A 72,089-nucleotide genomic window follows, 5' to 3' on the forward strand; every position below is an offset into this window, starting at 1 on the left:
GAGTTCGACGGGGCTCATTTGTTTTTCACATGAAAATTTGATATACTAGGTTTAAGTTCATCGCGAACCTACCCCGACCGCTTTATCCATCGAAAGCGTTGCAAAGACTTTACTGTTTAAAGTGTGTTTTTGGCACGGATTGTTCACGCAAGTTAGGATTTACACGCCTTTGTAATTTCATTTGGTAAGTGACCTACGGGTTAGTTCAAGTATCATGGAGCGCTCAATTTGCTTTCTATGAGCGATGATCGCGAAGCAGTCAGTAGTGGAGGGTAAAAGAGTGTGATTCTAAAATATCTACTCAGTGTGTTGAGAAAATAGCGATAGGGATGCAGTTACGACGCTCATGACTGGAACATCGCCAGTGGATTGATACCCAACGGGCGGAGCAACGGGCTGAGAGGGCAGCTGAAATAGAAGCACTCCGAGAAGCTGCAGAATGAGAAAAAGAGGAATGGGGGAAATCTACCGAGAGGGCTACAGAACCGTCCGAAAGAGCTAGAGAAGAAGCTGAGAGAGCTACGTAAACTGCGGAGAATGAAATGCGAATCCTGGAGTTGAAGATTCGTCTTCAAGAATGGTCGGAAAACACGGCAACCGTTACTGCCGAGAGCGAAAACAACTCCAATGTACCGTTCATGAATCCCCAGAAGCTCCTACCCCTGCTTGACGAAAAGCGCGACGATCTACACGCGTACTCGCACCGCTTTGAGCGCGTAGCAACTGGGCAGGGGTGGCCCCAGGACAAATGGGCCGTCGGCTTCAGTATGAGCTTGTCCGGGGAAGTCCTGACCGTGATTAGCCGCATGACTGCAGAGGAGTCGCTTGACTACAGGAAAGTCAAGAAAGCGTTACTCCTGCTATTTAAATCCACGGCCCAAAGGTACAGTGATGAATGGTTGCGCAATTGAATGGGTCGAAGACCACTCAGGCAGACAGAACAATGCTGGTCGACACACTGATGATTATGTTTAACGGGATAAACTACGTGCACAGGACGCTAACATAATCAACAAAAGGACATTACGGACACTGCGTTTTTGGTTCCCGCAACGAATTCCGGCAGTTCGGAAAGTCCGAGAACGGCGCGCGCAATGGCCAATGAGCGAAGTGTCTCACGTTCTGTTGCGGGCTCTTGTCTGATTGACGAGGCCGTCAACGCGTTGTGCACAACGGTGAACCCCCAGGACGAGACCCGAACACTGATGCAGCTCGGAGTCCGGATCCACCTTAAGCCCGGTAACGCAAGGCCAGGAACGCCAGCACCGACTGCAGGACCAGAGCCTTAGGAGTCGGCGCACCAGCGCCACGACGATGGTGTTGCACAGCGCTATCGAGCCTGGGCGGCGGGTAGCAATGGTCTTGCCTCAAGGTGGCCCGTGGGCCTGTAGTCTAGCGGGATAGTTCCACAGCCCCGTGCCCTATTCGGCCGCCGGCTTCTGCCCGTCTTCGTTAGGACTCCGTTGATCGCTCCACGCGCCGCACCTGTTTCGAGTCGTCGTTGTTCCTGCTTGCTGTATTGCCCGTCCATTCCTTTGCGCGGCCATTCATGACAGAGTGGAACCAGGCGAGAAGTGTATATTGCTGGAAACAACAAAAAATCTACAAAAATTTTGGGGCTTTTACGCGCCTAAGCTACACCTCGGCTATGAGTCAGCCGTAGTGGAGGGAGTCGGTTTAATTTAAATAACCTGGGTATCTTTATCATGCGGGGAATTCTCGACTCACGGGTGTTTTCGTTTTTCCCCGCGCATCGAAATACTGGCGCCGCTGCCGGGATCTGACCCGCGTACTTGGGTTCAGCAGCACAGTGCCCTCGGCACTCACTGGGACACCCCAGTATGTGACAAAAAGTACTGTCTCAATTCTATGCTGCACATTAGCACTCAGAGGTATTATATAGCCGATATACGTTAAAGAAAGCGGTTGCGTGCGAGAAAATGTTGCGTTGTTAAGCTGTGGACATTGCTGAAACAAACCGTATGCGCGAAGCGGCTATAAACTAATGAACGAAGCCTACTTGCCAATTTCATTTTTTCTAAAAGTTTCTATGCAAACACCACCCCTACCCCCCCCCCCCCCCCATCCATCTATCTAAATTGTCATTTTTTCTCCACTGCCCCCCGCCCCCCGATTTGTTTTGCTTCCCTTCTTTTGTTGATCTTGGGGGAAACAAAAGCGCTCAAAAAACCGGGACGAAGGAAGACGTAGACAGCACGGCGAAGACAGCACGTCTTCCTTCGTCCCTGTTATTTTACCGCTTTTGTTTCCACCAAGATGAACACCTACCAACTAGCCCAACTTTCCGTTCTTCTTCTTTTGTTGCTAAAGCATAGATCACACTACCTATGCAACATTAGCGACCCTATATAGAGTGACCATTTCGAGTCAATGGCACAATGTTTGCTTAACCCGCCGCGGTGGCTCAGTGGCTAAGGCGTTGCGCTGCTGAGCACGAGGTCGCAGGTTGGATTCCCGGCCGCGGCGGTCGCTTTTCTGATGGAGGCGAAAAGGAAAAATGCCCGTGTGTACGAGATTTCGGCGCACGTTAAAGATCCCCAGTTGGTCAAAATTAATCCGGAGCCCTCCACTACGGCGCGCCTCATCACCTGCGTTGCGTCGGCACGTTAAACCCTACAGTCAATCAACCAATGTTTGCTTATAATAGCCTCAACGCACACGGCAAACCGGGTACTGCGAGCAATTCCCGTATACAAATTTGGGCTGCCTTGTAAACGGACCCTGAAAACCTTTCGATAAGCGCTTTCACTCTTTCGTTCGCGTCTGGAACCACTGCGAAAGATATAGTTATCGCTAGTACGGAGCGGCACAACGTGATTTGCTCGTCGCACCAGATACGCCTTCTATTTCTGCTTTGTTTTTGTGGCTCTTTTTTAAAGTTGCTATCCAAAAGCGTTCATTGCTGCAACTGAAGAAAAACGGGCCAACAAGCACTACATGTCCTTAGTGACGTAATTCGAGCCGTCGAAGAACGTCAAGAGCGAGAACGAGAGAAAAATTTTTTGAGCGAGTTTACAAGTTATCTGATGGGCATATAGCAGTAATTTCTGGCTGAGGTACTTTGCGACCCCCTAATATAAGTACTGGGTGTGTTGGGTGACTACGTTCTGCAAGCATTAATGATTTCAAAAAAAGTTGATAAAAGTGTTGCAGGGCCGCTTTAAGTATCCACAAAGGCTCAATAAAGGAACATTATAACGCACAGTGCTGAGAACAGTAGTTGTGTTGGTTTGACCAAACTTTAAAAACGGTGTATGATAAATGATTGTACAGTTTAGCGCAAAAAATGGACACGGACTGTGAAAGGACACAAGTGCGCTACTACAACTGATGTTTATTACACAGCCGCTCCCTTTATAAAGCGGATGCCTGTATTTATTAAGGGAGAATTGCTCCTAAAGGGAGTGTTTGCGTAATAAATTTCAGTTGTAGTAGCGCACTTGTGTCACGCCCTTTAACAGCCCCTGTCAATTTTTTTTTTTTTGCGCTCAACTGTACAAACCATGGAATACCAACTAGGCCATTCGATGATGTATGAAAATGCTTTTGTTGTATTACTGGTAACGCTTCTTCAAGTGTATTTCTGTCCTGTTGGTTGCTTCTATCTTTGTTTTTGCTTTGTGCCATTTTGTATTGTCCGTCTGGGCCAATGAGGTTCGTCACTTTTTTCGTTTTGTTAACCGGCGATAGGAAAGCGTCTGCACACTTACGACCTTTTCCCCTATATATTCATTGATGCCTTACGCTGTGAATTCTTACGGACATTTGCATGAATTACATTTAAACAGTGTTCTTTACTTTCACTTTTACTGATACCCTCCCGAATAAATAGTTTCTCGCATTTATTTATCGAGGGTCTTGTCGCACTCTTTTGACTTTGGGACCGTTGTCTGTTAAACATAACCGGTTGTACTTTTAGTTACTGGAAACAAAAACGTCCATGGCTAGCTCATTTTATTCAATCCAGATTTCCACATATCCCACGAGGGGGAATAATGCTGCATACGTAGTTTCTGCCCTGTTGTTTCAGTCTCACTATGATGTGTGCGCGATTGTGCGCTTTGGCGGTTCGTATCCAAACCTTAAAATCCAGAGAGTGAATCGAAATTCAGGGCAATGTCGTTGAAGACGAACACATAGTAGCAAAACCATTCAACGCCTATTTTCAGTAGGTATCCATACATAAATCCGAGGCATCTTAGTAAGTAGCGCTATGATTTTTTTATACCGGATATCATGATATCAGAAAGGGGCTTTCTTAACATGCTGTTGCGCATCTCTGTGAAGAAATTGGAAGGCCCGGTGAATATCTTAGATTTGTTCTTAGACGGTACGCCCAGCGGTTGGCTCCCTTGCGTGGTATTTTTTCAGCCTCGCTGAGAACATGTCATCTACCTACCGACTCTCTTTTGGCCTGGATCCGGACTACACCAATCCACAAAATTGAAAATCGGCTTCAGATTAATCATTATATACGCCAATTTCTCTCAAAATATTATTATGTAAGCTAATAGAGCACAGTATTACTAATTTTATCAATACAAGCTTAAAAAACAACAACCTGCTCCTTCCTAAACAACAGGGCTTTTGAAGAGGACTCTCTACCACAACACAATTCTTAAAATCACTCCTGTCTTTGCATCGGCTATTAATTCTAGCCTTCAGGCATTTGAAATATTAATTTATTTTGCGAAGCATTTCGATCGGGTTCGACGCAGCAAATTTTTAACAAAACTTCGACTTATAAGCATAACGCATAACTCCAAACTTAGTATCACGGCTAGAAGCCTATCTGTCACATCGCACCCAGTATGGTAGAATTAAGAGTACTCAATCCCAGCAGTTAAATATTTTTTTCCAGAAGTGCAACAAGGATCTGTCCTTGGAACGAAACTCTTTTTCTTCCTTTTATATATATATATATATATATATATATATATATATATATATATATATATATATATATAGTATATAGTATATTCTTGTGTGCAACCTATAGGGACGGCTCGGCTCTTTCCCGGCTATTGTGTATTTTATACTACTGCGCATAACAATTTGGATTAAATTGATCGCAATGCCCCGGAAATGAAAGTTATAGCAAGTATACCGACATGCATTGCAGTTACTCAAAGACTTTCCCCTCGTTATTTTGTGTAGCGTTAGGGGAAGCAATTCAGGTTGGTCTAATGCCCCCAAAATACCCCTGCTTGGCGCTGACATGTGACTTAAGATTGGGTGCTCTTATTGATAACGTTGTCATGAAGGCTTATAGGCGACTGGGATTTTTCCCTCGAAAGCTTTCCGGAGCCCCCCGCAATGGGAAACTCACTGTATGCAAGGGCCTTATACATCCGATTCTTGAGTACGGCCGGATAGTTTAAAACCTTCATCAAAGGAACCACTCCTATAAACTTGAACGAATACAGAAAATAGCTCTCCGTTTCATATACTCCAAATATTCTAAACACGAAAGTGTAAATGCTTTGCGCATCTGAGCCCGCATGCCAACTTTGGAATGCGGATGTCGAGCCGTCGTTTGGGGGTTCATGTTCCTTTCTAACAAAGGCGCTTTGAAGTTTGACAGAAATTAGCATCTCAAACCTGCTTATCATCATTCGAGTCGTAGTAAGCCTAGTAAATGTATGCGGCCGTTCAGTTCTCATTTTTGTGACGATTTTAAGCAATCCTTTCTCGCTTTTTGTGACGATTTTAAGCAATCCTTTCTCGCTCGGGCTGCCGAAATACGGAATAGGTGACCGCGCGAGGTTGCCAACGTGGATTCTGCCGAAATTTTTCATGACAATGTTCAGAATCATTGCGTGCACAGCGATGAAAACGTGTACATCATGCTTCTTCTTTTGCTTGCCTGCAATGTCTGTCTGAGTTGATAATAGCATTTATATTAACTCCGCCTCAGGCGTAGTTTCCTCCTTTTTTTGTTTCAGTGGCGGAACTTCGTAATTTTCATGTGTACGCTTTGGGCTTTTCGCTGCCTAGTATTTTTCTGAGGTGTTTTTTTTTTATGCCTACTCCAACATGGGCCTGATAAGGCTCGCAGAATAAATAAATAAATAAATAAATTAATTAATAGATAGATAGATAGATAGATAGATAGATAGATAGATAGATAGATAGATAGATAGATAGATAGATAGATAGATAGATAGATAGATAGATAGATAGATAGATAGATAGATAGATAGATAGATAGATAGATAGATAGATAGATAGATAGATAGATAGACAGATAGACAGATAGACAGATAGATAGATAGATAGATAGATAGATAGATAGATAGATAGATAGATAGATAGATAGATAGATAGATAGATAGATAGATAGATAGATAGATAGATAGATAGATAGATAGATAGATAGATAGATAGATAGATAGATAGATAGATAGATAGATAGATAAATAAATAAATTTAAGTAAACCCCAAACATTACAAACTAGCTGTAAGTGGGACGTGTGTTGATGGCAGGCTGCAGGCTATGCAAGCTCGAAAAATTACGTTAGGATAACCCAGCCTATCTCTAGGTATATGGTTTTCTGATGGCTGGGCCTATTATTGCTCACTTTCAGACATAGCTGTCGTCTGCTTAATGCGTATATATGCGTGATAGCCCAAGTCATGTTCTCAGCTGTTTTGTTTTATTAAAATACTTAAATCGTAGAAAAATTCAATTAGTTGTGAAAGTTTGTTTTAGTAGAACCGGAGATTTATTAAAAACTTTGTAATTAAAACATGTTTCTCCTCAGCACTGGAACAATATAATTGAATAACATTGCCTTTTTGCAAGAAACGATATCTCTTCTCGCGAGGAAGTGACGCTCTTTTATTTGTTTACTCGAACATAGAAGATACGGCCCAGGACCTACGTACAACCTTATTCGCCGGCTTTTTGTCTCCCGTGTCAGGTAGAAGCATTGAGAGCTGGTGCATGGAAGGAGATGCTTAGAAGAACACGCCTGTAATGATGTTCATGTGAGGTGACACTTGTTGTCCTTTGGTGAGGCCGCCTTGAGCTATGTCGCACAACACACTTAAATCATGAGAACCGCATTGTGAGCCTCGGCACGCTAACAAAGGTCCTATTGACGAAGATCACGAAAACAAAAACATCGACATAAACAAAGGAGCCGAATTGTGGGCCTTCGTGGCGAGTCTCTCAAGACACGGCCACTCGATGAAAGTACCTCTCTTTCGTCGAGTGGCCGTCCTCAACGACACACAGCAGGAAGAGCCCCACCCACACAGACAGGTGCCGGAAGTTCCTTTTGGACGTGTTCAAGGTCTGTTTTACTCTGCACTCTTCGCATTCTGGCTGCTCCATGCGCGTACAGTGACCGAGCATCTGAATGCTTTGTTTGAGTAATGTGTCGGTTTTGTTCGAGGTGCTGGGAAGATGCTTCGCTCACAGAAATTGTTTCATGTGCATTCGCTGAGAATGAATTTTTTTTCGTTTTCAAACCTCTTTCGTTTCCCTTAAGTACCAGCAAGCTGCAGTGACACACTGTGGCAATAAAACTGTAGCAATTGCTTGCTTCATCCCAGGTGGAGGCGCCCTTCCATCGTTTGAAAGATAGAAAAGGGATAAAAACACGCGCCCCGTGTGAGACCCAAACTCACGACCTTGGGATACCGGTGCGATGCCATCCCAAGTAAGCTACCGGGGAAACTGTGGTCCCCTTCACTTGCTTGGGTATCTATTTCAATGTTGGAAGCTTGACTGTGAGAGCGCAGAATTTGTACTGGGCTCCGAAGTGTGACTTTTTTTTCCTGTGGCCGGCCCCTCTTTCGTGGTTGACTGAGTAATTTTAAGAAGCCAATAATGTTCGAAAAAGACTGAAATCCGCATCTTTCTTTCGCTGATAAGTATTGATTGCCACTCAAGCAAGCAGAGGTATAACAACGAGGAGAGCGCTGTAGAACACATTATACGCGTCATTTTCACACTGATAACAGCGTAGTTTTTCACCGGTTCAATGATGAGAGCACGAAGCCAGAATGTATGAAGGTAAAACGCAATGCCATAAAATATAAGCCCATGGAACCATTTGTAACATACTCCTAAAGCAAATTAAGGCAAAGCGAAGTTACATAACCGTAAAGAGCATATGTATTCAACACGAACTGAGCCCGTATTGTAAACAGAAAACTGTCTGCGACCCAGCTATTTTGAGATACACTTCCAGCAAAAATTTCCATTTACATGGGTACTGTGCGGACATAATGGTCTATATTTGTAAAGTAGAATACATTTATATTGTAGACCGGAAAGTGCCCACGGGAAAAAGTGAAAATAAAGTTATAGGGGCCATGAAGAAATATTTCAGGTTTGGTTAATTAGAAAGACTGCTTTGTCCCGATAACAATGATACCAATTTTATCGCACACTTCCAGAAAGAACGGAGATATTGGCGCTCTTCGATTTACAATCTCGGACTCACTGCGGACTCCACGAGAAGCAGTCGGGCATTCGATTTTCCCATCTATCCCTACGGCTTCGGGAATCCTCGGACTACTCGCGGAGTATCCGCGGTGAGTTCCGAGACTGTAAATCGAAGAGCCGCATTAAATGAAACATATGAAGCAGCGAAGACTCCCTAGGCACTTTCCGGAAAATTTACTATTACGTCACAGAATCTTCCTTGGGCGATTGATGGCCGCCGAACTAACCAATCGCTAAGGCACATGACTGGACGATAGAAGTGGGGCCTCTATTTCCGTTTGATTGCATCACTTGAATGGTAACGTGCTCTTAATACACTGGAAAATATGTCTTTAATTATGGCCCATATGACGTCAGTCCTGCCCACACACGTAACTGTAGCGCGAAATGTTAAATTTTTTCAATATTTATTGTATTTTTCGGTTAAAAAACGTCTTTCGCGGCTGGAACGAAGCCGAGTGGGGGACTGAAGCGTAGTTCTTCAAAGTTAAACAAAGTGGTGTTTTGTCTTCATGGACTCTTTCCGAAAAGACAAACCGCAAGTTCTCTAAACTATGCAGACAAACACACAAGACGTCGTTCATTAAGGCTTTAATATGAGTCACACCCTCTTTTTTACGATATCTGCGAGCTGCCGTAGCGTGAACCCCGTTCAAAGACTAAAGTACTGAAAAGAAGGAATGAGAAAGATAGGCGCACACAAGAACCGCTTTAGTCTGAATCTAAGTGGAACAACTTATCGAAGTGCTCGTCCGTGGCTCCGAGAACGGTGGTTATTACGAAAACACGGTATAGGCGGCACCCAATGCCCGACAGGTCTGCTACCCTTTCCTGCTCAGCAGCTTTGCAAAACGCTGTTATCCGGTATCAAAATAGACAATGGTAAAAACAGTTCGTGCTGTGAGGCACCCGTTCCATAATAATAATATGGCCGCCGCATCACAGCCCGCTTATCCGTGAACCGTCTTCGTGTTTCCAGACGTAGAACCCGCACGCTCTGGCGCTTCTCACTCCAATCAAGTTTACCGAGAAAGTGTTACAAGTCACGGCGTTTCAAGCCAGCGCCTACCCTCGCTTTTTTGGAGTGACAGTAATCAGCGGTAACAACGCCGACATAAAAGAAAGCCCACAACTTCGGAGAGGAGGATCTGGGCTTTGATGCGACAAATAACACCCTGTCAGCTTTTTTTTTGTCTTTTGTGAACGTCGAGCCCCCCCCCCCCCCCCTTCAGCGTCCACGGCGAGGCCCCTCACCGCCTAACCTAGTTGGAAAACAAGCCGGAGCACGAGTGAACCGTAGGAATGACAGCGAGCCTGGGGAAGCCAACAAAAGGGCGCGAAGTGACGCCTCCGAGAGGCAAACGCGAACGAATCGAGGAAGGCGACAGGCGAAAGGCGGGAAACGTGTAAAAGAAAAACAAACAAAGGACCCAAAGCGCAGTTACGCACGACAAAAACGGGGAAGGGCAGGGAAACGAAGAGCTGGTCCAGTGACCTCCGTATCCTCTGGAGCGTTTCTAGAGAGCTGCCGGCGACGGGGAGGATTCGTGGCAGAGGCACCAGAAGAAGCTGCAGCAAATGGACCGTTATTCGGGGGACAGAATGGAAGAGCATTGTAGCCGGAGTCAGTCGCCAGCAAGGCCGGATCGCGAAATGCCGCCACCGCCACCCACTTTGATACGGTTTTTGGTGAGTCAGTGCGGGAGCGCACCATCTCCTTTAAGTCTCCCGATGCGCCCAGTGGTGGTGTGTTACGCTGGCCAACCATTGTCTTTTCTTCCGGTCGTTGGTATCTCGCCTGCCTCTTCGGGGCTCTCCGTCGCATACGCGGGTCTGTAGGACAGGCGTTGACGCATATAAAATGCCGAAATTTATGGCGAAGAGCAAGCGCGCGCCCAAATTCTAAACGGGTCCCGCGCGGCCATCGTCTAATGGGGCGTGATTAAACACTATTTACGAGATGTTGTAGAGATCATTTTATGTTCGCGGCGCGCTGTTTATGACCGCGAGCGATATCTGCTTGCCGCTTCTCACCCGGCCAAAGAAGGAGGCTGTGCGACCGCCCGGAGAAACGTAGAGTAGAAAATAAGATCAGCCGGCAGTTATAGCCGCACTTCGTTAAATATGCGCCAAGATACCCTACCGTGTATAAAGGGGGGCACAAAGGCTGAGAGCATTTGGCCAGTAAAACTCGCTTCTGTGAGTGGCGTCGTCCACAACGTGTTCGTAATTTTAAAGACGCAGTAACAGCCAGCCATTCCCTTTTGAAGAAAACAGCCTAGAAGAAAGATAAAAACAGGCATATATATTCATCTCAGAATGCAGTACATTTATGCATTGGACAACGCTCTGCGTAAGTGTACTCAGCAGATAGTGCTGGTGACTTAGCTCGAAATTGTTTGCCCAGTTTTTTTCTTTTTGTAATCATGGTTGCTCGTGAGTGCTCATGTTTCTCGCCAACTACTGCACACTCTTCCCACTGATATTTTTATTCGTTGAAGAAAACGAAATCCGTATTTGTTGAAGGATATATAGGTAGAACAGTTGCTGTTACCATATTTTGGGTCCCGTCTGGCCCATGGCAACAGCGAGAGAGAGAGAGAGGGAGAATGGTCGTTAATGGTTCTGGTGGGGTTAGCCTGGCAAAGGCACCTAGCTGGCTACGCCAGGTGTATGAGGAGAAATGAAATTGATGAAGTGATGATGATGCCTATGATGGCGATGATGCGCTCCCTTATGAAGCCTTGTTTAAAGAGTATGATCAAATCATATACTTCTCATGAAAGTCAATAGAGCTTTTTTCGCTCGGTATGCCCGTTAACAGTTAGACCAGGGGCCTAATACGTTACTTAGCGTCAGTCTTCTAGAGGGTGGCCGGTCAAGGTACAATTGAATGGACGTCCTAGATTATGTATACTCCGCTCATACACGTATTACATGGTTTAAGTCCTCGTGCAAGTCACAAAGAGTGCAGAGGGGGGAGTGGCCTTTTTCAGCTCGGAGCGAAAATGTATTGTGTAAGCGACATTCAGCCGCCCGCGGTGAAGAACCATTTCGTCATGCTTGGTTAGTCTGTGCGGCATCCTAAAGTCCCCGTGTGGGTCTATGAAGTGAAGCGGCGCGTAATTTTGCGGCGCAGCAGCCGACGTAGATCGCTGAAAACTCCAGGCAGCCTTTGACGCAAGAGCAGAAGCATCTTCTCTGGAGAACGATATAGGTAATATTGGCACGCGTAGATCGAGCGCGATCGATGCCGAAGTATCCGCCTTGGCGTTCCCAGTTATACCTCAGTGGGCAGGAATCCAGTGAAGCTCTACAAGATGTTGTGCCTTTAGAGCTTGTAGGTAGGTACAAGGTATTAATGTCAAAAACAAGGTGATATTTCGGGTACGATGTTAAACACTGATGTGCCGCCCGAGAATCCGTGAAGATTATCCACTGACATGCTGGTTGCTCGATGATGTAGGCGAAAGCAGCGCTCAGGGCGACAAGTTCGGTAACAGTGGATGTTGTCCTGTAGCGAAGCGTTGCGCTGAGGGTGGTACGGGATGACGGAAGCTAGATACCTATTGCAGATGAGGTGGCTGGCACAGATCCGTCCATGTATAGACGGTTGTATGCCCTGTAGTTTTGGGAGATCAGTTCTAAGGCGAACAACGTCAAGGCAGGGGTAGGGATATCCTGTTTGCAGGTAATGTCGGGCAGTCCAGTCGTTATTTTTAGAGGCGGGAACACCCAAGGCGGCTCTATAGACGGAGCAGGGTGCTGGTAGTATAGTGGTAGAAGGTCTCGCACTTTAGTGGCTGAGCTGAGAGCTGAGGGGTGACCCTGCTGCCGTGCTGCAAAGCGCAGTCGCGCATGAAGGAGCTTCTGCGAGGCAAGGGCGAGTGGTGCCAGCCGTCGACATTCCACTAGCATTCCCACCGTGGATGTTGTCTTCGGCACTCCAATGCACACCCTCAGGAATTGGGCATGCATACTTTGCAGAACTCTCACGATTATTTTGAGAGGGGGACAAGCACAGGGAGCCTGTAGTGTAGCAATCCAACGCACAGCACATCATGCAGCCGAAGAAGGGACGCGACTGTACATTCGCCGGCTTACCTGATAGCATGCGGAAGAGGTTGGCGAAGGCAGCAAGCATATCTTTTAGATTGCGGATGTGTTTTGACCAAGTGAGGGACCTGTCAAGTATCAAACCCAAGAACTTGTGATGCGGAACATAGGGCATAGTATGCAACGGTTAGCCCATAATTTGATACATCACATTTCGTGAAAGCGATGGCAGCGCACTTGCGAGCTGATATTTCTACACCTCGTGTTGCTGGAAACGCCTTAATACCATTGATTGCCCGTTGCAGTTTTGTCCGCAGTACACGCCTGTTGCGTCCAGAGCGCCATATGCAGATGTCATCCGCGTACAAGGAGATTTCAACAGACTGCGGCAAAAACTTCTCTATACCCATCATAGTAATGTTGAAGAGCGTGGGACTGAGGACACCACTCCGTGGAACACCACGGGGCACTGTGTATACCGGCGCGTCACCGCTGTCCGCTGACATGTAGACGCATCTATCTACTATTCAGTCAGAAATCTGTGTATACATGCGACCCCCAAAGCCCGAAGACTTCATTGCCGAGTATATGGCTTCGTGGTACACACAGTCGTAGGCCAATTTTATATCAAGAAACAAAGCAATTGTGACGTTACGCTGTGTTTTGGCTTGCTCGATGCTATTAGCAATGACTATGACGTTATGGACGCTACTGCGTCCTTTGCGGAAGCCAGACATTTGGGGCGGGTAGACAGTGCGAATGGCAAGGTATGCAATATGACATCCCTTTAGGGCATCTTCACCACAATGCTCCAGAATGACCAATAGAAGTGCCCTAGCGTGCTCCTTCGGCGAGTGACATGGCCGAGCACTCAATGTGAGTTAAAAAAGGGCATCTGCGCTGGGACACTGCGCAACGCAAATTGCCGTGTAGGCCTTGCGTGTTGTCCCTGCGCTCATGCATTTTTTTAGTCAAATCTTACGTTAGATTTCGTCATTCGCCGACTTTGCACGCCTGGTCAGTTTGATTACTCATTGTGAAGCATTGTGGTGAAAACGTCCTGCCGGGACTTCTTAGAGAATGAGTTGCGCGCGTGTGCAAAGGTGGGGGAGTGATGCTTTCAATAAGCAAATCTATTGGGCAAGTTGGTGCATTACGAATTAAAAAAAATAGAGCGTGACTTGGACAACGACACTAAAAAAAGGACGACGGGACAAGCGCTTGTCCAGTCGTCCTTCTTTATTGTCGTTTTCCAAGTCGCACTCTATTTTTTGATTCATGATGCTTTCAAGTACGCGAAATTCTGTACCAAAAACGATCAGATGCCATTTCACAGAATAACACCGCAATCTATCTCCGTTACAACTTTTTCGCATTTCGCCCCGCAGAGTACACATATCTGCGTTAATATGAATTCTGCCGGCGAACTCGAAAGCGTCGTTTGCAGGCTGCGAACGGTTGCGGAGATGCGTAGATGTGCAGGTTTGGAAGATGCTCCGCTCGCTTCTTCAGTTTTCGACCAGCTTTAATTTCGATCGAATTTTACACACGCCCGTGACTGCCTTTGTACTCGGCTGGGCAGAGTGAGCGTTTTCCTTAGAAAAATTTTCCATCCGAGGCTTTACTGTTGCTTTGCTATTTATTATTTTTCGCGCTTTAATGGTGGCAAAATGCTTTCAGCCACTTACAGAAAGTTCAGTGCAACTGTTACTCAAACGTCAAACTATCACATCTATCTACATGGAATTGAGACGGTGCCGCAAACACTAGAGTGCTTGTACATTACCAACACAACCGACAGAGATCATGCTGTTCGCATAAAAGAAAGTACAACCGCCGAATATTTTCCGAAGGATAGGGATACAAAATTACCATTCGAGAATATATAAACTGCCCTCTTTTGCTGACAGAAACGACTTTGTGAACTAAATAATGTTGAAGTTCTGCCGCCCAGTTTTTTTGTGGTTTTTCCGAATTTGTGGCTTCATTTTGTCGCAAATTCACTGATTCACTCCCTTATGTGTCGAGATCGGCGACAGGCTTTCCCGGTTCTCCCAATTCCATGGCAAATGAACCATTCGGTTACACCATGAAGCTGATTGTGCACAAGTGAGACATCATTGTGTTCTATACTCGAGAGGAGAAGATTTATAGGATAGGAGTTTTGATCCGTCACTATAATTTTGAGGGCTTCAGTGAAGTTTCTTATGCCTTGAAACGTATTATTCAGCGCGTTTATATCTGACATATTCAGCGCTTTTATATTAAAAAGTCAAGAGTCGGAGCTGCCCAAGCACTAGCGTTTGGACTTCATTATGTAGCGCGCTCACACCTTCCATAGGACAAGCCCATGCTTCAGCATCAGATGCTTGAGCGGATGCCCTGCGGGACCAGGCCAGTCTTGCTGATGGGGAGACTTCTAGTTCGACGCAATGCTTCGGGCGGAACTGTAAAACTCACCGGATTTTATTCAGAACCTGGGTTTCTCTAAGCCCCAGCCCCTCACCTGCTTGCGCTGGACCGTTTTTTTCTAAGCGAAAGCTTTTTTAGTGGGACCGGTGGCGGACCTGTGAAAAAATCATGTACTTTCTCATAGACCGGTTGGTCGACCGAAAAACCCTGATAAGATCTCTGGACACACGGCGTGTGCGCGAATCCGGGCTTCCATTGTGTCAAACCGGTTACTTGAAAAGCACGAAAGATGAGCTGTTCTAGATGAGACAATACAGCCATCGATCATGAAGGAGTACAATGGTATACCTCTATCTCAAACCACGTATCGGTATACATTTAGATCGTTCGCAGGTTCGTTTACTTAGTGCGGGGAAAATCTTCGCAGGGGTTCGCTGTTCGTTTGCGATTTGAGTCTTTGAAGGTTTGACGATCGATTGGACGCATTTTCGGCGAAAATTGGATGCCCTTTTAGCGAAGATTTTGAAGCACTTTTGACGAAGTTTTGATGATAGAAAGCTTTCGCGCTTCTCTCAATTTTCTTTACGAAGGGATGGTAAAGTTTTTCGTAGGAGACAACGTCGGTCTGACACATCTCCAAAGAAACTCTACCAGTTTACCTACCTGCCTGGTTCATTTTTGTGCATAATTTTGATGTGGAGAAAAACTTCCATAATAAGGGGGGGGGGACGCTTTGTGTCGTTGTGTCGTTTTACAAGCAACAACACCAAATCATTTCTTTCATTTTTTGCGCACAAAATTGGGGCTCTGACTTGACAGGGATCACGAACGGGATAACATTGTCTTAAGTAAAAACGCGACCGTTGGTTAGGAGATGGAAGAAACCGCGCTCCGAAGCAGATGCGTCCACAAGTCTCACGCATTTGACGTGCAGGAAATTGCAAGGCTTACAAATCAGAGGCCAGACAACCAGTCATGCACGTGCTAATTTGTGTATTCCCACCTTCTACATTAAAGCAACGCTGCAGGGTCCTTAATATCGAAGGACGATTTGTGTTACGAATGACAAAACAAATGACAAACTATTCACATGTCCCAGGAAAACATTGGCTCTGTCAATGTTAGGGCTCCCTCATTGCTTGACTGCCATGGGAAACACTCGTATCAAGGCACAGTTCCCCGAATTCACGAACCCGTCGGAGACAATATTCTCAGGACCAATCTTATTAATGATGGCGGCAACAAAAGACACGTTCCGTTTTCTGGCCACGGTCCTACTCAATCTTTGGAGTGGTGCTGTCCCGTGAAGTGTTTCCGAATAAAAAGAAAAGTGGTTGCTAAAGAAATTAATACGGCTGCAGGAATCTACCAACGACAGTTCCCGATTGCTGTCCGTTTCTTCTCTTTGCCTTTTCTCGTCCGTTTCCTCAGCGTAGCCACGTGGGATATTGCGAGCTCATTTATTATGTCTTTTGAAGGTCATTGTTGACACTGACTAGACGTGTCGTTCTGGGTTCTTCGAGCCTTACGTTTCGCTCGGTCTCTCTCTATCTCTCTCCCACACACACACACACAAACATATAATTTCCAGCGTCTGCAACGGCAAAAATCGGCCTTTATATTACAAAAGGTGGCATTTTCTCTGTTAGTATCCCAGAGGCGCCGTAATAGCACTCACCGTTTCTACAGTAGCCGCTGCTTCGGGCAAATCGATGCTTGAATTGCGCCATTTGCGTTTTTCTCTGTTATATATGTCTGCGCCAGGACGCTCTAAAAAGCATTCGTATGACCTTATGGAGAACCCTCATCGTTGTCTTCAAATCTTAGATTTTGCTAGCATGGCCTATGAGGCATGGCATAAAGTAGGATCGCGAACTCGTTGAATGCATCAGCCGCTGAACCCTGCAGGGGGTGATATCTTTCCCTTGTTTTCACAGTTTCAGCGGTTATAGCAGAGTTGTCTAACCTTTGCCATGGAGCAATGCAAAAATCGGCGCGACCCTTGATTACGAAATAGGTGCCGCATCTATGGAATCGTAATAACTCTAGTCCTTTTTGTCGACACAGCCGATGGGACATGAGGCAATAAATTCAGGATTTATTCTAGTTCATAAGGACGTAGAAGCCACGGAAAATAAGGGGAGAACTGGTGGGCTAACGCCCAGGTGTAAACACCCGCGTGCTCCTCCATAAGCTGAATTCACTACACCGAGCAGCGGATGACAGGCCACCGTCACTCGTGAGAAAGAGGAGTACGGTGCCGATGCTTATTGAGTCACTGGACGCGTGAGTGTAACTCATAAGAAGAAGGAACATCTGTCTGTGCCATTCCCTGCTGCCGGCAATGCGCTGTCCTCTAATTCCTACGAACAAATCATGCCGTCACATCTGCATGGGCTATAGCAACACCACGAAGGAACTCCACCGCGTTGTCAGTCACCCGTCGGATATAAGAGGCGCATAAAAATTGTTCGCCGCCACCGCCTCCCCGCCACGCACGCAATTTCGTGGACATTTTAATATCACTCAGTTTCTGTCCCTCCATTTCTCTATACCCGAAAGTTGGGTGATAGTAACTTCAACTCACGCTGAAATTCCCAGCACTCCTGTGGGGGTCTCTTTTAGTTTTTTGTTAATCGCTGTGGAAGACTGGAAGAACGCGTTGGGAGTAAGTGTGTTCGGCAAGGCAAAAAGTTGCTCGTGCGAGAACAGCAGAGGTAGAAAAAAAAGAAAGGTTTTAAAAGCACGCCGTTCACTGCTCACCTTGCTGCTCACGTGCGCATTGGTATGCAGCAGCTTAACTATGGGTTGATGCAGCTACAGGATTGTGCTTATTAGAATGACGTTCCAGGCAAAACGAGGTCATTTATCTTGACATCAGGTTCAAAAGAGTTCCTAAATGAGCACGCTTTGCGTTCAACGAAGTATTTCGACTTGCTGAAGAGAAATAATTTCGGTAGACTCCGTCGTGTTGCGACATACCCAGTAGGAAAAATACAAATCCATGCGCTGGTCTCTTCTCCCGGTGCATGTCTGCGTGCGACGAGCGTGTCAGTTTTGCCAATGTGCGTTCACGACAAGTTTAGTTTACCAGCCATCTTCTAATGCGGTATGTTTGAATCTTAGGACACAGGAAACTTTAAATAAACAAACAAACAAACAACCAAAATAAACAGCTAAACGGCACTTTTATAGCGGCCAAAAGTCGTGACGTGCAATTCCACTTGCACGTCACGATTGAAAGGCATATTTTTCTCTGATTTCAAAAGTTTGGATATGGAAAGACGACGCCTTAATGTTCTCTTAGGTTTGATATAGGAAAAACGGTGTGACGCGTCGTGAGAATAACGCACACGAGGAAGGCAAATGTTTATCGTAATGTTATTATGAGGAGGAGGAGTACAGGAGATGAGAAGTGTATGGGAGGGGGAAAGCGGAAGTTAAGACTGCGATCAGGACCGGGCACGCCAAAACGAAGTTGCTAATATTTTCCAAATTTGGCATGCTTATCAAGCAGCTCAGGTAATACATCCTAAGTTTGGGGGGAATTCGAACAACACGCCGCCAAAATTACATTTCTTTCGTAAAGTAATAACCATTAACCATACTTTTCAATGCACTCATGAGGCTTAAGTCGAGGGCGTTTAAACTGGATTTTACAGCGTCAACCATCCAAACAGCACTGGGCCTGATTAAGCAATCATACAGAAACGATGGCAGCCAGGCTATTCGGTGAAGCTATGTGAAACCGTAAACAGCGTTCACTTGCTGATTAAACTCGTTCGGGAGATTACGGACAACCTGCTGTGTAAGGAGGTCAAGACTAACGAGGTTTCTGAGCATTAAGAGCCGCCCAATACTGAATGGCAAATTTATACATACGCACGTTGGGACGAAGTGTAGTGCGCCAAGAAGAAAACAGCGAGGGAAATATCGAGGAGCCAATCATACAGCGAAGCCATTTTCGCTCACCAAGAATCCGTAAATGAAAAACCGTCGCTTTTTTAATTTCCTCTCTATTTGGTGCTCCATATGGCACAACGCATAGCGCACTTGGCAGTCATCGGGGGCGGGCGGCTCTCAATTTAATAAACTCCGGCTCGCAAGTGTCGGTCAATAGCTAATTTTCATTGGGCTATTTCAGCAGCGCCCGTTTGGCCGAGGGAGTTGCTTCACAACGCGCCGTTAGCACGAAATGATCTCATTACAGAGGAAACTGCCTGGAATGGAACGAAGCAGCCTTTATAATTACATATTCACACCGCCCAGCAGGGAAAGACGCTGCTTCCACAAAATGTCTTATAAGGGGGCCCTTTTTCTGCTCTGTACGGATAATATGCGAAAGAGAAGAGAAGAGAATGAATAAGTTTAAATGCGCCAGCTTAAATCAACCAAACAATACTTTCGAGGTGAGGCGAAAGGAAATAAATTTTATAACGACTACTCGCACAATTAACTTTATGGTTGGCAGGAGCGTGGCTGCAGCAAATGTGAAAGCGAACACTTAGAAAACCTTTTATAGCTCGCTTGAGTTATCCGTATTAATACCAAACCAAACGAAGACTCCACCACATATTTAGTAGACAACCTGCATTGAGTCGCTGCGGATTACTTCGACGTGTTTTCACAATAAATGTGTCATTTTTTCATTAAATTGAAGAGTATAGCCATGTTTGTCAAATATATTGGGACAGACCTCATCGTTTTGCTTTGTTTTCTCTTTTTCCAGATTCCGGTCAAGGTGGTTCTTTTGACACTTTTGCCAATTGCGACAGCATCTACTCTGCCATTTTCCTCGGGAACGAATGAGTTTCCAGCGGTGAGCTGGCCAAAGATATCATTCGCCGGGTTTGACTATTTCCACGATTACTCTGAGTTTGCGAATCCCGACGACCAGCATCTGCTCTCCTCTAGTGCTTCGTATGCCAGCATTCTCCCACTTGGTATGTCCTACGATGACTACCCGTATGGCTTGGCAGTCTCCGAAAGTGAGCAAAATCATCATGGAAACATGTACATCACCTTTGACGTTCAACGCACCCAGGCCGACCAGGGGGCCCTTAGTTCTCTTCATAGCCTGGCAGGAAACCTCAACGCAGAACATCCGCCATTAGTGTTCAAGGATCGACTGCCGAATGCAGAGCAAGGAGCTGAGCCAGTGCACGGCAGAGGTGTCCTGCGATCTTCTGAAAGAAAACCACCTAAAAGAAATTCTCACCACTCGCTACTACCCAGAAAAACGCCTACTATTTCACAAGGACGGCTGAAAAGCGAGAGCCAACGTGCAAAATCAAGTGACAAGTCTTATGAAATCCAAAATGCTGAAAAAGGGAGATTACGGATTCCACAAGCAATAAAGATACTGCCATTTCCGAGGGAACACCTTGCGTCCCTGACAACACGAAGACCTTCCGTGTTTGCACCGACCACGTTACAGCGTTCTGAAGTCGACGGCAGCGTTGGACAGCAGGTACCAGCTCAGCGATACGGACAGCGTAAGCAGCGGCGACGCAAGCTGCGTACGAAGCGGCCGCAGGCACAGCCCCGGGCTCAACAGAGCCCAGAACTCGGAGGGAACGCCTCAGAGAGCAAAGTGGTCCTCAATAGGAAGCAACGGCACAGTGGGGAGGAGCTTGACGCAGACTTCATGCCGTCGCAGTATGTGATCGACCTCAAGTTTCACAAGTCCTCCAACGGTCGGCCTCCCAACTCAATGGGCAGCAAAGGTTTCACAGAGACCCACCACAGATTGCTCGAACGATTTGAAGAGATTCATCAACACGGCGACAACCAGCAGGACGTTGGGCAGAGCGACTGGAGGGAGCACTACGACAACAGCGGTTATCATAACTCGCACGACCTCATGGACAGCGCAAGTGCCGATAAAAGTGCAAAGACAGGATACATCGGAGAAAGTGCGGATCACCGCAAACACATGGACACTGACGCGTCTAGCCCAAAGGTCGTCGAAGTTGCAGTACCGGCGCCCCTCGGTGTCCGGAGACTGACTGATAGAACCGTACCTTTAATGACTCTGGGCAAACCGCCCATCAAAGTGCGCACCCTGCTTGATGGTACTGGGAGCAGTAGGGGCCCGCCAACTACGATTGCCTACAGAGGCCCTCACAGTCCGCACGTCCACCCCCCAATACCTAGCAAAGATTTCAGGGTGAGCGATAGCTTCCGACGATGGGCGACAACAAGCGTTCACTGGTAACCGCCACTTACTTCTCCCATTGGCCTAATTTTCGGGGAAGTTCGCAAACTGCAACATAATTACAGGAATCGCGAATCTGTCCACGAATCATGTAGAGAAATACGGGGACTCGTACAGGATTTAGTAAGTGCTGAAGGACCGTAACGCTACCGGCAGCATCTTGCGCTACGTGTTTTCTCCCGTAAAGTGTCGCCGGCCAAAGGTTAGCTCGCAAAATGTAAGAGCATAGTCATGTATTGGAACAAGGCAAAATTGGCAACAACGAAACAGAACTAATATATTTTTTACCGGGCTTCGTCTTGTTTCTAACTGCTGAATTGGCGGTGTTCATTTGGTGTTCTGCGATTTCGCTCTGCCTAAAACGCTTTGGCGCGGGTAGCTTCGCTCCAACTAGCGGAAAAACGAACCGCTGTGAATATTCCGGCAAATTACGTGGCCGCACAAGCAATCCCATAAATATTGTGTCGTGCGCACTGCAACTAGGGCATGCAAAAACTTCATTTTTGATTACATTATGTTACAGCCCCAAATTTACGAAGCCGTTCGTTCGGAAGACTCCGTAAGAGTAGCTTGTGATAGCCTAGCGCATTGGATATCATCGCACTTTTCGCGGCGACAGAAGGTCACACGGGCGCTTGCTGATCACAAACTGCTTTTGGCGTATCTTACTCGTGAATCGTTTTGATAACCTGGACCGCGAATCATTACGCTGGCGTGATCGCCCACGGAATTCGCTCCATCGTTCTCCTTAAAATGCGCCGTGGGCTTGCTTCACCGCAGCACGTCATAACGAACCGCCACTAGCACCTTGTAAATAAAGCAGGCAAATGGCACAACTGCTGTTGCATAACTAAATGCAAGTGCCACGTTGCATTGGGCGATCTCACAGCACCGACCAAAATTTTCGAGTCCAGTCGTGTCGTGCCTCGTCATTGGTCAGATTTGCTCCCTGGGACGCATCTATTTCGTAATTCAAGGGAATTGTGTCAAAGCAGCCTCGGGCAGTTTTTGCAGAGTGGGGCCGGAGAAAAAATCATTATTAGTGCGCATTCTCAAAAGCTATCAATGGAAGCATCTTATCTAACTGGAAATATTTATACTCCTTATTAAAAGCTTACCTATCGATAGAAAAGAAGATGATATCGCCTCTTAGCCTACCACTCCCGGTAGATTAAGAAATTTTGGCCGGAATAGGTTGCCAGGCATGGATCAAACTCTTGTAAGAGCCTTGGATACTGGACCTATCTTGATATGCCAAGGTTTATACGCTAAAGCAGAATGTTTCATTCTCGCGTTCAGGCTGGTACTGATGTGGGAATGTTTGTCCGCGTAGGCAGTTCGCTGCGGCCACTCGAAGAGAGCTCTTTGTTGCACAGCGCTGTCCAGGAAAAAATATTGTTTCCTAAACTGTAAACTCTGGAAACACTCAACACCACACTGTGCTCCGCCTTCCCCATGAAATAAATAAAACAGCTTCAAACGTATATCTTCTGGTACATGCTTTTATTCTGCACTTTTAATGAGACCAGATCGACAGCAGGATGGCCATAATATGGCGAGATCTTGCAGGTTTATTCTCTGAATGTAGGAGGCGAAGAGAGAACGTACCCTTTCAGCAGCCAATCTTCAACGCCACGTAAAGCACAGAAGCATGAACCACCTTCGTATGTTGTTTTACGGGTATAAAAAAAGAGGAGGCATTCAAATAAAACACTCCAAAATATAGTGGAAAAAACGCTAGAACATAGGAGATGAGAAAAGATTTACCGAAACATTGACCAGAATTCGGGCAGTCAAGGCTAAACTGTCCGCTGACTTACACTTCCTGTGTGCTGTCGTAAGCTGACTTTTCATTGTGTCCTGTTTTCCCAGTGCTTCTTGTTTTCGTCTTTTTAAACAACACTGCAGCTTTCTCGCCATGCCTCCCTGGACGGTGAAAATTGGCCTTTTCATTTCCACCAGTTTTGGCTGTATGCTTGACAGGCAGTATTGTTTCAACTCTGCGTATAGGGCGAAGTCGATCATTGAAATTTGCCAAAAATTCAAATTTTCAGCTCAGCGACTTTGCGATTCTGAAAGAATTAACTTCGGCGTATTAGACTCCTAATTTCATGCGGAAAAGTTCCCGTGGTGGTTCGATTCTAGACATCAGAAATCAATTTGGTAGGTTCCACAACTTTTGGCTCGTTGGTATACATAATCGCCAAAATAACAAGACCGGGGCGGACGGGAGACCGGGAGGCAGGAAGAGAGAGACGCACACTTGGGTCGAATAGAAACCGTATGGTTTTATTGTATAGAGTCATGGGCTTTACAAGCAAGGCGAACCCCATACAACAAGGAAAAAGGGAAAGGAAGGCGAAAGGGGGCCGCAGATAAAAGTTTCTAAAACACACAACAGGGGGATAAAAGACATGTGCGAATGCACAATGTCGCGGTTTAATTCGAAATTCGAGAAGATTGCACACTTTCATCTTAAAAGGTGTGCACAGCGTTGGTTACCAGACGTTCGAATTTACTGATTGCCACTGGAGTTTTTCGCACTACAGTCCCTTGTACAAGAAAAGCTGCTCTTCACAGGGGTACGGAACACCCTGTTGTGCTTGCGTGCGTGCGTGCGTGCGTGCGTGCGTGCGTGCGTGCGTGCGTGCGTGCGTGCGTGCGTGCGGGCGGGCGGGCGTGCTTGCGCGCACGTTGCGTGGAAGATTTTTGGTAGATTGTTTCGGTGTAAGGATGCAAAGAGGATTCCCTTCTGGTTGACGTGGTAGCAAACCAGATACTGAAAGTGCCGCCGCCCGTGGCCGGCACTATTTCTATGTGCGTCTCTTTACACTCTTGGCTTGGAACGATAAATTGTTCACCATGAGAAGGAAGCCCAAACTTTTCATATTTGAAATAACTTGCCTTTGGTAACTCGCTCACTTCATTGCCACCTCAAAAACATTGTTATCAAAAGAAAAGATAACAAACAGAAAAATGTTGAAACTTTCTGCTACACAAGGTCAGCAGTGATGTGATAAGAAAATAATTAAAACTAATGTTACAGTGTGTTACCTCCATGTTAATATTCAAGTGTTACAATCCAACGGAACACGAGGCGTCAATAAATTCCGCACTCATGTCTCTTGCAGGCGCCTAATGTAGTATCAATGACAACATTACGGTTGGCTGAAAAAGTAGATGGTACGTTTGCCTTAATATCTGCCCTTATTCTTTAAAGTCGACCTATTGAACGACGTTTACTGAAAGAAAGGAGCGTTTTGATTAAACCAAAATTGCATTTAAGGTTTATGGTGAGTTGAAACTACAAAACATTTTTTTCGCATTTCATTATTAATTTAACTCTGAACCGGTTCGCGAACCGGTTCGGTGTATGATTTAGTCGAACCGGAACTAAACCGGAACAAAATAAATTTATCCGAACTCGAACCGTAACATGAACCGGCATTTTTTTTTCGATTCAACACACTGGTTATTATACAGCTAACATAGTTCGCATATATCGTGTCGTACATTATCCAGTAAGTTTTTGACTCAATAAATATAACCGCATTACCCTATTCTTTCCGTAGAAGTTAAAGATTAAGTATACAAAAAAACATACTGGTTCAGAACACTAAAACAAAACCCTTTGACCACAGTGGTCTATTTTTAGAATGTAATAACAATACCTTCCTAAATGGTCCTTGGGTAAATTCTTTCGGGGATGTTATTTTCTCGCCCCTTTTTTTAAGACCTAAATATTTCCTTATCTGCAGTCATATGAAATCACAATTTCAGGCATGAGCTTTTGTCAGGCAAGTATTTAGTGCTATATTCTCATCAACTTAGCTTGGAGGACAGGGTTTTATTAAGATATATTTGGACCAGGATTAAGCTTCGCGATCCCTTGAAGGTGTATCATCCGCGCCCGGGCTCTATGACCTTACATGGTCACGGACTTCTACACTACCTATCCCGAGATGGCTTGTCGTTCGTGGAAACACCGCAGGCCAGGTGGATGAGTAGAGGAGGAGGCAAAATGTGCGGCTAGAATTATAGAAGCTTTGATAGCAAATACAAGGGCACCTACATCATAAAGAGGAGTGAGCTGAGTGTATGTTTGGGAAATAAGTAATCGAAATACACGAACAGCCAGTAGTTGTTACACGCACTGAGAGCGCCATGTTTTTTCTTAGAATTATCATTTGGGGTGCACCTGCTGCACCGTGACTGTCACGGACTGTTAAAAACCTTTTGCCCGGAAATCTGCTTTAGATGCGTTGTTATGGCGCGAGAAAAAAGAAACAACCAACGTCAAGTGCAGAATTAAGCATATGGAGGCATTCGGTAGGCTGACTGGAAATACCGGTGGTTTTTTAAAAGGAATGTGGGCTCTTCAACCAAGCAGCTTTCTTTTCTGGTATATTTTCTGGTGACGTAAAAATAGAACTCTTTTATTTATTTTATTATTTTTGAAGCAACTTAAAGTGGTGCTCCGCGAAAGAGATAACTATCACTCGCTGTATACGCCAAAACAGAGGATTTTCTGACATGCGTTCAACTCCCGCGCATCACAGAGATCATTTGATCTAGACAGAACGGCCATGTTAGAAGACTCCAAGCAAACAAAGGAACGCAAGCACTGCTATCACTGCTATCACATGAGAAGAGATCCCAATAACACTGCTGGAAGACGCATAAGTGGATAAACCAAAGCTGCCGTCCACTGAAGTAACAAATGAAGAACACGCGGATGCATGCCAGCGCCAGGCGAACTTCAGAGAGCGCGGTGACAGCGCAGTAGGGGCATTACGTGGGACCAATCATAAATACAGCTGCATTGACAGCAGTGCACCTAACCTTTTTTCCAGCAAGGGCAATTACAGAGCAGTACTTCAGAAGCATCTTCCACAAATCTTCAGCTCGAAGCTATTCTTCTGGCCAAAAATAACGTAACAGTGGGCTGCCAGAAACTCCGAACCACGGGCACTAAGTTGCCATATTATAAGACAACGAAGAAGCAGTATGCACGCTGTTCCACTCAAAGTACCGATGAGTGATACCACTAACAAATGGATACGTGTATAGATGAATGAGAAACGTGATACTTCGCCAGCTGATGCCATAAGGAAACGCAGCAACGGGGTGGGGGGGGGGGGGGGGGGGTGTGGTTATCAGAAACCGCTCAAAAATCTCACGCGGATGTGAAGGCGCCAGGAAACACCGAAAGTGGGTTCCCCGTCTTATCCACAAACATGGCCTAGTCGCCACCTTTTGTCTAATAAAGTTTATTAATGCACACCTTCATTCATTTGACTGCTAGGAAAAATGCATTGTCCCAACTTTTGCGGAACAAGCTTCCTAGTAGGAAAAGCTGAGGAGGAACTTTTGCAAACAGCGGAATGTGGGTCGCGGTGAACCAGATGTCTTTTGGGACTATTAACACTAACACAAAAATGAAAGCAGATATGAAAAATGGTTTTAATGCGAAAGCATTAGTTAACTATGATGATCGAAAATCCGGCGTCCATGGCCGACAAACCGGCCGACGGATAGTACTCAGAATGGCAGACAAACAGCACGCGAAACGACCGACTACCCAAAGGGCAAAAAGCAGGTCAATGAATAGTCGGAATGACGCCACATTTCTGAGGGAAGCTCCTATAAATAAAGTAATTAATTGAAGATAAACAAATTTCCCACGTATCTGCTTGCTTCACGGGAAATGTCGTTGTTAGGCGATAGTCGTCTGCCGCCTCTGCCACGTAACCTGTTCTCAGCTCTCCCCTGCCGTACCTCACGCTCTTCCCCTCCCCTCTCGCTCCTCTTGTGATGAATTTAATGGAGGTCTGTTCAATGCAATTCCACCTTCGATCTGCTGAAAAACTGAAAAACAAGCTGGAGTTGGCAACAGAGTGGGGAGAAAGATAGTAAACTTTACTTTGACCTCCGCGGTTCAGGAAAGAGGGGTGGGAGAGGCCCGGAGGGCGTCCGCGACCGCTAGGTCTCGTGCCGCGACCAGCTCTTGACTCAGCGCGACGCTTAATACGACTGAGTAGTAACTGCAGAGCCCACGTCCTGTTTGCGGCGCTCGAGCTGAATGGTCACGTATCGCATGGGCTCCGTGTTCTTTGAACAAGTATGCGATTATTTTCCCCTGGCCCTCATAACCAGGGGAATAATTGTAGTCAGCTAGTCGCGAGGAACATCACGACAGCACGGTTGTCCCGGTGGATGCGTTTTTGGGACATTTAAGCCGCGAAACTACTCACTGGGCCTACCCCGGGGAGTTAGACCTTACTCCCGAGAACGGCATGCAAAACCCGTCGCGCGACGATGACGGCACTTCGCCCGCGCCAGCCCTTCATCCAAGTTTGCATCAAGCATGTAATCAGACATCACTGATGATCAGGGTCAACAGCCCGCAACCTCGAACAAAAAGAATGATTTCGTCGACGTCGTACCGCGATCCCAACGCCGACGCCAACACCACCCTGCCCCCAGCAACCACTGTAGGCTTACCACAAGCCCATACGCAAGCCGCCAGCTCACTGCAGATGAGTAAGCCACCTTTTCGCCCACTATCGCTTCCCCAGAATGGCTTTAAGCTGGTCCTACATCCGCAAGGTGGCTTATGCCTCAACGACGTAGAATATGAAGCAATATCACTAGCTTCGTTCAACGCGATTAACGCTACGTGGCGGCAAGTCAACCTCAAGCCCCGCATTGACTTAACACAAAACACGGCTACCATCATCACTCAAGCCGCGAAAGCTGCTCGGGCCTTGGTTCAAGTCAAGCAGATAACTCTCGGCGCTCCCAGTCTCCCTTTACGGGCTTGCACCCGATGATGCCGCGGAGAGCGTTAACCGTGGGGTTCCCCTTCGCTTCCCAGAGAGTGAGATTATCCGCAACCTAGACAAGACTTAGAACGAAATCTACACAGTACGTCGCTTTGGACAAACCACGAACGGGATCCTGACCTTTGCAGGGCCGAAGGTCCCCTGCTTTCTACACCTGTTCGGGGCAGGATACCCGTGCTAGTCTGCGTCACCTGCCACAATGTAGGGCATCAGTACACGGCCTTCCCTCAGCCAAACATTCAAGTGTGTCACAACTGAGGCATACGAGACCCCAGTCCCGGCCATCCCTGCTTCCCCTGGCTGCGGCCTTTGTAAAGGGCCTTACCTCTCAGGCTCACCTGGCAGCACGAAACGCTATGCCGAACCTTACGTCCTCCGGCAATGGCGGATCCGGCAAGGTGGCCGGGAGACAGCTCCAGAGGCGACGCCGGAAAAGAGCCACTCGAAGCTCTTGACGCCGGAGCGATCCAAAAGTAAGGAGCCTGGCGGCGCAACCACTGCGCCGGCTGTACTCGAGAGCGACTTAAAGGCCTCCCGGTACCGGTTCTCAACCCCGACCTGGAGTGGCAACCCGCCAGACGGCCGATGCAGCTCTCAAGAAAGATCAATGTCCCACTCCGTATCACCCCAGAAGACAGAAGAAGGTGAGCTAGGCACGCATGCTGCCTTCCATTGTTCTTGAGTCCCGAAGACAATTATCCCCTTAGGACAGAACACACAAAACCAATGTACCAAATGCAATAAGTTACATTCGCTTATAAAACAGCAATCAGCACAGATAGCGAAGCAGACTAAACTAATTGCCTCGCTACAAGCTCATCTGGAGGCAGTGGAGCAGGTCCAACCACGCAACACTTCCGGCAAGCGCCAAAGGCAGAGAAGGAAGGGATGAAGCAGCAGCCAGCCCTTCTTGACAATCATCCGCAACACCAAAAAAAACATGGAAACAGCTATGCCCTCCGATCTCACCTCAGCACAGAACCCGCGGCCATATGGTACAAATAAACAACTTTAGGAAGCCAACGTGCGTACCTCTGCGAGCGTAGAAGCAACTTAGAAAGTCATTTAGAGGGATAAACAGAACCAAGCCGCTAGGTTTGGCACGTTGGAAGCCAATATAAATGAACCTCTCTAACTCACCCTCGACCGGACGTGCCACACCATACCCTAAAACCAACTCAGAAGCCTGGGAACCCAACCCTACTTCTCCCCAAGATGCACCCCAAAATAAACAAACAGACCTGGCGACAGTCCTACAGTGGAACTGTCGTGGGTTCAGGGCGAAGGTAGGAGACCTTCAGCAATATATCAAAACTTTAGACCCGAAGCCAGATATAATAGTCTTGCAGGAGACCAATGGCAAAACTCCACTCCCCGGCTACATCACCTGCGCAGACCCTTGAGGCAGGGCAACAGCCACCTTAGTCAAGAATAATATAGCACCAACGCAACATAAAAAAGAAGTGCAATCTCTTGATCTTGAACGTGTATTGCCGACCTTCGGATAACCAGTCCGGCTTTCACGACACCATACCAGGAACCCTAAGCCTAATCACTGAACAACCAGTTCTCATTCTTGGGGCCTTTAATGCCCTTCATCAGATGTGGGGGTATAATTAACAGCACGTACGACAGTTAGCTCATATCATGGACCTGAGCGGGATTATGTTACTCAACGATCCGCAAGTCCCCACCAGACTGGGCACCAATACGGCGAGAGACACAACCCCAGACCTCTCACTACTGGCTGGGTCCCTCGACGTTACTTGGGTCAACACGGACACCAATCTTCGCTCTGACGACGACACCCTTCAAATAACTATAAAAGGGCAAAGCTGCAAGGCTCACATAGGCTCGGCCAGACTTGTCAACTGGGACTTGATTGATTGATTGTAGGTTTTAACGCGCCGACGCAACGCAGGCGATGAGGCGCGCCGTAGTGGAGGGCTTCGGATTAATTTTGACCACCTGGGGATCTTTAACGTGCGCCGAAATCTCGTACACACGGGCGTTTTTGCTTTTCGCCTCCATCAGAAAAGCGGCCGCCGCGGCCGGGAATCGAACCCGCGACCTCGTGCTCCGCAGCGCAACGCCTTAGCCACTGAGCCACCGCGGCGGGTTGTCAACTGGGACCAATTTAGGGAAGCTCAAGCTGCAAAAGATATTAACCCGCAAACACCGTATGACATCTGGGTCAGTCCGATGCTACTCTTTCTAGTTTCGGTTCTATTATTGCGCGCCAAACGCCAGTGGCGCTGGGGAAACAACATGCTCTCTTTCTCTCCCGTTTTTCTCTTCGCTCGTTCACGGAGCGCTTTCCCTCACCCCCGCGTCGCGCGGTTAGCCCCGTCGCGCCGTCTTGCTGCGCATGCGCAAGAACGGTTTCCCTGCGCGACGGCTTCACCGCAGCCTCCGCGGCTCCCCGGGCGACGCGATGGCCGTTGGAGAGATGGAGGTGGGCGCCAAGGTTTAGTATTCTTATTTGACACAATGTCTGCGCCGCAGAAGAAAGTACGGCACGTGACATGTGCCGCGAAGTGGTGCCCCAACACCGGTGCCAACTACACCAGGAAGTTTTTTTGCTTCCCGAAGGACCTCAGGTAAGAAACACTTCTTTACCCGTGAGGTATACAGCTGATAAGCCTAACTGGTAAACTAACCGTCGCGCGAAGTGTTTTTTTACTATGCCGGAGGGGGTATAGCTCTTAGCTCGCGTTATTCTGAAGTGTACACAAGCGTTTATGAAATACAGGGTTTGTTTTGTTCAAGTACGCTGTTGTCAAGGTACGCTCGTTTGTGTTTTAGATCGAGGTATATCGCGTATCACCGTATCGCGTATCGCCGTATCGCGATATATCGTAAGGTAGTGCACCGCGTTCGTGCACGGCGTTTGCGCTCGACAGCGTTTGCCAAATTTAAAAACGTGCGTAGTCGTGGTTAAATCTTGCGTCGTTTTTATAGGTATGACGCCTGGGTGGATTACGCCAACCGACCCGACCTGAAGGCGCTGCCGAAGGAGCGGGTTCTCAAGTCCACATACAGCCTCTGCTCGGACCACTTCAAGGAGTCCGATTTTGCCAACCCCCAAAAGACGAAGCTCATTTGGTCAGCGGTGCCGTCAGCGGGGGTATCGGACTCCAGGCTACGATGCTTGGCCAGTGAAGGTAAGTTCAACGTGTACGCGTAGTTTTTTTTTTTTTTAAAGACGTGTTATATGATTCAGACGAGTTGTTAATTTCGCTAAGATGTTGCCGACTGGTGCTATTTCTAATTTTACGTAGAAGTAATGATTTAGACTATCGGAAATAGGAGGCAGGTGCAGTTGAGTGCTGTGGTTTATGACAGGAGTGATTTTCTTGTTTACTTCAGTTGCGTTACGAGCAGATAGTGGACCGGAACCATTTTGCGCAGAAGTAATGGTTTAGACTATCGGAAATAGAAGGCAGGTGCAGTTGAGTGCTGTGGTTTATGACACGAGTGATTTTCTTGTTTACTTCAGTTGCGTTACGAGCAGATAGTGGACCGGAACCCCTCCCGCGGCAGAGTCAAGGTCGGTTGGCTAGCCCTACTGCACCCCCCATCCCATGCGCCTCGGAGCCTCCCCAAGGCCAAGGCATCTTTTATCAGCGTTCCCCGGAAGGTAAGCAAAGGGAGCGACAGTGCGCGTATAGGTCATGTTTCTTGCGTGTGTCGTACGTATTCGCGTGTAGCTGCGAAATTTATATTAAAAAATTAATGCGCAGGAAAGAGTACATGTAGTAATATCCTGTGTACGTGAATGTAATTAAAGGTGCCTCAATTAACGAAATAATACGCCGCTCCCGCGTGGCTAAAATCCTTTCACATTTAATTTCAATGGCCTACATAAAAAAACTTGTAGATGGGCCCGAATGTCAAAAATGCCAGTGAACTTTCATTTCAGAAATCTTTTATCATTCATGCCAAAGTATTTACTTCATAGCTACTGTATGCTGATAACTCAATCTCAGTGTTTATACCCTTATGTACCTTGTGAATGCAAATAGCAGAAAAGTGCATCGCGTTGAGTTTGCTTGTACAAAACAGATATGCTTTGCTTCTACACACGGCATAATTATAATTAGCAAAATGAATAAAAATGCCTAGGGGCCAATAAAAGGGCCTGGATTTTTGGGCGGACCACTTTTTTATCAACAAGAGCTACTGTTCATTACTGCCAGGGGCTGCATTTCAACCATTTTAATGCTACTCCATTATGAGGCTACAGGTAAAATGTTCACTCCGCTCGTGCAGTGGGTGAGGGGTGCTATCAATGCAGAGGAGCAAAAAGAGTTCATATTTCTCTTGATCCAAATTCTTATATCATCAACAGGTGCGAAAGGGGGATAAAGAGTCTATACTCGTTATTCATGCTGGCATAAAAATCTTGTAAAGGAGTTGTGTTCGGCGACATGCATAAATATTATTATGATGCACACTTTAATCCTTCACAGAATGAAGAAATTGGTTTTGCATTAGCCCTCCTTGCATGAACAAAAAGGCCGTGGGGGTTGTTTTTCCCTGGTGTTCCCCCTTAACAGTCACCACTGCACATTACTCCTGCTGCAGAAAGAGGCACAGAAAACAGCTGTGCCAGTATCTTGGTAGTGCATTGCAACACAATTGTCTAGCCTAATCCGCAACCAGTGATGTGTTAATCACGCTGTAATTAAGAAAAAAAATGCACCAATCCGCCAAACAATGTGTTGTACTGTCTGCTTGCACTGCGTTTTTAACGTCCAGGTATACTTTGAATCTTGCGAGTTTTCACAGTTGGAAACATGTGAGGGTCCTGCATCAAAATAGGAATGTGGGCCGTGAAAAGTGTACCTGCAAAATTAGTTGTTTATCCAGAATCTCGATTTCAAGGGGGGGGGGGGTCGAAATCTTCCTGGTGCGGTGTCATGGGGGTGTGTATAAATCCCTGTGTTAAACCATGAGCAGTATCTCAGAATTGTAGCTGCACGATACCCTTTTTCTTTTTGCTAAAATTTCAAATTGTTCAATGCTCCTGCAGACACACACCGCACCCCCATGAGCCCGCCGTTGCTGCAACCAGAAGAGGGCCCCTCCTCCTCAAGGCCAGGACAGTCCACGCGGTTCCCAGGACCAGAGGGCCCCCCGTCCTCAAGGCCAGGACAGTCCACGCGGTTCCCAGGACCAGAGGGCCCCTCCTCCTCAGGGTCAGGACCGTCCAGGCTGCTTCAAGGAACAGAGGGCCCTCCCCCAAAACCAGGACCGTCCAGGCAGTTCACAGAACCACAGCGCCCTCCCTCCCCACAGCCAGGGCCATCTGGTCTGTGCCGAGGCCCCGCAGTGACGCCGCGGCGAGAACGTCCTCAGCAGTACCACGGTCAGTAAAGCTTTTAAAGATGATAGTCTATATTGGGCTACTGAAACCCGAAAATGTTGAACTCCCCGTGTGTACGTATGTCCTCAATTGATTCAGCCGCCCGGTCAAAGGTTAAAATGAATGCTCGAAGAAGTGTTTATATGCACAAAACTTTTCCAAACAACAAAATTTGGAAAACACTTTATACTTGAATCATTGATGAGGAAAAATAAAATATTAGGAATATTCGGAGCAAGTCAAAAGAATGCGTTAAAAACAATGTTTTGACCTTAATTACGAAAAAGGCTTGTATTTCAAGCATAAAAAACAAAGTGCTTGTGCTTCTACTTTTTTCCCGCATTCTAAGTTCAACGGTAAATTATGGTCCAAATAGAAGGCAGTTGAGTAGCGTGGATGGGGGAAACTTCAGCAAAGCTCCACTGTGTTAATAGTTGGACGAGCGAGACGTGAGGGCAACAGCATGAATAGCGTAAGAGGGGGAGAAAGGAGCAATTTACGGGGTCGGGCCAGCGGAAGACTACCATCTTTTGACATTTGCAGTCAAATGACCTGATACACTGCCATTTTTTTTGTACACCCCTTAATGCTATTGTTCATTCCGGAAAATGTTGTTTTGGACAAAAATACTTACTTTTGTTGTATTGAAACTGTAAGCCACTAGCAAGAAATACGAAGAATTTCATTTTCGTGGCTCTTGTGTGTGCTAGTGGCGTCTGTAGCTTTGCACGCACTTTAAATGTCTGGCTGCATTTTTTTCTGGCAGGCCTGTCGTTTGTGCACCTTCTGTATCACCTGCAATAACATGAACCTCTAAATTGTGTCCCTTAGAACTTCCACAGTGCTCAGTTTGGGCACTGGTGTCAGTCGGTGATCTTCCAAATAGACCTTTAGAAGCCTAGTATTGTGGGTTTTCTTGGTTGTTTACTGATCGTAGATTGAGCGTGTTTTTTGCAATATTTTTAACAACTTTTTAATGCTGATGCTGCCTATTTCTCGCCATGATCTTTGTGCACTGCAAACGGATTGTATTCCCAGGACTCTTTTGAACGGTAGCTCTGTGTAATATTTCAGACCTGTCAAACAAAAACAATGATAGTGACTCCCAAGAAACGAGACATAAAATTCCTCAGGAGATATTAAGTATTGTGCTTTTGTGTGCGCAGGTGCAACTCCTGTTCGCCGGGGCAGGAAGCGGAAGATCTTCACGCCGCGGACGGGACAGATTGTGACAGAACTGCGGGGAAAGAAGGAGAAGTTCCGGAAGGCGCTGTCCAGGTCTAAGAAACAGAAGAGTCCACGGGATTTAGGCCAGAGGGCTGCACTGCAAACGTTGAAGCCACTTGTGAGCGCAGAGTTTTTCCACCTTCTGTGTAGCCAGGTTCGAATGCAGGGTAGGAAGACGAAAGGAAGAAGGTGGTCAAAGGATATCAAAGAATTTGCCCTGAGCCTATTTTTTAGTGGGCCCAAGGCTTATCGGCGGATCTCCGAAGCGTTGTGTTTGCCACACCCGAGGTCACTCCGAAGGTGGTTGGCTGAAGTGCCCATGACACCCGGAATTATCCCTGGAGTGTTTGATGCTTTGAAAGACGCTGTCAAAAATTGGCCAATCAAAGATCGGGTTTGCGTAATCATGTTTGATGAAATGTCGTTGCGCCCAAATTTACAGTACGACACCAAAAACGATGTTGTCATTGGGTATTCAGACGACGGCACGGAGAGGACAGCAGGTGTGGCAAACACAGCCTTTGTGGCCCTTCTTTCTGGACTCTCAACCACCTGGGTTCAGCCTTTGGCTTTCGCAGTGGCCAAAACGAAGTTGCGTGCAGAAGCCATCAAAAGACTGTTGCTTGCCTTAATTGAGAAGCTGAGAAAACTTCAGCTCTTTGTTAAGGCAGTGGTGTGCGATCAGGGGTCAAGTAACATTCAGTTATTTGAAATGCTAAATGTGACCCCAGAAAATCCTTTCTTCGAAGCTTGTGGGGAGAAGGTCTACTTCTTGTTTGACACGCCGCACTTGATTAAGTGCACAAGAAATAACCTGCGCTACCCCCACAAGCTTTTCATTGGCAACGAAGTTGTTGATTGGAAATACATAACAGCTTTGTATGAAAGCAACGATAAGCTGATCTCAAGATTGGCCCCTAAATTGACTGACGACCACGTCTACAAGAGGCCTTTCAACAGCATGAAGGTTAAGTTTGCGACACAGGTCTTTAGCCAGACTGTATCCACGGCATTGTCAGTCATGATTGCTGTTGGAGCACTAGATGGGGCTGCTGAACCAACAGCGACATTCATTGAGCGAATGGACAATCTATTCGACTGCCTCAACAGCAAGCACCCCAAAATGACTGACCCTCGAAAGTACAATTTTGCCATCAGTGCCAATTCGAAACATTTGGAATTTCTTCGTGAGGCACTCGAATGGATTGCAAGCTGGAGGTTTGACATCCCCAGAAGGCAGCCCCACACAATTCGCGGCTGGCGTGTCACGATACAGTCTGTCCTCATGCTGTGGGAAGAACTCTCCCAAAATTTTGATTTCGATTGTCTCCTGACTCGCAACCTGCAACAGGACCCTCTGGAGAACTTCTTTGGCTCAGTGAGGCAGAAGCATGGCTGTAATGAGCATCCAAATGTGTTGCAGTTCATTGCTGCTCTGAAGCACATTTCTGTTGGGAAGCTGTTTAACCTGACATCTCGAGGGAACTGTGAAATTCAGGACACCTATGTGCTGGCTCGTCTGGCACAGGGCAACCCTAACGAGGCACCACTCTTGGAGGTGGCAGAATTTCCCAGCTCCAGCGAGGTGTCGGCTGAAGGCCTCCCGGACATCCTGGAACAGAACACCTTGTTCTGTTTCAGTGGCCACCTCGTGCAGCAATTCCTCAAGAGTCGCCCAGCAGAGTGTGCTTGCGGGCCACTCTTGCGGAACGAGAAGAAGGTCTTCTCAGGTTCCCACCAGATTTTAGCCTTGCTGAGGTCTCATGATGAGCCAGGTGGACTCTTTGGCCAGTTCACAGCGCCTTCCCATGGCTTCTTTGAGGCCGTAATGGACATGGAGAAGGAATTTCTGGAACATGTGGGAGTTTGTGCACATCTTCATGGCACAGTGGCGGCACTTCAGACTGTAGTGCGCGAAAGGCTGCCACTTAATTTGTGCTGCAGTGAAGCCTGCCACGGAGACATCGTGCAGCATTTTTGCCGCACAAGGATAGTACTACACGTAAAAGAAATCAATAGGGTTTTAAAGAAAACAAAAGACAGGAAGTCTGCCACCAAACGGAAGCTCCAGAAGGTGTAATTTTTTTATTCAGGTTTTCATTTCATGGTGGTATATTTTTTTTAAACTGCAGCCCTTTGGCGGCTGTTTCTTGGCTGAGCCACGTCGCCGTCGTATTGATTGATTGATTGAAGGGTTTAACGCGCTGACGCAACGCAGGCGATGAAGCGCGCCGTAGTGGAGGGCTCCGGATTAATTTTGACCACCTGGGGATCTTTAACGTGCGCCGAAATCTCGTACACACGGGCGTTTTTGCTTTTCGCCTCCATCAGAAAAGGGGCCGCCGCGGCCGGGAATCGAACCCGCGACCTCGTGCTCAGCAGCGTAACGCCTTAACGTCGCCGTCGTAACCGAGTGAATGATGAAAGAACGATGAAAGAAAGCAAAGAAAGAGAGTGTCTTGAAATTGGAAGGGGAGGGTGGTTCGCCGTGGCGGCGTGATCCAGCGCTCTCCGAAAATGTGTGGTGGGGTGGGGAGGGGGCAGTATGCTGTGCCCGCACGAGGCGCTCAACAGCATGACGCTTGGCGAGAACGTGAGGTGCGTTCGCTTTTAAGACGCAGTTCGCGGTCCCTTCCTGAGATGCAATTGCGCTGCCGACGCAGAGGCTCATCACCCCTGTCGTCGAGAGAACCCACGAGCGAGTGCTGCCTCAGCGCAATGCCGCTGCGTCCAAATATCGCATGAGGGAGTATCGTAATCCCCAGGCAATGTTTTTACTGTGAGCTCCAGAAATTTCTTTTCCATGTCCCTTGGTGTCAGATTGGTGAACACCTTTGTATTGCGGTCAGAATTATTTTCTTGAATCGTTCCAATGACTCAGAGAATGTCAGTGAGAGCATGAATAACCTGAAGCAATCACTGTTGAAGGAAACCATGGTCTGTAAGCCTGGCCATGAATGATGTATTCAAGGATTGCCTCAAAATACATAACGTACGTGCCTGTCAATTGTTATGTAAAGAAAGTTTGATCAGGTTGCTTCTTTTCTTGTTCTGACAGTGCATTTCCTGCTCTCACCTTGCTGGTGAAAGCAGTTCTGTGTATGTACATATCTCTTCTTTTTTGTTTGCCCATATTGCCTGCCAACTAAGATAAGCAGTTTTACAAGCATGTGTACTCATATGAAACTAACATTGCTGAAGAAAACCGTTGTGCATATGTACATTTTTCCGTTTCCCTTCTTTGCACATATTGTATTTGCGTGTAAGTTAAGCCGTCCTGTATATGTGTTATTATATAGTTATTTCTCAATGCGAATATTGTATTCATAATTTGCAGTGTGTTTAAGTAGCATCTGTATAAAGGGATGTATAACAGACAGCTTCAACAGACAGCTTCAATAAAAAAGTCAAACTTGGAAACTGTTGTTTTACGGTGGTGTAATTGCTGACGTGTGCCCTAGCTGCACAGTCACGCAAATGCACGCCCATTACTTCCGGCCTCTGAGATAGTAGCCTTCACTATTCCTCGACTGTACAAAACTCAATGGAATATTTCTTTATAGGTGTATTTCTTTGGCTTTTTTTTTTTTGTCTGGGGAGTGGCCACGACTTGGCGCTTTTTCCGCCTGGATATTCAAGCGAACATGATTGTGAGAAACTGCGTTGGGAAGCACCAAACACGAGAGAAGCGACAAAGGTAACGTCATAGAAGCAGCGAGCATGCCGGGGACGGTACCGCGGCGCAGTACGCCGGCGTGCGGGTGCGTGCGCTCGCTCGGTCAGCTTGCCCGGCCGCGCGCCAGCGCGCGGCCGTGCAAGCGGGGCGAACGAGCCGCGCGGCGAGCGCGCGAGCGGGCCGTGCGGCGCGCGCGAGCGGGGCGAACGGGCGGAATAAAAAAAATAAAAATGACGTCACACGCACGAGAAAACGAGGGCACAACCCCTCCCCCAGCTGCTCCTCCTCGCAGTGTTGCCATGACAACTACAACGCCTCCAAGCCAAAATGGCGGCAGCGTTGCCATGGCAGTTATAACTCATTTATGTTTCCCCAGGCAGTATAGGGGAGGATTTGGCGCTGCTGTCGGAATTAGCCCGGACGCTGGGGTCAAGGCTAAGAGTCCGCCTCCTGTCTGGGTCACTGAAACAATGAAAGGCCCAGGAATGTGAACCCCGTCCACCACACAGGCCGACGGGAAGCGAGAGCTAAAGCCTTGAACAAGGCGTATGGAGCAGACCACAACACGGTCTGCACTGCCGCAGCAGCTCTCCCTGGACGAAAGGCCAAGACAGCAGTAGTGACGACCAAGCAAGATCTCGTCACAAGCTCAACTGTAACAACAAGTTTGACTAAGGAAGTGGAAGAATTAGCGATCCCGCTGGCACTCACGCAGACCTCAGCCCGTACAATCATCACGGACTCTCTAGAAGCGTACCGAAGTTTACCCATCGCGATGGGTAGCCCCTCTAGCACATCGAATATTGTCAAGTCGGTCCCTCAACCAAAAGGTGCAAATCGTGTGGACGCCTGTCCACACCTCCATGGACGGCAACCAGTTTTCTCACCAACAAACCCGCGTACTGGAAAGAGTACGGTAGAGCTCACCCCTGTAGGTGCCGATGTGGTTGTGCGGTTGGGCCCACATTTATTTGCAGATGAGACTCAAAGGCAAGAGGAGCCCACGAACTGAGGGGAGCCCGTAGGTTGCGGCTGAGCAGCGCTGAAGCCTGGGTGTTCTCTAGCGCGTGGCTCGTCCTATGTGCTGAGGCCACGTACTGCTGACGATAGAGCCAACGGCTAATGATGATGATGGTGGTGGTCACTTCGATCGATGAAGAAGTGGCCACTACATCCCATTCACTACATTTCAAGAGATTACTAAGACCTATGGGCTTAGTATGAGAACATTCCCATTCCCGCATCCAAGCCTCACGAAGGATCAGGAAGCCACTCTACTTCTTCCATCAAATACATACCCTAATCCCACCGGACTTAACCTAATGTACCCAAGCCAATATTCAGGCTGATGTAAATACTGCCAGCAGCCAGGGTCCCTCAGGCACGTTATTGGAGAATGTAAAGCTACGTCCGGATTGCCACCACAACTATTCCCTCCCCCTTCCCCTCAAGAGCAGTGGGAGACATTGCTGTCTAGCCCCTCCGTCCAGGACCAGCACGTCCTCGTCGAGAGGCCAGCCGTGATCAAGACGGCACATGAATTCTGTGAAAAGGGAACCACTTCCATATGATCTCACAACACAAGTTGTTTCTCTCCTTGTGTCTCCTGTCTGCCAAGGCTAATCGTTACTTTATTCCTTACTACTGTGCTCGTTTCTTGTTTCTGATGCCCTGTTCCTGACATATCATAAAGTTTTGCTGTTCCTTTAACTGGGAATAAATTACTTTCTTATAATCATTTTATTCAAGATGTCGGTTGTATTCCGCGTGAAGGCTCTTGCAAATGCGTTTAGACTTTCAGGCAGACGGTTCAATTGCTCCTTACTAAATCAAAAAAATATTTGCCTTCTTACATTATGTCAGATGTTTGAGGGCGCTGAAAAGTTGCTATTTGAAATAGATGGCATTTGAAGAAAGTCTCAGTTGGAAAAGCCAGGGCTGACCTCGGTAAATAAAAACCACTCTGATTTCAAAACCACAGAATGCAAAAAGAAAAGACCAAATCTTTGCGAGCATAAACCCGGCGTACTACAAAAAATGAGAATCGAGCAAAGTGTGTATTTAGCTTTAAAATCATCACCATCATCCCCATCATCGTCGTCGTCGTCCTCGTCATCATCGTTATTATCATCATCATTGATTATCTCTAGCCTTCGATCGATTATCAGAGGCTTCGCAAGTGTTTCAAACACTTGTCAATCCTCTGATTATAATTGTCTTCTGAGTGTATCCCAATAATGTTAATGCAAACAGACGTAAATGCACGGCCACTTCCGGCCAATCAGAGAACGCTTGTAAATTTGCCAACTGTCTTTTAGCGCTCTCCCCTCTTGAGAAATCGAGTAAATTTGAGTTAATTGTTGTATCCTTCCCTCTGCAATTGGAATGTAGACTCCATTCAGCAGATCGGCTATTGCCTGATCGTGACTTTCACCAAGGATATTAACATTCCGAAACACGGATCACACTTGCAGTCCCGGTGGCGCAGCTGTTCGCGGACAGCATTATCTTCCTTTAGATATTTGGAGTGCCCTGATCAACGCTTTACCACTGGCATCTCGCGTACCGTATTGTCCGGCACCATAGGTCCCAGCTAGGCGTGTGCGCTGTCGTACAGGGCAGATCCTATTTTTTCTCTAATGGCATGCTGGAACTCGTCATTCGCCACATTCGTACGTTTGGTCAAACCGATTAGTCGTTCCGAGCGTTGCGGTGAGGCCCACCTGCGGCGATTTCTTAGAGTGCGGGAAACGCTGGTGACGCCGTTGTATGATCCAATTTATTCAACTCCTTACTTGTATGTGTTTTTTTTTTCGTCTGGATTGCATGCTGTAATGGTGCATGGAACATAAAACTTTCCTATGACCTTTGCCCAAAGAGCCGTGCACTTAAACTAAAATGATGGCCCAGCCGTGGTAACCAGACGGAAATCATTGTCATGCAGAGATGAGCGGCTCTGTCTAGCATACCCTTTCTTCAACTCCCCAAGAGATAAAAATAACGTCTCCGTTGAGGGCTAGATGATAGAAAATAAGGCCAAGGTTGCTTCCAGCCCACCTGCACCGATCGTGTAGTGCTTAGCTCGATTGCCAAATCAGCTCCGCTATTTCCGTGGGAGATCGTAGTCAGCAGTCGCGCACCGGTTCGCAGGGAAAAAAAGCGAAAGAGAGGGAGGTCTAAAAGCCTGCTGGTGAGTATATGCTCCCACTACCAATCGGAAATTGTCTGAGAGAAGTGCTTTCTATACTACAAACGTCGCGCTCGGGGCTTCCGTAAAATGTAGAGACCCCTGGTTGCCGCACTGCTAAGAAATATGTTAGACAGTTCATCGTCTCGTTGGAGTGGCAGCGGAAATTGGCAAAGTGACTGCATATCTTCGCTGGTTGCTCCTGCTCACGCCAGAAAACTTTAGGTAGCGTCGCTCGCTTTTTGCTTTCTGTGCATGCGCTCGATCTCGTTACTTAAGTGGTCGTTTTTTCCCTGGTCGTCTTTCGCCCCCTAGAAAAGGAAAAAAAGGGCACAGTTCTGACGTCCCACGCCGTTTTGGGTTATTTTAATTTTTTTTCCGGGGCATTGCCGAGATTTGTAATGCTCTGTTCAACACGCGAAGAAAATCTAGGCGTAGCAGTCGCATTTCAGTAGAACCTGCGCAGTTATTTTCAATCACCTGGATGTCTTTAGCGTGCAAAATCACAACTAAAGGTGCTCCTAAGCAAATGTTACGTTGCGTAAAGCTGAGAGCGTTACGCGTTCATTAGTATGTAGCTGAGTTAAGTGTGGCGGCCTGGTGGGTGAGCTTGATTCGCTGCTGAAGGTCACTTCGCATCTTTCCCTGCGTTTCCATGTTCTCGTACTTCGTCGGCAATGAACTGGTGCAGTGGAACTGCTGTTGCTTCGGCCGGCGCTGCCCTCTCTCCTTTTTCCCCTGGCTCCACCTACGCCCAGCCGTTGCCTCAGCAAAGCGCGCGCTGCTTTTCTTTGTGTTTTATTTCTCAGGCACGCACCACTAAACGCGGCGCAGGCAAAGGGATGCATGCGGCGCGCTCTTTGTTTTTGTGCATTTAGTGAGGCTGAAGCCTTATATGTATCATCGTTTCGTCCACCTTGAACTCTCCTGGCGTCGTCCATAGGCGCTATTCCAGAAGGCCCGAGGTAGCTCGGTTTCGAGTTTCCAGCTGCTCGAGTTAACAAAATAGTGATGGTGCAGCATCCGATAAACATCAAGCGACATCGGTGCGATTGCGCGAAGCACGATTAGCATTATCAGCGCGCCCAGGGGCGCTATTCCAGAAGACCCGAGTTCCGCCTACTCCCAAGTTTCCAGCTGCATTGATTATGAAAGTAGAGATAGTGGTGCACTCGATACACCTCGAGGTAAGCCGCCGGAACCGCGCGCAGCACGCCTGACATATTCAGCGAGCTGTATCTGGTCGCTTACGTTGATAAAGTACGGCTTGTGCTATCTTCCGCATGCAGCCCCATCTGAAATCGATCTGCAATACTCATTCCCAAGCATAAACTAGATAACCCCACTGCTACTTTGAAATCCCCAGCCTGGCTGTTGGCCACGCCCATAGCTCGGCAAAACTGGATGCCACTCACTCACACTCACTCAAAAAAATATATTTATACTGAAGCACTCACTCGCACTCACGCTCGCCACTCCGCCCTCACTACTCGCTCTCACTCACACTCACGCTCGTCCCTCTGCTCTCACTACTCGCACTCACTCGCACTCACGCTCTCCACTCGTCCCCACCACTCGTACTCACTCGCGCTCATGCTCGCCCCTCCGCCCTCACCACTCGCATTCACTCGTGCTCACGCTCACCACTCGTCCCCACCACTCACACTCACTCGCACTCACGCTCGCAACTCCGCTCTCACTACTCGCACTCTCTCGTGCTCACACTCGGCGCTCGTCCCCAACACTCACACTCACTCGCGCTCACTCTCACCATTCCACCCACACCACTCGCACTCACTCGCGCTCACGCTCACCCCTCGTCCCCACCACTCACACTCACTCGCGCTCAAGCTCACTATTCGTCGTCACCACTCGTACTCACTCGCGTTCACGCTCAACACTCCGTCCTCACCACTCGCACTCACTCGCGCTCACACTCACCACTCGTAGTCCCCACTCGCACTCACTCGCGCTCACCACTCCGCCCTCACCACTCGCACTCACTCGCGTTCACGCTCACCATTCGGTGTCACCACTCGCACTCACTAACGCTCGCGCTCACGACTCGCATTTCCTATTTACACTCCCTCGCAATCGAACTCACCCCTCGCAATGGCCACTCACACTCACTCGTACTCACCACTCGCTTCCTCCACTCACGCACTCGCCACTCCCATCGCCCGCTTACGCTCACTCACGCTCACTCACAACCGCCACTAATTCACATTACAACTCGCTTTGTTCCTTTGCAGAACGGGAATTTAATTTTAACTTCGCTTTGTTTGTAAACCAGATGAATGGTTCCATTTTGTGGAGACCTTAAATGTGGCCATATTGACACCGACACCACAGTGATGTCGTTTCATGAAGCGAAAAGGAAATTCGGTGTTTTAAGAGCTTCACATTGGCTATGGGGCGTGCCCCATAACAATCGCTAACTCCGAAAAACTTGATTCAACTGACAAAAAATCAAACCGTTCTCTTAAGAGAATTAAAACTCGAAGCTTTCTCCCGTGCAAACTGAGTCAAAGCCTCAGTTTAAAATCCAAACGGATTCAACAGTGTCGAAATGGCGCAATCGGATAGACGTCGGCTTCATATCGCGGGGGACCCAAGCGCGATTCGCACCATGGGAAAGGTTTTTTTCTTGAGGCGCTTCATGTGCCTTCGCTTATCATCATCATTGCTTTGTGAAACCCACTATAAAGTTCGCTTTCCTGCGGTGCTTTTTACTCAGACGCCGACGCCACCAGTGAGGAATGGAAAGCTTCATTTCAAAAATGGCGAAGCTTGCATTAGGTCGTGAAAGGCTTGAACCACATCGAGCTGGGTGATTTCTTTCTATGAAAGCATTGATTGGCCCACTAACACGCATTGCATTAGTTTCGAAATTATTTATTTACATGTTGCCAGAATGTAATCCGGGAGTTGGTTCCGAGATGTGCGATTTACGACTCTTCGGAGCACCCAAAGGTAGTCGTGCGTACTAGGATTAGGTCTGAAGCCGGTTAGCGATGGATGAAACCAACCAGTGCGCTAGAGATGGAACTGATGTCGGTTGTTAATTAATCGGTTGATGACCTTGCACATGATAGGAGTTAGTGAAATAGGTCGCAGATTTTCAGGTTTTCGCGGGCGTCTTTACAAGGCTTCGTGATGGGATGAATGATGGTCGTCTTCAAGTGCTCGTGGACTTGTCCCGGCATGATTCGTTGACAACACTCAGAAGGGCTTCATGGCCGTGCGTTGGCAGATTGCGGACATCTTGCCAAGTGATTTTATCATGGCCTGGAGCGGATCTAGATTTGCCTTGAGCGATGGCAACGTGAAGTTCTCCCAGGGTAAAAGGAGTGTTGAGTTCGTCTAGAGGGTGTGGTATGTCTATGTCGGAAAGAGATTATAGTGCCGTTTTATCCTTCGCAGCATGCGGAAAGAGTGTCTTGATAATAGTTTCTTCTACGTCGTAATAGTCAGACTGCAGTCTCATTTGTCCATGATAGGAAGCTTTGTTCTCCCAGGGTAAAAGGAGTGTTGAGTTCGTCTAGAGGGTGTGGTATGTCTATGTCGGGAAGAGATTTTAGTGCCGTTTTATCCTTCGTAGCATGCGGAAATAGAGTCTTGATAATAGTTTCTTCTACGTCATAATAGTCAGACTGCAGTCTCATTTGTCAATGATAGGAAGCTTTGCTTTACCGCAAAGGCTGCGAAAGATGCCCCATTATAAGTGAAAAAGGCCCCGCCCTCTTGCCGGAGCCGATGGCAAAGATTTTGCCAGTTTTCACTTTGTAATGTCTTTTGGTAATCGTTGATTTTCTTGTATAGTCGTTTCAGTTTAATGAGGTCATGGTGACGTTTGCCACGTTCTTGATACTACCTGGTGGGACATTGAGCCGTTCGGAGCAACCTATGCATATGGATATCTGGGTTGTCAACCTCAACAGTGCCGATGACTGATTCGGCAGGAGATGTACGAGCATAGGAGACGTTAAGTATAAACACATTAAAGAAGTCAGCACGAGTGAATGCAACCTTGCCTTATAACTTTCCATGCTCTCGCTTGGAACGCGTGGCCGAACTATGTACACTTCGGGGAACAAAGTAGGGCAGTAAGCGGGATGCGTATTGACCGTCTTGACATTGCTTTTGGCGTCACTCGCGAAGTGCTGTGAATGCATATTCTTGTGCCGCCTTTTGGTATCCATTCGGTGCCGTGAACCGTGAATGGCGCTAAAAAAAGGTTACTGCTGATAAAACAATAGTGGCGGAAGCGGTAATACCTTGTGTTATGCAACTACTACGACGGCATGCCCTATCACAGCGCGTGATGTGTATGAACACTGAAAGCAAACGTTTTAGTTTTATGGGCCTTCGTGTCTGCGCTCCGCATAAACAGTAATCGTACTCATAAGTTTACTCCTTCCACTGACAAAAAATGTCATGACTTTTTTTATTTCCTTGACTTTTCTTACTGCTAAAATCATTTCTTGCGACGCTTATTCTCCCACGGCTGCCCGAGCGAGAAACCTGTACAGAACGATGGCATGCTGCCTTTCGCGATTGTGGCTGCCCTTCGCGCAGCAGTTGCGGCGCTGCCATTAATTCTTTCCTGCAGCCTTTTGATCCTTTCAGACCCTGCAACTTGCAATTATAACTATGTTTCTTAAAAAACTTCCGCAAAACAACGTCGAACCGCACGCAGCGCGTGTGTTTTTTCGTGCGCTGAACGTCCGGTCGCGACATCCACGACCCAGAGTTTCTAAGCGGCGGCGAGAGGCGGCGCTGGAGTCGCGCGCAAACGGACCTTAGCGCAAACTGCAGTGTCCGGTGCGAACGCGGGTTTTCTTCGGCGGCATACCGGGCATACGTCGTGTCGGCGATCGCGGAGGCGGCGATGTGGCGGCGGTGGTAGCGACCTGCACTTTCTCGTTTCTGCCGCGCAACAGATTGCCGCGCCGTCCGGGCGCCTGGTTGTAGCTTACGAGGGCTCTCCTACTTAGGTTGGCTTCCGAACAAATTCCGCCAACATCTCCTTAAGTTATTCTCTTTCTCTTTGTGTATGGAGGGAGGTGGGGGCGCACAGTTTATCGTGTACGACTGCGCGCTGGGCTGACCTGCAGGCCTTCGGCGACCGTCGACAAAGTCCCGGGCAAAGGCGTCCGTGTGTCTAGACGGGGAGGACGGGATTGCAAAGGAGTATTGGGGGGGGGGGGGGGGGGGGGGAGGGAGGAGGCGAGGATACACGGCGCGCCAGCCAGCCCGTATGCGCGAACAAGCGCTGTTTCGAATGCGGTGTCGCCGACTACGAGAAAAGGAAAACAAAAAAAGCAAAGGGTGGGGAGAAAGCAGGCGCCGGCTTGTAGGCGCCGCCGAGGTAAAAAAAAAGAAAACTTCGTAGAGCGAAAGTGGTGGTGGGATCCCCCACGACAGATACTAACGGCATAGAAGCGCGGATACGCGAAGAATGGACCCAAACTTAAGACATAATTGCAGTACGCGCGTTGCGCAGAAATGTACCGTGCTTTTGATCAGTTGAGCCATGTTAAAAATACTGCTTTAACGTTAAATTTGAGGTTGGGAAGGAATTATAGTACAGCGTGACGTCGTTATAACAAAAGCGTGTAGGAAGCTGCCAGATAATTTTAAGCGTGCACCTGTGGCAAAACTGCAAAACAAGAAAATGTTAGTTGAACTTGCACAGTGCTTGCGATATATTAAACATTTAAAATTCTAATATTTGTACAGTAGAAAGATCTAAACAAAATAACTAACAACTGTGCGGCCGCTGCAAATATTTTACTTTCTCAATGTGTCTTTTTTATGCTGTCCGTTTCTTTACTGATTTCAACAACTTATTTTTTACCTCTTACGCAACCTTTTCTTTACCCTCTGGTATTCTTTAAAACGTGTAGTGAAAAGTTGAGTTTTATCTGTGCCATAACTGAACTTGCTTGTGTATATCTTTTTTTCTTTTTCGTCCATACTGCACGTGTTTGAAATTGAACGATTTGGTTCATATTTTGCTTTATACTGTCATTTTACTACCAACTATTATTGCATTAACAATATAATTTGCCAATAGGTTTTACATTTATTTGCATTTTTAAAAACAAATCCTTTCGTTTTTAAGCGAAGCTTTCTTTGCCTGGCTGATGGAGACCGTTTGCGAAAACGCACTGCAGGAAAGCCAACTTTTTGACGATGATGATCGTGGCGGGTGAAGTGAAAGGAGTTTGAACCCCAGCGATCAAAATTGAAACCCCCAACGATCAAAATGCACGCCTCAAAAGCTTCGCGTTTCAGCCTTATTTGTCGTTAGACAAATGGCATTTGAGTTTTACAACAGCGAATGCTGTTTAAGCTGGTTGTTGGGCCGGCGAACCTGCGCAAAAAAACCTCGCCGAGCGAGGACGTCGTCGTGCGCGCCGACACCGCTCGACCTTGTCGAACGCTCTGCCCCAGCCGGCCAGTCATGGAGAACTTTCAGCGGCAAGTTCGGAAATCCATGTGAGATGCAAAAGTCCGGTCTGTAATGAAGGGAGAGATGGTGCAATAGAAGAAGAGCGCCACTCCCAAATACGAGCAAGCGCGGCGCGAAAGCCGCTACGCCGCTACTCGAGAACGGAGGAGACGACTTTGGTACAATCCCGAATATCGCGCCGGTGAAGCAGCAGCGAAACGTCCGATCCGGAGTTACGAGCTCACGTGCATTGTACATACATAATGACCGAGTGTTCATTGCTCTTTTGGAGCTAACCACGACACCACGCAGAGAGCTTGACCGTGTCTCAAAGCATAACCAAGCAAAAAACTTGGCCGAGCCTCCAACCATAATGGCGGATAAACTTAACCGAACCGAAAATAAGTCGGGTGGGGCCGCCAGTTTCGCTGTTTATCCACTCTTCGCGCAACTACAGTGCGAAGCTGCTCCATTTTTTGTTAATATTCTGCATTAGGCTGTTAGCGTAACTTGAGCGGGTTTTCGCATGTGACCACCGTTATGTAAAAGTACCCTTTCACAAGGGAATTTATTGCATTGTAAAACAATGAAGAAGTAAATAAAAGTCGCTGGTTTTATGAGCAATAACTATGCGTTCCTGATTACTTTGTGTGTGCATACACAGTAATCCCTCGTTATAACGAACACAGCGCGACGGCAAAAAATTTCGTTATAAGCGGTATTTTGATATAAGCGACCACTCGAGAAAACTAAACTCGTAGAGCTTTATTTGCGCCACAACTGCGAGGAATCAAAGCACAATGTATTCTTTGAAACACAACTTTATTCAGGTGCAAGGAAGGCAGTGAGCTTTGGCTGTTTCATGTTCTTGCTGGGCGCGAGCAACCCCTTCTTTAATGTGACCAAGCAGTGACTGGCGTCCGCACGCCTCGCAGACTGCAGAGCGAAGGAGGAGGAGAAGGCTGTGGCCGCTTTTACAGGGGGGTGGGGGCGCCAAGGAACGCTACGAGAGTTTCGCGCTGGAAAGCGCCGCAAATTCCACAGCTGGAATCTGAGGTTGTGTTTGTTGAGCTCAAAAAACGTTTACTCGCTCATTGTGAGTACACAGCACAATCGTGAAAACTGACCGGTTTTAGGGGCTCTGCATGATTACTGGGCAATTTTTTCCCGAGGTGTGCAGCCGTGAAGTTTGCAAAACGAGTTTTTGGGCACCCCGCTCTCGACGACACTTCGCGCACCGTCGCGTCCACGCCATGGACCAATGTCTCGGAAGAAACTTCAATCACCCTAACACGGATATCGACCATTTGTCTTAAATCGGATGGCGCAAAACGAGTATGACGGGCTCGAGAAAATCGCCGGGGAAACACCAGCTTGTCAACTCGCCATATTCACCGCCTGACTCGCCGCTGGGTCATCACTGCTCGGCGCCGCCTCCGCTCGCCACTTCACGCTAAGCGGGTCCAGCTCTTCGTGCGCTTCGAGTAATGCGGCCTAAAATGCATGCGTTTGGGTTGGGACCAGAAGAAATTTCGAATAAAGCGATATTTCGAGTAAAGCGATTTCGTCATAATGAGGGATAACAGTATACAGGGTGTCCCAGCTATCATGCACCAAGATTTTAAAAAAGAGTAAAGGCGTAACTCGAAGGAAACCAGGTGCATATTGTTTGCAGTACTGTGAAGAAGCGGACAGTATTTTTTTATTTAATGAGACTTAATTAACTAATTGTAATTAATTATCTAACTCGAGAAATACTGTCCTAATCACTAAAGTGTCAATGAGGCACTTGTAGGTAACCACGAGGGGCATCTAACTGCGGCATTTTCAGCGATGAACTAATTGCGTACACATTTATTCTGACTGATAAAGGAAACCCGCGAAATATGAAAAATACCACGTGACGGCGCCTCCGCGCGCACCGTAAAGCAACGCCCTCAAACAGGCTGCCTCCGAGTTAGCCAGAATGAAATAGACAAAAGAAAGAAAGAAGAAATCGCGACCGAGTTTGTCCCTTATCTGCACACGCGTCCCGCGAATCTTGCTGCTGCTGCTCCTTCCATGCATGCTATTATCAAGGTGATGCGCTGTCTCTTCGGGCGGGTAACACGCGAAGCAGTTGCTTTCAATCAGCTTTGTTTGGGGACGCTGCTTTACAATGCGCGCGTAAGCGTCGTCACGTGGTATTTTTCATATTTCGCGGGCTTCCTTTATCAGTTAGAATAAATGAGTACGCAATTAGTTCGTCGCTGAAAATGCCGCAGTTAGATGCCCCTCGTGGTTACCTACAAGTGGCTCATTGACACTTTAGTGATTAGGACAGTATTTCTCGAGTTATAAAATTAATTACAATTAATTAATTAAGTCTCACTAACGAAAAAATTACTAACCGATTCTTCACAGTACTGCAAACATTATGCACTACGTTTTCTTCAAGTTACGAAATTTCTCTTTTTTTAAATCTTGGTGCATGATAGCTGGGACACCCTGTATGTGCGCGCGCTTATGTTTTGTACGCGTGGTTTTACCTCTTTCCTGTAGAATTCCTCAGAACAATCAGAGTAGTCGTCAAAGATAAAGATGTTAATTACATTAATAGAGGGCTAAGACAGCCTTAATTTACGTGGCCGGTGTAGCAGCTCACATGGTTTGTGTAGATATTTCGTCAATAAAAGCTGCCTCTTCTGTCCCGTCCTATCTCGCGTGGTGAGCATTAGGCCTTTATTTTATTTTTCTTATTTTGATTGTGTCGACGTCCCAGTAGAGTTCCCCGATTTTCACAAGTATCAATGCATTGATTTCGTTATGAGCGGCATTAGCCTTTTTGGCTGTCTACGGAACGAGTTTTCTGGGCATAGAATGCGTACTTATTTGAGCTAGAATTTAAATTTATCATTAATGGGGTCTCACGTTTTCTTAAGTCTATATACGGTTATTATACCCACCTGTCTTAATACCCCACTTTCAACGGGGTAAACTTCGCTTTTGGCAAGTGAAAACAAAAAATTCTCGCAAATTTTTCGCAAGCCATGAATCAAAGCTTTTCAGGACTTATGTAACCTAGTTCGTTCACGCTCTATAAAACAAAAAAACACTGCAAATTCTGACAGCGGTAGCAAACATAAAAAAAAAAAAGATCCGTTCGGAAGGAAAACTCGGTAAAGCTGCTGCCATCTTTCAAAGCACTGGCTAGCGTGTGCGATTAATCCTATCGCCTAGCGCGCTATCCCCGGCACTAAATTTTCCCAATGAATTCATTACAGACAGCCCTCCAAACAGTTTATTCCAAAGAGCAATCCAAGCTGGAACAGGGCTCACAGCGGGGATGTCCAGTAAAACTGGTAAAACACCGCCACGAAAGGATAGAAAGATGGGAGCAAGGTGTAGCAAGGCGGGCTTGGCCTTGAGCGCCGTTGATTGAGCGCTGGGCAGAAGAGGCGGTGGAGGCAGGCGGCGCCGTCGTGTCGCGGCGGCGGTCATGATGGCGACGATGGCGACGAGCTGCCGGGCAGCCGCTACCCTCCCCCTTCCCCCCACATTTTCCCATCCGCAAGCGGCGCCAGCCTGCCGCACAGGAGCACAGCTTGATCCTAAACTACGCCGTCACGTGTTCATTTGGAAAGTTTCCGCGAAATAAGGGGAAGGACGGAAGGGAGGATCGGATTCACTAACACCCCTAAAAAAGCTACGCTTGAGAGTACTGACACTTCGTGCACCAGGAAGCGTCTGGGGCCATTTTGTTTCTGTCTGTCGTGCTGCCACCTCTCCCAACGAAACCGCTGCTGGTTGTGACGGGTAGAGTGCGACCGGGCGCTCTAGCGTCCGCGCTGTAGAGTAAAAGAGAAAGGAGAGGCGCCCAGAAACAAAATGGCTGCGCCAATGTGTAAATAATTATCACGTGGTGCCGACCGACCAATGAAAATGCTGGCGGCACACAACAATCAGAGAAAAGAGTGCCACTACTCTAAACGCCTTTATTTAGTAACGTTAGAATTAACCCGGCAGTCGGCACCATAGCACCGCACATTTCGCGAGTGCACCCGCCACTCACGAGTGGCGAGAGGGGCTCACTACTTGCGAGTAGTGAGTGCACTCGAACTCGTGAGTGGTGAGTGGGGCTCACCGCGAGCGGAACTTGCACTCGTGAGTGGTGAGCGGGGCTCGCCGCGAGTGGCACTCGCACTCGCGAGTGGTGAGTGGCGCTCGCCGCTAGTGGAACTCGCACTCGCGAGTGGTGAGTGGCGCTCGCCGCGAGTGGAACTCGCACTCGCGAGTGGCGAGTGGCGTTCGCCGCGAGTGGCACTCGCACTCGCGAGTGGCGAGTGGGGCTCGCCGCGAGTGGCACTCGCACTCACTCGCACTCGCACTCACCAGCCCACAACGATGGCGAGGCTCACTCACCACTCACTCATGAGTGGTGAGTGGGGGGTGTGTGAGTGCACTCGTGAGTGAGTTTGCCGACCTATGGCCACGCCCGGCATGGGGCGGTACGTTTTTCTCGGTGTTCTGTTCTTCCACCAAATTATGTTTGCTTCTTGGCTTGAGGGTAGCCCTAGTGCAGCTCTGCGCAAGCGCAAACCAAGTAATCAAAGGGGTCCACTGTAGCGAACGGTACGCGCCCTGCGCCCGACCATCAAATATTGCTTTTGTTTACGGCTTGCTTGAGTGTGCACGGCCGGAGCTTATCAAAAAATTACACCATCTTCCCACCTGGGAACCCTGAGGGGATGCAAAGCCGTGGAGTAGTAGCGTGTTAATTGGTTTTTAGAGTAAAGACACGTGTAGTAGCGTATTAAATGTCTTCTTTGTTTATCGGGTAGTGGGGAACGTTTTGCGGCTTCTCGTTCTCGAAGCGAGGAATCCGCTGTTCGACGCTGGCGTTTCGAAGCGTTGTCATGTTGCAGAACGCCATCTGGATCAGCTACTCGCCGCTGGCGTTTCGAAGCTGCTTCTCGTTCTCGGAGCGAGGAATCCGCTGCTCGACGCTGCCGTTTACGCTCGGCGTCGCGAGTTCTCCTCTGTGCAGCCTCGTCTTCGAAGGTGTTCGCGGTTCTGAGAGTGTGCTGGCTGGTGCTAGTCGAAGGTGTGCCAGCCAGTTCGCTGACGGAATCGTTGGCGTCCATTTGCAGTCATCGGACGGCGCAGTACCGAAGAAGCAACTGAGCGGAGCGCGGACGGGTTTATTTGCAGCGCAGAGGGAGTGGAGAGGATGAGCAGCGCGCATGCGCGTGATTGGACAGCTGGTGTGCAGAAGGGAAAGGAGGAGCAGCGCGCGCTAGCGCACAGGTGGTGTGGAGAGGAGGAGGGCAAAGAGAGCGGTGTTATCACAGGTGTTGTGGAGAGGAGGAGAGGTGCGGACGCTGGACGACGGAGGGTCGACTAAGAGATGCTTTGCATCTAAAATCGCCTCGTGTCAAGAGCGTGTTTGAGCATTGGCGAAGGCGTTTTAGACGTTGAGGTTGAGTCATTTGTCATCGACTGTGTTTTCACGGGGTATGAAGAAGGCTCCCGTGGTAAAACCGTGTCTTGGCCTCTCCTATCGGCTCGTACAATAGTGAACTCCACTTCGGACCGAACACCCCCGCGACTGTGGTACAATTGGCTGGCGGTGGCCTGGGGACTTCCTTGTTGTTTGATGCTAAGTTCTTATCGCTGCTAGCGGGCATCAAACGAAGACTTTGTGGCTACGACGCTACGCCCACACAAAGTGGACGGCATGGGTGGGTGTGGCTTCGGTTGTTACGCCGCACCCACGAATGGGCTGGGTGTGTTTGATTGACATTTAAACTCGGAGAAAACTCGGGCATGGTTTTGCACGGCCGAGTTGAACTCGGGACGCCCGTGGTGGCGTGGTTTATTTTTATTGTCGCCGTAGCAGGCATATTTTTATTCCGACAGGTCTTTTAAACTAAGGAGGAATTTCGAGCTTGTTTTTAGCTCTCGAAAAATGCTGTGCGTTGGTTGTGCAGCCGTCTGGCGACAGACCCCCGTTGGCGACGACTTAGAGGCGGCTTTTGCTCCATGACCGTCGAGGAGCAAGTGTAGTGTGCGCTGCAGTTTTACGCGACGGGCAGCTTCTACAGAAGCCTTGGTAGCGGCCGCACCATCGACCGCCACCAGTCGACCGTAAACCGGGGTGTGAGCCATACACTCTAAACTTTTTTTCCTCCCATATACTCCCTAGAGGTTCTTTTTCGCCTGTCCTCTAGTGGTCCTCCTTGTAGGAGTTTTTTTACTACATGGAACAGGGAGGTTTTGTTTACCTCCTCAAAACAGGGCGTTTTTAGGTTATAGAAAGGAGGTATTTAGGGAGTGTTAAGAAATGTTCGGGATAATTTAAGGAGGTCAAAATGGAGTATTCTTTACTTCCTGAAGGGCGTTTTTAAGTGATGTTTATGGAATTTTTAGGCGGTTGAACAGGAGCCTATTATGGCTCCCTTTGGAAGTACTTATGTTAGTTTAGGGGCGTTTTTAGGAGGTTCAAGGGAAGCATTTACTTCTTTTGAATGGAGTTTGACGAAAGCTTGGGGAGTTTTGTAGGCCTTCCAAAAGGAGGTTTTCAAGGCCACAAGGGAGAATTTCTAGTTCCCTGCGGGAGTACTGATTTCACACGGTTTTTCTCGATTTCTGGTTTATTTCAAACGAACTTTCGCAGACAAGTTTACATGGTACATGGTGTACACAAGGAGGTTCCGAAATAAATACTTATGGCGAACTCATATTGGAAATCACAAATGGTACATTGCTAAATAACACGCCAGTTAGGAATTGAAGACAGCAATACGATGCTAGTTGAACAAACCGTAGAAACAATATTACTACAAGAACTGGAAATACGCGAAAACAAAGATAGGCACAAACACAACCGCATGGTAAGTGAAATCATTATAGAATACTAGCGGATCGAGAACGCGTCAGTACTTATCAGAACTTATCAGTACGCATCAGCGCTCAGTACACAGTGAAAAAAAAATGGTTGCAGTGGTTCACAACAACAAAAAAAATTCAGTAGGTGGTGAAATGAGCGAGAGCTGTGTGCTAGTTGAACAAATTGTAGAAACAATAATAATACAAGAACTGGAAATACTTGAAAAACAGATAGGCACAAACACAACCGCATGGTATGTGAAATCATTATATAATACTAGAGGATCGAGAACGCCTCAGTATTTATCAGAACTTATCAGTACGCATCAGTACTAAGTACACAAAGTGAAGAAAAAATGGTTGCAGTGGTTTACAACAACAAAGCAATATTTCAATTTGTGGTGAAATGAGCGAGAGCTGTGCAACCATTTGATATTGAAAGGTAACAAGCATTTTGTAGGTGGTAAAGGCACAAGAGATAAATGATGTAGGAGACAGACTGCAGTGAGATGGCTATGGATAAATGAGTAATATAAAGAACGAAAAATATGCTGCGGAAAATACCAGTGCGTTTTGATAAAGACACAAATGCGCCAAGAAAAGTGACCGAGTCTGACGGGTTAATTGCAATGATATAGAACAGAATGGGTGGTATCGCGACAGCTTCTTTAGAGTGAGAACAAAAAGCCATGAAATTCGTGTTTTTCGGATAATTTTTAGTTGATTCATTTCGCACCAGTTGCCAATATTATTTAGATAATTGTTTCAAGTTAAATTAGTTTGTTGATAATACAGCCATCTTTTATTGAAGCAATAATATTAACAAACTAATTTAACTTAAAATAATTATCTAAATAATATTGGCAACTGGTACGAAATGAATCAACTAAAAATTATTGCTTCACTGAAAGATGGCTGTATTATCAGCATACGGAACGGGCCATCAAATATCCCCTTTTCAGTAAAAAAAGAAAAAAGAAAAAGTCAGAAATATAATACGGAATTCTTTTTGACTACTATCCAATGATTACAGGATTGAAAACAAATATTAGTGAGCGATATTGATGCGATAAAAGTTAATTAGTTCTAAATCCTTCACACGTGGTTTGGTGCTGGCAAGGTCCAAAAATGCATGTTCCACAAACGTTAGAGCTCTGTGTGCCTTCTTGGGATATTGAATGTTGAAACCCCAGAACGATGCAAACAGACTACACAGTCCTCCCAGTAAAGATGATGCAGTCAAGACACGCTGGCCATCAATGTGGAGGCTAACTTCCCCGTTCACCGAATGCAGGCAGGGAGTCAGAGGAACATCTGCCTGAAAAAGCAAAAAAAAAAAAAAATGCCCCACACGTAAAATTCAAAACAGACACTGTGGTTAAATGAACTTAATAATTCGGTACAGTAATAAAATTGTAAGGCCAGGTTCCCTGCGAATTCCAGTACCTAAATTAGGAATGCAAAGGCTTCATAAAACCAAGTGCCAGTACGTTAACCGTCGTGGCTTTTGCAGCAATAAAAACGATATTACTTCCGCACAATATATCCGAGCACAACTTTAAATGACAGTGAAGATAAAATGCAAGTCTGTAGGTTGATAGATTAGTTTTTGTTTTTGACTGAAAAACACTTTGGTATTGCATGATTTTGTTAACTGCTGTTTCTTGCTTTAAGATGCCAGCTTGCATCTATTCAAGTGAGTGGGCACACAGTTAAAGATGCAAACCCTTACACTGCTTCTCCCCTACCATGGTGGCTCACTTTCATAGAAAAAGTGCAGCTTTTGCGAGCTGGACGGCTGTTGCAAGCCGTGGCAATACTCACTTCTGCTGGAGGGGCCAACTTGGTTTCCGAATGCAGCCTTGCCTTTTACAGCACAGCCTATCCTGCCTGAAGATCTATGAAGTCATATAACTCGATCATGTATCAGGATCTGCAGAAGAAAATCGTGTCAGCAAATAATGAATTCATGCCGGACATGCACCCACTGTTTCAGTTATACTTGCAGATACCTCCACCTATTTCCCTCCTGGTGTTACATCCAAAGTTAATTTGTTACGGCTTGTCTCATCAAGTATGGTCATCTGTCATAACACAGCTAGTCACACAGGAAAGTCCTTCACTGGGTGGGTCAGAAAACACTTTCTTTTTTACAGTAGTGATAAACTAGGCGACTCAGTCATCCGTATTCTGACACCTTAATATTCTGTGTCACCGTGCTGACAAGCACGATTGGTGCATAAGGTCATTTGTAGCCGCAACCGTTACTACAGCCTTGTTAGCTAACGTAAACCTCGTTCATGGCACCAAATTACTTGTGATTGCATGGCAACAAAAAAAAAAAAAAACAGCTGAAATGGAAACGCTATTCTCGCAAACTTCCCAACGCTGCATGCCACACACACCTGCCTTAGTTAATGTACCGTGATTGTAGAAGTTTCCGTCACGCAAAACCTGCGGCTTTCGCCGACCAGAGCGCTAAGAATGAGTCAGAGCCTTGAACGAAAACAACACAAAGACTTATATTTGGACAGGCAAGCCATCACGAGCGTTAACAAATAGATATTACAAAGTAGAGCAGTTAACTAAAAAGAACACGAGCAGTTCGATGCATATGAGAGACAGAGTCCCACAATATTCACCCAACGGGTCCGACGATGCACCGCTGTCGCAGGCGATTCGGCTACCTGAGTAACCGTCACGTTGCTTTGAAACGACGCCGCGCGCGACAAACGATTTCATCTCGAATGCCCTGTTACAAACCGGCCTACAAAAGAATGCGAATGCATACCCCAAAAGCCACAAACAAGTACAATAAAACGAGTGTGCGCTTTTTTCTTTGCCCGTGCGTGTACGTGCTGTGTGCGGCACGGGTACTTCGCAGTTAACCCTATCCAAACGTTTGACAAACGCATCGACTGATGACAGACCACTTACCAGCGAGCTGTCCACAGCTGTCGCCGTATCCAAATGCTGTTAGCGGCCGTTCCTCGTGTGACAGGGGCACATAAAAATCTTTCCACCAAATGGCACTACTAGTCCTTCTCAAATAAGAAAAAACGATGGGCCAAGGCGAGGATTGAAGCTCCGGCCGCACTGAGTCACCGGCCGCGCTGCGTTGATAGCACGGACGGCACGGAGGTTGTTTACATCCGGGCAGCAAGTCGTGCCGCCAGGGCAAGTTGAGTCGCTGCAGTCGGGTGCGTTGGCGCGCTGGCACGAAAATTTCAATCGTCTATATATGCGCAAGCAAGCGAAGCAGATGAGCATTGCTATTGTTTGCAACGGCGAGAACTGTGTCTTTGTTATCAGCAGAGTTTGACAACACCTATCGCCAAAATAAACAGATTGAAACAACACGGCCGCGCTGTCTGCCTGTGATCGCGCTGGCTGAAGCATCTATACGGGTATACGTACGGTATCGCTTTTATAGCTGCATGCGACCATCGCGTCCTGCTTACTCGTTCTAATTAGCATTAGGCCACGGTTGAAGTTCCGATACACGGAAACAACACAAGACTAACATGGCGACCGCCCGCTTGAGATGATTACCTCAGATGGGGAGTTTATTGTGGACGTGGTAGTTTACAAGGAACCGAACGCCATCTCACAAATGGTGTTATGTCGTTCTAAATCCTCACTTTTGCAACACGGATGGGCAACGGTACTACCATGGAGGTTCGTCCACATATTTAGACCATGCCTAGGGAGTACATTTTTTGCTATAAGTACTTTTCAGGGCACATTACTTGATTAAAACTCCATTTCCGGCTAGTTTGCGTTTACAGTGTACAATCAGTGGAGGCATGTTTCCAAGACCTCGCCTTTATTTTAGGTGATTTGGCGGACATGGCTTCCGCAGGTTCCTACCGCGCGTCGATCCATCTGCAGCCGGAGCGTGCGCTTGAGTTATCGGCTGCTCGCAAAACAGTTTCGAACAAAGCGTTGCATGACTGTGCGTTTTGTTTATGGTCAGCGCGGCAGACAGACTCCCTCGAGGGGTTGCGTGACACGCATTTCTTGTGAAAAGGTTACTGGCAGGACAGCTTATACGTGTTACATTGCTTTCAAAGAGACAGTCGACGCACCGATAGCAGGTTAGGTGGTTTATTCGCAGGGGTGAAGCCGATAGGAACGCAGGTCCGAGCGTTGGGCCACCACGCTACCATGCCCCGTTCGCACATAACTGCCCCTTTTGCACGGCTCCTGCCGAAGATGCGGACCCAGAACATTTGCTGTGGATGTTCCCTTCATTGGAAGCGGCAGAACACGACACCACGACACGACCCGCACTCACGTGATTGCACTGTCTGCTACCCACGGCAGAAACTACTTAGGAAAAATTTCAAACAAAAAGCTCATATTAACGCCTATAAAAAAATTCCCCGTATTTCCCCGAGGGGAAGAATGTGAAAGTGCGAATGCACGAGTTGAATTTGCGCGGTTCGGTAATGTTCGCGAAAGAGAGATCACACACACACACAACTACAAAGAAAGAAAGATGCATTTATTCACAGACACCTATTTGTGTTGTCGTTGTACTTGATTGCTAGAGCGGATCTCAGCTTTGAAATTTCGTGTCAGTACTCCTTTAAGCGGGTGCATTAGCCCTTCTCACGCCCGATTCCTGGCCAATCCCCCACGTGGGTATGTGCCATGTCAGCGGCCAGGCAGCGCGCGCCCATCTCCCCCAGTTGCCAAGGAAGACGAGGAGATTCCTGGCCAATCCCCCACGTGGGTATGTGATGCGGACATCGCCGGTGGACGTAGGTTCAGGGTCGCTTAAGAAGTGCATTGCACTTAAAATTATAAAACGAACTTTGTAGTGAAATACAGATTAATAAGGAAAAAGTGAAATAAAATAAAGTAGTTGGATTTTCTTGCCCCCAGTAGCCACCAGTGCAGCAGTGGAGCGACAGAACGCCCTCAAAGATGCGCCACGCCCTAGTCGCGCATCCTTGCAGCGCGCTGCCCTGGACCGATTCCGTCACCTCAATAATCAGCAAATAGCATGAATCGCATTTTTAAAGCATTTTAACCCTGCCCCGAAATATTATCATGAGCTCATTATTATCGCCACAGCTCCGCCTTGCCCGAGTTTTGCTCAAACTCGGGCCTTCTGGAATAGCACCCCAGTTGATGCCGCTGACGTTGAAAAAGCACAGCTTGCACGATCATCCGCGTGCAGCGCCGTCTAGAATCGGGTTGCAATATGTACTCCGTTATGCAAAGACCGAGCTATTCATTTTACAACTCCGGCCTGGCCTCAGCCTCCTTTTAAAGCTCCGCCCTCTAAAAGCGGCGCGGGGCGGCTCCGAATTTCTCTGTGTTCTGTTCTTCCACTGAAATGCGTTTGCTACGTGGTTTGAGGGTGGCTCCAGTGCAGCTCAGCGCAAGCCCAAACCAAGTAAGCGAAGCAGTTCACTGTAGCGAAAGGAACGCGCCGTTCTCCGACTGTCAAACGTGACCGGCTTTGCTTACGTGCGGACGGCGGGCGTGCTATCGACATCGCCCCAATTTAGCGTGTCATGGGCGTGTTTCAACATTTTACGAGTGGGCTTTAGACGTTCAAGGTGTGTCATCTGTCGTCGATTGTGTTTTTGCTGTGTATGAATACGGCTGCCGTGGGAAAATCTTGTCGTCTGGGCCGCTCTTATCGTCAGTAGAGCGAGCACTCCGTTCGGACCGACCCCCCCTCCCAGGGCTGTGGCAGCGTTTGACTGACAGTGGCCTGGGGACGTCAGTCGTTCATTGTTTTCTGCTAAGCTTTGCTACCGGAGCATCAAAAGCAAGTGCCTTCGTGGCTGCGACGCTACCCCATCGGTGATGTGAACGCCATGGCAGCCATAGTTGGGTGGGGCTTCGGTCGCTACGCCGCGCACACGAATGGGCTGGGTGTGTGTGATTGACACGAGAACTCGGATTAAACTCGGGAGAGATTTGCACGCCCGAGTTTCATCGAGCTTCAAACGAGCTTCACGCCTCGTGAAGCTTTTGGCGGCTGCTGCGGCGTGGATCATGGTTCACGGTCGCCGTAGCAGGCATACATCTATCCCGACAGAGATTTTCCTTTAGCGCAGGAGGAACTTCAAGCCCTTTTTCGTCTCTCGAAAGTACTGTGCATTGGCTGTGCAGCCATCTGGCGCCCGACCCCCTTTGCGACGACTTTGAGGCGGCTGTCGCTCCATTACTGCCGAGGAGCAAGTGTTGCGTGCGCTGCGGTTTTACGCGACGGACACCTTCCACGGAAGCGTTGGTAGCGGCCGCACCAGCGACCGGCCTCAGTAGACAGTCAGCCAGTGTGTGCGCAATATTCGCACTTTCCAGCAGCGGTGTCTCCGCCGCGCGCCTTTTTTCCGAAGCTGTTTGTACATGATCGGCGTCCCGGGAGAAGGCAGCCGGAGCGTTCGGAAACGCGGGGATTGAGAACGCAAAACCAAAAAGCAATCAAATGTGCTGTGTACCGCAGTATAGAAATCGCTCAGTACCGGGAAAAGCCAGCGTTCGTACCTCTCCTAGAGATAAAAAAGCCCGAAAGGTTTGGATAATTATGCTCCGCATTAGAAAAGGTGTCAGCAACACAATGGGGTTTGCAGTAGTCACTTCACGAGAGGTGACTTCTTCTGGAGCAATATCCTTAAGTTCAGTTCGCTCTCTCGTTATTGATGGTGTGTTTTTCGTGCAAGTTGAGTGTGTCGTTTATTAATAGATGGTCTGCAGCGACTGAAACCGCGGTTGAAGAAAGGCGCCGTGCCGCCACAGAACATTCCTATGTGCACGCACGAGAAGAAAGTGAAGGCAAGAACCAACAGGAGAACGTCATTGTTCTTTTATTAACGTGCTGGTTTCTTTTAATAAATGCTGCATTCAAGTTGCATTTTGTGCTTTGTTGGGTTGTTTGTGCTTCGTTCTTTTTTTAGCATTATGTGTGATTACTGTTTTGAACTTGTTTTTTTTCTTTCTCAAACCCCCCAGAGGAATGGGCGATGTAGGTATTTGTAATAAATAAATAAACTTGTTACTGCGCCACCGTCGTTTCCGACAGCGCGCTGAAAGCACAGCACAGCTGATGTAACAGGCCCTGCCGTAGAGGCGTCAGCGTTTGATATTTAGTTTCGGTATTTTTATTATTACCTGTAACCTGCATAAACGCCGTTGGATCTTTCCTTGTAAAAACATCTCACAAAATTATAATTTACTCGCACTATTAGCACTTAACCCGACACAATTGCGCAAGTGGCAATAACAAAACGCTGTGCTTGGTTGCGTCTACCGCGCTTTGCTTGGCGCCAAATAAATATTCGTAAAGTGTGCTTGAACAATTTTACGAGCCTGGATGGAAGTGTAGCATCCTTTATAGAACCTATAGTGCCAACAAGCGTTCACGCAGTGCGGTTGGCTGGTGACGCAATTCGGTTGCAGGCACAATCCCTCGACGCTCAGCATGTCATCTGTGGCTTCCCTGATGCCGCAAAATACTATGTGACTGGCGTTATAAACTACTTCGCTTTCGACAAAGCACCTTCGTGTCTCATCGGCAAGGAAAAAGATGGTCTGAAGAGACACTAATTGGCCCGGATCGGCTTTTCTCTCCAGACGCGCGCGCTTACGCGACGTCCGATCATCGTCCCGTCCTGCATTTTGGATACCCCGTCGCGCCACCTATATTCGCTGGAAAGTGCGAATAGGATTACAGCAGACATGTTTTTCGCCTTTTTTAGGTGGTTAGACGGACATGGCTTCTGCAGGTTCTACCATGCGTTTATCCGTCTGCAACCAGAGCGTACGCTTCAGTCGTGACCACTCGATGAAAAGAAAGTTTCTATTGAGTGGCCGTGCTTCAGTTGTCGTCTGCTAGCAAAACTTTCAAATGTGGCGTTGCGTGATCGTGCGCTTCATTTATCGTAAGCGCGGCAGACGGTTTTCTTGAGGCGTTTCGTGTCACACCATTCTGGCGAAAACTTTACATGCAGGATAGTATATAATCCACGGTGTGTGTCTATTATCGGAGGCGATCTTTACGCATTTCAACGGGTTTTGTCCAGCGTCTTTGTCGTCTGGCTGGAAGCGGATCATGAAAACCTTGTGAAGGGAAGATTGACACCGGAAGAAACTGCGTGACGCCAGAAGGAGAGCGAAGGTATATAGTCCATAAAAAAACCTTCGACTGTGCAGAGCTTCGTCGAACAAGAGCTGTGAAGAGCGAAGTGAACTAAAGGAAACAAATTTGAAAAGCTGTGGTTTTTGCTATTCCTTCTTCGTAGCACATGTCCAATTGGCTGACTTACCCGCAATTGAGAGCTTTGAGGAGGGAATGGGCTCTGTTTTGAAAATTCACAAAACTGTGAATTGAAAAATAAAAGTTGCAGAACAATGCGTGATACGTGAACGCGATGGTACATGAGAATGACAGGTGCAGACCAGCCGCCCAGTACCCCGATTATACGCCTCGAGATTCGCGATCGCTGCGCCGCCTGCCGCCGCTTCTCCGCGGCGTTTGCGGGATTAGCGCTGCGTGGCTGATAGGTGGTCATGCAGTGTTTTGGTTTTTTTTTCGCTTCTCTTTGCCTTTCCGCGCTCTAAACAACTTGTTATGGTGACGTCTGTAAGCTAACTGCACGTTTAGGGCACTTAAAAAAAAACAGCTGCGTCTTGGTAGAGCGCTCTAACGCCAACAAGAGCTACCCGGGGAGGCGGTTCTGCGCGCATCTTGGCCGCTCTTGCGGGCGTCGGCGATGGCAGCAGCATATCACCGCTGTCACCTTCGAACACGTCAGCACAAGTGAATTCTATTAATTGTCGCCTCGTTTAGACCTGATATTGGCACTGTAAGAGGTTGGTTCGTTTTGCAGCGCAGACAACAAATGCGGCTTTTCTTCGAATATGTACGTCGTAGAAAAATATGTTTCGGGGACGTGATAACCCAATAGCTGACAAAAACTTGTGCCTTTTATGGGAATATAAGCCACGCGAAAATGTTAAGTACAGAAAAGAAAATGTTAAGTCAGATATGTGCCCACTCATGCCTTATAGTAAGAACCAAGGTATATGTTAATGAAATCACGGGAAAATGAATGGTCTGCAAGTAAGGAATAAATAGAATAGTCGTACGGGAATGAAAAAAAAAAAAAAAACGAGTGCAGCTTCTGAAATGCTAAAGACGTTTGTTTGAGCAAGGTAGTATTCACCAGACCAACTAGATGCGAAATGCACTGATATTTCGCTAGACATGGGGGGGGGGGGGGGGGCGATGAGGAGGAGGACGCTCAACTATCGTTGTTTACAAATGCGGAGCGAAATCAACGAATGAACGTTCTAGTAATCACACACACAAGCTGCGTGTTCACTTTTCGTTTGTTTTTCGCCTTGAAAAACGGCTTATCACTCGGCGGACTCATTTTTTGAAGAATACAGGGTAGGCAGTTCACAAGCGATACGAGGTGTCGTTGGAAGAGTTGATTGATTGATTGCAGGGTTTAAGGCACCGACGCAACGGAGACGATGAGGCACGCCGTAGTGGAGGGCTCCGGATTAATTTTGACCACCTAGAGCCTTAACGCGCGCCGAAATCTCGTACACACGGGCTCGTTGGAAGAGTGTCGTATCTGATAAGGGTCTCTGATTTCGGTTTATGCTAGATCTGCAGTCTCCCTGTGTCATGACTCATATGACGGTGTTTCGAAGAAGAGTTTGGTCACGGACGCGGATTACTCTATAAGCCCATCTTCGCGCTTCTCGTGGAGGATAAATGTAACAGATGAATCTTTGCGAGCGCTCACATCGGGACAAGACGACCCAGCATTAAATTTGTCGTCGTGTTCTGACTATGGAGTGTAATTTTGCATTATCCATCGTACTTCTTTGGTACAATGTTTGTGAAATTTATGCCCCATTGACTTGTTCATGGTACTGATCAATATCTGATATGTGATATTGGCAGGCGTAACTTGCGTGCTGTCAGGTATGAGTGCTCCGCTCGATTTTGTAAGTGCACAAAGTCGATTTACATCATAGTGTGTATGGCCGCAACATGACCATCGGAAGAAACACTGCTTACGGAGACACAGTCACTAAATTTCAGGGCAGCGGAATTGCAATCAGCTGCATGCAAATGCTGGCTTCGGGACGCCGGCCTGTGACACACGCGCGGCGCTCATATAGATCTCACTAAGATCGCGTCATAAACGTTTATACTCTCGTGAACATACTACACTTGCAAACGGAGTGCCTGCTCCACGTTATTCGGTATTTCGAACGCGGACAAACGGTAAATCGCTGTCTTGAACGAGCCCCAAAAGCAACGGCGACGTGGGGGAGCGGGCCGGGGACTCCCGCGCCTGCTTTCGAAACGGGCCGCTAGGGGGATTTCAGTGGCGCCCCTACAGGCCGCGCTCGAGGCGTATAGGGAGCCTGTGCTGTGTCCCAGTATTCTTGCTGGCGAGTTCACTACGAAATGAAAGAGAAGAAACTGACGCACACATGGTATAGCAGCAAAGAAGCCGGTCGAAGTAATGCGAAAATTCATGCCGAAAGACAAATAAACAAAAACGAGGAAAAATACGTAAGTGCAATATATCAGTTCAGAATTACCGCAACTACAATGCTCAGTTGTTAATAAGTATCGCCAAACTTTCGCCTTCAAATCACGTAAGCAGACTGAAGTGCTTCTAGGAAATTTCGTATGTGAAAGCGGACAGTGGGTTTCGATAACACCTAGCAGCAATTACTTTGAATTCAGCGCGTTTCCATATCCCGCTTTCTTTTTTTGCCAGCCGGCCTTAATCATGTGATTGCATTGTCTGCCACCAACGGCAGAAATGGGCAGAAACTGCTGCTTTGGATGGCGAATTTCAAAAAGAAAAGCTCATAAGAAGGCTTAAAATAAAGAAAGTTAAAGAATATTGTAGTGAAATACAGATTAATAAAATAAAAGCGCGATGAAGTAATGTAGTTGGATTTGCTTGCCCCTGCAGTAGCCACCAGTGCAGCAGTGGAACGAGACACAGCAGTGAAAAACGCGCCCCGCCCTAGCCGCGCCTCCTTGGAACGCGCTGCCCTGGACCGGTTACGTCACCGGTCACCCCAATAATCAGCAAATAGCTTGATTTGCATTTTTAAAGCGCTTGAACTCCACCTCGAAATATTATCATTACGTAACGTGGGCGTCGCTAGAGATCGTGTTTCGCGAGTTTCGCTCAATCTCGCGCCTTCTGGGGCGTTATTCCAGAAGGCCCGAGTTTCGCCTACTCCTGAGTTTCCAGCTCCTTGGGTTATGAATGTAGTGATAGTGGAGCATTCGATACGCCCTTAGCAAAACCACCGGAATCGCTCGCAGCACGCCTGGCATATTCAGCGCGCTGTGTTGGGGCCGCTTACGTTGATAAAGTGCGGCGTCTGCTATCTTCCGCATGCAGCACCCTCTGAAATCGCTCTCCAGTACTCATTCCCGAGCATAAACTAGATAACCCCACTGCTACTTTGAAATCCCCAGCGTGGCTGCTGGCCATGCCTGGTAAGGGGCGGTCCGTTTTTCTCGGTGTTCTGTTCTTCCACTGTTATGTTTTCAACTGGCCTGAGGGCAGTCCCAGTGCAGCTCTGCGCAAGCGCAAACCAAGTACTCAAACGGGTCCACTGTAGCGAATGGAACGCGCCCTGCTCCCGACCAACAAATCTGGCTTTGGTTTACGGCTTGCTTGAGTGTGCACGGCGGGCGCTTGTCAGAAATCGTCCCGTGTCAATTGAAGAGCTCGTTTGAGAATTGGCGAGTGCGTTTCAGGCATTGACGTTGTGTCATTAGTCATCGACTTTGTTTTGACGGTGTATGAAGAAGGCTCCCATGGGAAAATCGTGTCGTGTTAGGGGCGAAGCTCCTCTTGCGCGGGGCAAGCCCGTCGGCGCGCCATGTCCACAACTTCTCGAGGCGACCGATAGAGGGGCAGCTGTGCAATAGTTCATAGGTTGCCCGCTAGATGGCGCGCCGCCGCTCAAGACGGCGCGGCACACATTTGTACCCCGCCGTCTCCGCGGCTCCGCTGCATACTCGGGCGCCCGCGCTAGTTAGAGAGGCGACCGCCAGAGGGCCGCGCCTATATAGCGTGAGCGCTTTTGGCGCGCTTCCTCTCTCATCGCCGGGAGCTCAGTCAGTGCACATCTCCACGCAGCTACTCATCATGTACACCTTGGAAGCCATGGAGGAAAGAATACTCAGGAGAGGCCCCTAGCATCCCAATTCATTGCGAAAAGTGTGGAGGAAGTGACGTCATTTTTCTTGAGCCTATGGACAATGTTGCTTACTTGTTTACAACTGCGGCGGCCAAATTTGGGCGAATAGAACAGACAAATTTTTAAGGCGCTTGGTACTGGCTGCCTCGCTCCGCTTGCAAACCAGCGCAGTCGCTGTATACGCCAAACGTTTTGAGATTAGGCCGGTTTGAAAACTCCGCCGTCGGAGGCAGCCTTAACTCGTACCCCGTAGCCCCTACAGGCCGTGCTCGAGGCGTATAAGAAACTCATCTCTAATACTTGACATGCCCGATTAGTACAGCATTTTCACCGTCTCTAACTTGCCGTCGGAAGCCGCGTGGTGTGAGAGCAACTCATGTGCCTCACTGACTGACGCACTGTCCAAAAACGTCGTCAGCGGTTGAATCAGGTCATGCGGCCAACGCTTCAACACCCACTTTTTGACATCTAATCGGTGATCCACAATCAGTTACTATTAAAACAAAGCCTTCTACCTCTACAAGCCGACCGCTCTTTCGTGGCGTGCGGGACTACAAACTCCCAACGCGGCGGAGGCGGGGAAGGAGGGGGGAGTTAGAGGCGGAGGGTTTCACTCTCGGATCACACTATAGACGGCGCGGCGAATTTACCAGTGTGTAAGGTCCCTAAAATTACTAAGGTAGCGCCATCTTTAGATCTCGCCGCCTTTCGCCCTCGCCCGCGCTCCTTTCCTACTTCGTTTTTTGCCATTTTCTTTTTCGCCGGCGAACGCTGCGCGCCATTGGCCAAGGAAAAAGTCACGTGGTTTTTTTTTTTTTTGCTCCGCCGCCGGGTCGCCTCGCCGATGCCTCGCCGGCTGGGACATTGCGCAACGCCGCCGCCGCGACGCCATTGCTGGCTTCCGAGCCACCGAGCTTCAGTACCGGTTTTATCGTAGGCGCCAGCTAATAGCAAACTAAGAATTAGCTGCTCGTTTCGAAAAAATGTCGTACCGGTGTCGTTTTATGTTGCTTCTCGGTGCCGATGTGTTGTGCCTTAAGCAGCGCGAATATCGTCAGGCAGGGCACAAGACTTCGTTATTCCGTCCGGGAAACGCGACGCAGAAAGGAGAAAAGTTTGGTTTCATAGATTTGAACAGGCATACTTCAGGCCGACGCTGCCATCACTCTTTAGCGAGGTAAGTTTCTGAATGTTTGTTCTTGCTCTGTTAAATTCTGCGCGAGCTTGAGCGGTCACTTACGAAGAAATGCGTATTCCCTTCGCGACCGTCGTCCACGCTTTGTTCTGACTAGGCATTGCGCGCAGCGCCGAGTTCATCCCGTCGTAAGCTTTGCTTTGGATAAGAGGCCGTGTATTTGTCATGTGCGCGCTTACCTTCCAGCATCAATATCAGCGGCGTAGCATGTTCAGTCGGTTGTCGTAAGGTTTTCGTGACGCGAGAATTGTTCACCTGAATTCATGCTTGTTTTGGCCGACGGCAGCTTGCGTCTGACCATGTATCGTGTGCGTTCCGAGTGCGTGTACGCTCTTTTTGACGTGAAGTCATGTTTTGTGTGTTAGCGACCCGGGTGGTATTATAATCCCGTTGTTATGACATTGGAGTGATTTGCTGCGTAATATGGGCTTGGTCGGTGCGGCGCAAATTGAGGCTGTTGCGAGAAAAAAAAATTGCGGCTAGGTAAAACAATTTAAGGCCAGCTAATATAGTGACCCTGCCGTTGACGTACGTTTGATTCGCAATTTCTGTTATCGCTTTATTAAATTCGTGCACGTTTGAATGAGCACTTCAAATGCATATTCGCACCGTAACGGCTCTACGCCCTTTCTCCCGTGCATGCACAGAGGAACGTTAATTACAACTTATGTTTGCATTACACGTGATGCCGTACATTTGCAGTGTACGCGCTTACTTCATCTTAGTTGTCAATGGCGCAGCGTATCCAGTCATTGCGATTTGAACCAAAACACACTGGGCGACTATATTATTTTCAGCAGACGTATTTTTGTCCAGCAAAGCGCTTGCTAAACGGGTTTAGTGTAGCGAGTTGAGCGGACGCGGCACTGAGCAGATGCGCGAACACGAATTTGACCATGCTACGGTAGAACGGTCACTAACTCCCTTCTGCAATGCATTATTGCCTATATTTCCGGAGTGTTTGTGGCGCATCTCAAACTCGGTGGCGACATTTTTTTCCATTCTCAATAGGATTATTTCACGGATCAATTTGAGCAACGGATATTGGAGAAGCTTGGCGTTAAAAAAACTAAACCCAAATGCCACTCCCAACATTTTTTCTCACGGGAAGCCACGTCAGCAGCACAAGCCACCTGCACGACGTAATTACGGACGTTTGTTCCAATAAAATATCTATTTGGTGGCACCAATTCATTTTTGTGATTTATTGTTTTCTCTTGATAATCATCGTGACATTGGTCCTCTTTCAAATTTCTTTCGGGTGTATCCCTGTGTTAGTGCAATGTACAAATATGCCAGAATATATCCCACCACAAAACAATTCTGTCCAGGCGCCTCCATTAATAACGGCTGTAAACGACCGCGCCCGGTGAAAAAACGTATTGCATGATTAAGTAACTGCTGTAATAGTTACATAATTTGTACCTAGAGGGACTCGATCTCTGGTTCGTATGAGAAATAAGAGGCCACAAATCTGTAATTTCAGTTTACCCGATCGATTGATCGCAGTCTTCTCTGGCGCGTATTCCCAGAATTACAAGTCTGCGTTTTTCACTCGGTTCGCACATGAACGTACGGCCGCGAGTGCAGTTTAGTGTATCCGGCTGCGAAGTCGGGGAAGCAGGGGCTTTTCACGTCGCTGTACGTGCACACACGCACAACAGCATGTGTATGTTTTTAATCTACTCACAGCAGCCTATAACGACATGAAGGTGAAGGAAACATTTCTACAAAAAAGGCAAAGCACTCTGGAATTAAGGTAGGATGTAGGTCGTTAGTAAAAGCGGGCGCAGAGTGAACGCCGCTGAGGATTCACAATTATCGCAAGAAAGGCGAGTGCAAGGACGCCAGCGCAGCGCTCGAACTACGGCATTTGCGAATGAAGCGCTCTGTATACTGCCGCGAACCGTGCGCAAGACCTCTGTGCAGTGATTGCACGACCACAGTCACGCGAATGCAAGAACGGAACTACCGTAACAGAGTAGTTTGAAATGTCCACGCTCGATCCTTTCGCATTCACGAGCTATCCTGAGGTGTTACAGAATGCCGCACACGTAAACAAAAACCGCGCTGTGCGTATGCGCCAGCGGCATCCGCCCCGCAAATATCCCCTTGTAGACAAAAATATAAAACAAAACCCTATCACTCAGTGCGTGTTGGTAAAACGGGGCTCTAGAAATCCTATAAATGCTACCAAAGAGCGGTTTCGGCGCGAAAACAAGAGCAAACTGCAGCGAGCGCCCTGAAGCGTAGCGAGGGCGTCTGCTCTCAAGTGGCCAACAAATATGGCGGCACCGGCACGGAGTTAAAGGGACCGCGGCGCCGCGGGTGAGGGGAAAGAAAAAAGAGGAGGGCAGCGGAGAAGGAGGGAGAAGTTGGCGCTACCTTAGTAATTTTAGGGACCTTAGTACCCCGGCCGCAGCGGCGCTTACGTCGCGTCGAGATCGGCGGAGCGAGCCCCTCCTGCCACCGGCGACCTGCCGGGAAAATCCCCTTCGCTCAGCGTTGGCGGGAGCCACAATTCATTCTTTGCTCACTTTGTGTTTCTTCGTTGTGAAGTAAAGTGAAATTTATCGCTGCTGAGACGTAGCTCGCAAAGACCGCAGTGCTGTACGACCCCAAACAATGCTCCCGTCGTCTGCGTTCGCCATCCCGCGAGCCTGTTGCTATGACGACGACAAACGCTACTTTGCCAGGCTTAAGAGCTGAAAAATCGTCCTTCTATCTCAAAAACGAAGGCCGTTTTTCGATTGAAACTTTGGGTGAGGGTTAGAATGGGCAAATTGAAGGCGAAATCAACAGCTTAGAACATACATCGCACCGAGGAATTAGCGACGAAGCTGTTTTCGCGTCGAAGCGGGAGGGCAGGACGACGCCATGTTAGTCAAATCAAACTGGAGACAGCAAAGGATGATGGGATAGAGTGCTGGTCTCCGTGGGCTCAAGCAATGGCGGGACTCGGCTTCACAAATGTGACGTCAGGGCCTCTCTATGTTGGAAGCGAAGGCAGCGGCTCGGAGAGCTGTATATAATTGCATCGATATGTAAATAATAAACATCGTGTATAGAAGCGTATATACAATCACCCCTATAACAACGTGTCAAGTCTTTATATGGTGTGTGGATGAATGTCTCACGGTTTTACCGATAAGCATTGGAGCTGCGCCCCACTCATCATTATTCACTTCGTGGAGATGGCGGGATTTTTTGCCTGTCCTGTCGGCTTGTACAATAGTGAACTCTAGTTCGGACCGAACACCCCCGCCACTGTGGCACCGTTGGATGACGGTTGCCTGGGGACTTCATTTTTGTTTTTTGCTAAGTTCTTGCCGCTGCTAGGGGGCATCAAGTGACGACTTAGTGGCTACAACGCTACGCCCCCACAAAGCGGACGCCATGGGTGGGTGTGGCTTCGATTGTTACGCCGTGCCCCCGAATGGGCTGGATGTGTTTGAGTGACATTAATTAGAACTCGGAGGAAACTCGGGCATGGTTTTGCGCGGCCGAGTTTAACTCGGGACGCCCGTGGTGTCCGCTGCTGCGGCGTGATTTATATTTATGGTCTCCGTAGCACGCATATTTCTGCCCCGGCAGGTCTTTTAAACGAAATAGTAATTTCGAGCCCGTTTCTTTCTCTCGAAAAGTGCTTTGCATTAGTTGTACAGTCGTTTGGCGACAGACCCCCGTTTGTGATGACGTAGAGGCGGCTTTAGCTCCATGACCATCCAGGAGCAAGTGTAGTGTGCGCTGCGATTTTACGCGGCGGGCAGCTTTTACAGAAGCGCTGGTGGCGACCGCACCATCGACCGCCTCTAGTCGGCTGTCAGCGGGTGTGCGCGCATTATAATCAGTGGAGACGTGTTTTGCAGACCTCGCCTTTC

Source organism: Haemaphysalis longicornis, unplaced genomic scaffold (assembly GCF_048455015.1).
Source record: "Haemaphysalis longicornis isolate Haplotype H1 unplaced genomic scaffold, Haemaphysalis longicornis Haplotype H1 scaffold_1, whole genome shotgun sequence".
Lineage (NCBI taxonomy): Eukaryota > Metazoa > Arthropoda > Arachnida > Ixodida > Ixodidae > Haemaphysalis > Haemaphysalis longicornis.